The sequence below is a fragment of the Nothobranchius furzeri genome, chromosome 1, assembly GCF_043380555.1.
Source record: "Nothobranchius furzeri strain GRZ-AD chromosome 1, NfurGRZ-RIMD1, whole genome shotgun sequence".
Lineage (NCBI taxonomy): Eukaryota > Metazoa > Chordata > Actinopteri > Cyprinodontiformes > Nothobranchiidae > Nothobranchius > Nothobranchius furzeri.
Genome location: NC_091741.1, coordinates 73457610 through 73526300, shown reverse-complemented (window position 1 = coordinate 73526300; position 68691 = coordinate 73457610). Strand labels below are relative to the sequence as shown.

Genomic DNA, 68691 nt, shown 5'->3' with positions numbered 1-68691 from the left:
TCTTTGCCATCAGTTGGTTTGGAGGGATATATGCTCTTTGGCGAGTATGCTCGTGATGTCGGCGTCTCCTTCCAGAGTGAAACATCATGCAGTTCGACTCACTGAGAATCTTGAGGCAGTCCTATGCAACAGCCTAAAAAGATGGTGTGGCTTTGAAGAATTGTGGCTTCACTAATCTTCTCTTGAGTTAGTGAAAAAGCTCTTGCTGACATCTGAGGTAAAAGAGCAGCAGCAGGTTTGATGTGGCCACTTGTGAGTCAAAAGGAGGGTGAAAATGGCCAAAGGGAAGGTGCCATGTTCGAACATTTTATTTTTACGATTTTGTTGTTTGTTTGTTTTTCTTATCTGTTTTAAAGGTATAGGACCAGTCAGTGGCCACACATCATTGTGTGGTTCTGGCATGCACTTGTCTGATCTAATAGTTACTTTGGCAGCTGGGTGGACAGAGATATTCCAGAAATGTCACCTAACATTTGGAATGAACGAAGTGAAAGGAGGCGAATGCAAATTATTTTGACACGTCAACACAATATTTGAATAACAAATAGGGAATAAATACTTGACAAAAAATAATTTTGGCATTTAGTTGATTATCCCCTTGTTGTGGCAATGCTTCATTCATATAAAAATAGATTAGTTACCTTTACTGTTTGGTGGAAAGTTTGAGGTATGAGTTATTGTAAGGATCGAGCAGCTGCAGAGTACCATACCATTTTATTTGTTAAACGCTGTGACCCACACATTAAGCACACACATACAACATGTGATAGTGGTTCAGGGGTTAAGAGTTCAGTGGGGTTCTGGTTTGAACCCAGGTTCCATACGTGTCAGTCATTGTGTCCTTGGGCAAGATACTTCACGAGCTTTCCTGCTGGTGGTGATGGGGACAGGTGACACTTTTGTCAGTGTGCCCCAGGGCAGCTGTGGCTACAATGTAGCTCATCACCATCCATGTATGAGTGGGTTGTGCTGCAAAGCACTTTGAAGTCCAAGACTTAGAAAATCGCTGTACAGATGTATGTTTACACACATACAGGTGCTAGTCATAAAATTAGAATGTCATTACAAAGTTCATTTATTTCAATGATTCCATTCAAAAAGTCAAACTTGTGTATTACAATCATTCATTACATGCAGACTGATACATTTCAAATGTTTATTTCTTTTATTTTTGATGATTATAACGGACAACTAATGAAAATCCCAAATTCGGTATGTCAGAAAATTTGAAGAAAAGGGATTTTAGAAATGTTGGCCAACTGAAAAGTATGAACGTAAAAAGTATGAGGATGTACAGCACTCAATATTTAGTTGTGGCTCTGTTGGCCTGGATTACTGCAGCAATGCGGCTGCATTTTTCTTCTTCCGGCTCTTGGAGAGTACAGACACTTTTTTCCTCCTCTCCTCCCTATCTTATCCCAAGGCTCTTTGTCTGTCTTTGGGTGTACGGCGCTTCTACATTTTTTCTGGAAACTGAAAAATATTAAAAATGGACCTGGTCAGCTGGTCTCTCAACGCAATTGACAAAATTTTCTCAACGATGAGAATGGGAGAAGGGGCTCCCGGGTGCCCCTCTGGGACAGATCCGGTTGGGTATATCATGGACTCCTGGAAACAGTGGAACCTGATATTCCTCTCTCAACTGTCTGTAGAGGATTCCAGGTTTTCAGGTTTCCTGCTTTTTGGCCTGGGTGGTTACCTTGCTTACCAGAAAATTAACGAGCTGTCGAGGGATATTGGCTCTTTCCCGGAGCTCAGGGATGGATTACACCGTGCTGTGAATGCACAGACTCATATAATTGTCAAGATGAGTCGTAAGCTTGGAACTATGGCTGAGATTCATGCATTGGCACAAAAGATGGATGCGATTAAGGAGCGAGTGGATGAATCAGCACGGATTGGGATAGATTAATTATGCCATTATTGGATTTTGTGAGGCTGAGGACCAACGGAACTTTAAGACAGAGAAGAAATGACTCTGTCTGTCCCCAATTTCTTATCTGAATGTGGTGCCGTTGAGCCTGTAAGGCTGAAACAAATCCCCCCCCCCCCCCCCCCCCCAAACACACACACACACAGAAGAAATGTGGAATGCTGCCGTCACCATGGCAACTCGTCTCCCTATCACAGCCTGGGCGGGACTGCGACCGGTGAAGGCCGCTGAATCGTTCCAGGAGTCACTGTGCTCTCTAAACCCAGCAACCCCCTCCCCTGTCCAGACGGAGGTGACGAGTGCTGCTTATCGTGGCTGCATTCACTGATGTGTGGAGAGTCCCAAACCCTACCACCCCACCTAGTGGACGCTTATGTTGGGTGATGTCTGAAGTCTGTCGCATTTCTGTCTGAGGTGTTTTTTGCATAGCAAAGCTGCCCTCCCGGTGGAGGGTAACTCTGAAGTGCCTTTTTTTCCTCCACCTGACTCAATCCTCATGTAAACCCCTCTGATCTCTATTAAGGTAGCGCGACTTGGGTTGCGAATGACCACAGTCACCAATTCTTGTCATGTGTCCATGCCTATGTATGCATGTCTGATCTCAGAATTGTGTGTAGTGAAACTCTAATTTCCTTCTGGGATTAATAAAGTATCTTTGAATTGGAATTGAATTGAATTGAATGGAGTCCATCAGTCTGTTTTGTTCAACAATCCTCTCCAGGGTGCTGTTATCTCTGTAGTTGAACACTTTTCTACCACATGTTGTCCTTCCCTTCATCTCTCTATTAATGTGCTTGGACACAGAGCTCTGTGACAGCCAGCCTTTTTAGCAATGACCGTTTGTGTCTTGGTCTCCTTATGTAAGGTGTCAACGGTCGTCTTTTGGACAAGTTCCAAGTCAGCAGACGTCCCCGTGATTGTGTAGCCTACAGAACTAGACTGAGAGACCATTTAAAGGCTTTTGCAGGTTTTAAGAGTTAATTAGTTGATTAGAGAGTGGCACAAGTGGTCTTATGTATTGAACCTTTAAATAATCTAACATTTTGACTTAGGATTTGGGATTTTCATTAGTTGTCAGATAATCATCTAAATTTAAAAAATATATCAGTCTGTGTGTAATTAATTATTCTAAGTTACACATTTTGAATGGAATTACTGAATAAATCAACATTGTTATGATATTCTAATTTTATGACAAGTACCTGTATAATTCTTTAAAGTTATACTTCGTTTCAAAGGGATATAATCAGACTTTTCTCCATTACCATGGAGCTTTGTGAAAACAAAGAGATTACTGAACAGGAATTTATTCTTTTGTTTCATAAGTTTATTTGAGTAAGCTTCTTGATCTGTGCTCTACTCGTCATGAAATATTTTCTGCATGAATTTAATTTAACAATTTATGCTACTGTTTCAAAGGGCAATAAAGTTGTGGCATACATTCAAATGGGACATATAACACGTTCATAAAGTTCTTTGTACTAAATCCTTCTTAAATAAAGCCATTTTTAGCTGTTTTAGTTTTTGGAAGTTTCAGTACCTTCCAGAATGAGCTGTTTCAGGGCTCTGAAACAAGAAGAAAACAAGCTAGATCTGGCCACGCCCACCCCTCTCCTGCTGCTAGAAGCTGAGAAGCTCCCATATCCTTGAGGTGCTCAGAGCGGAGCCTCTGCTCCTTCACCAGCAGCTCTATTGCAGGTGCGAGGTGGTTCCATTCAGCTTTCCCCGCTAATTTGGCACATAATTCCTAAAAACAAACACTGCCAAAAAACAGGTGGACAAGTATTTATTTATTTATATTTTTTTCAGGTTTGGGGTGTTTGTAGGGGCAGTGGAGACCCACATGGCAGCACAAAAGGAAACAAAATATGACTTTTGTACAACAGGTCCTCTATAATGAAATGTGACTTACATGAATAAAACTTCATCTGACCATACAGATTATTTTATTTCTTCGCTTTTTGTTGAGTATCAGCAGCATCCAGGAAGCCTTTGCATCCATGTGCTTTATTTATTTATTTATTTATTTATTTATTTATTTATTTATTTATTTATTTATTTATTTATTTATTTATTTAGCTAATTGTAATTGTTTTCAGCAAACCTAACCCCACTTTCATGGAGACAAAATTCACATTCCAACTGATCCTTTATAGTTCAAATAAAAGTTTTGTATTTATTTCCACTAAATAATCCTGCCGTCTAACTCTGATTGAAAAAAGAAGAAGAAACTCGATAAATCAATGAGAATCAATCAAATGCTGGAAGCTTCTGAAGAGGCGTAACAAGAAAGGGCTTTGTGAAAGGGGAGGAAAGCTGTTTCAGTCCAGTTCCTGGTCTGGAGGAGAGAGAGGGGGCCGCCACTTAGGAGGAGTTGGGATAAGGTTACCCACACAGATTAGCTGACAAGAGTGAGAAAAACAAGCAAGCAAGTTAAAGGTCCTAGTTTACCTGGCTCACGGCGCTCAGCAGCCAATGAAAGTGTTTTCAAATCACAGAAATGAACTTCCACTATGTTTTCAAAGCGGTTTCTACTTTATTTTTCTGCAAAAGTAAATTCGATTCGGAGGCTGCAACGCCCTGAGTGATTTTATTGAGTCCTTTCAAGCCTTTGAATTTGAACTGCTTTCGTGCGGTAATGCGTGTCTGTCTGCAGCGACAGGACTGTGGGAATGTCACCAAGGATATCTCATTGAAGCTGAAGGAGGAGGCATCTGAGGGCGGGCAAGCGCTCAGCAGTTCAAAGCACCCTAGCAAGCATTTAAGGCTTGACAAAAGAAATTGGCAGATCAGTAAGTGAAGCCCAATGTACTACATTAGTGTCAGGACCCCCTCCGCATGCCTCCCACTTTGCACTTTCATCTCTGACACGGACATATTGACTTAAAAGGAAGGAGGGGTGCCAGGGCCATGAGGGAGGGGGCAGTGGCTGTGGTGTGTGTTAAGGGGATGCATGTGTCCCTTTCAGATCCCAAGGTGAGACGATTGATGCACAGAGGTCACCGCTGACTACCATAAGCCACCCAGAAGTCTCCCCCCCCCCCTTTTTTTAACTAGAAGTCACAAAACGACAAGCACATGAGACCCAAATGAGACGACCCTCTTCCTCTCATCCCCCTAAAACTCAGACTCACTCCATTAGAACACGCTGACCCAACCCCCGTGTCTTCAAACACTACACGCACATCCATTTTCACACCACTGATCATGCCCTTCTCCTGGTTCCCCTAGGTCCAGCCGCTAACGTGGGTCCAGGTCGCGACAGGGTTGCCGCACCTTGTGGGGGGTGATGGAGAAGGGAGCCAGAGGTGGGAGAGTGCTGTGAAACCAGCTACCTCAGACCTTTTCAAGCATCACCTGAAGAAGGAGGAGGGGGGAAAACAAAGCAGGAAGCGTTTCAATTTGTCCCCCATCACACGGTGTTTGCATGGAGTCATTAGAGGCTGTTTAGGTTTGCCTTGAAGGGAGGAGATCAGTGACTCTGAGTGCAAGCCATGGGAGTGAAGGGTGAAAATGAAAACACTGCTCTTCAACAAATCATCTCTGAATAACAGCGTGCATGTCCAGCGTATTAATGTCTCCATTAGCTCCAGTTGCTCATTTGACATTAAAGATGATTTGCTCCATCTCAGTCCAACAGGGAGTCTAAAGTTGTCTGAGAATATAAACAAAGGTTTAAGCTTCCTTGTTGCCAGTTGCAAACACGTGCAATAACTTAAAGTGAGTACATGCGATTTGAAGACATCACTAAAAATCTTCATGCTTGGATGAATTTCTTGGCCGTTTGTGAAGTGCAGAGAGAGCCAAAATGTGTCACAGCGCTACGAGTGAACAACAATCAGCCCAAAGACCTCATGTGTTCTTGGCTGGCGCTTGACAGATAAATGTCAACTCCCTTGGTTGGGACGAGGTAATCAAAAAAGGTCTCGGTTCTGTGTGCAGACATGCTGAATAATACGAGTGCTTTAATAGTATAATAAGGCTTTAGAACTGGGTGGATTAGTGGTGAAATGTTGGGAAGTAAAATGATGTAAGTGTTTTTTTGTCAGCTCTTTCAGTTTATTCCCTCCTCAAATGGCCTCTAATTGTTTTCTTGGATGGTCATGATAACCAAATTAAGGGCCTTGTTGTTAGTAATGTGGCATGAAACCGCTTGACCGGTCGGAAGGCTTTACTCATTCACACAAAAAACGCACCATTATTTGACAGTTATTACAAACAGTCAGCCACCTTTCTGTTTTATTGTGTCTCGACTCGTCATGGACGCCAGCTCATGGGTGCTGTTAACGAGGCAAAGGCTTGGAGTAAATCAAAAAAATAGTCTGAAAGCAGCTTTGAAAAGGTGATGCTTTTGAATCAAAAGGGTTTTTAAAGCCCACCAGGAGCGTGACCTGGGCTACCCCGAAGAATTTGATGAGGACTTTGATTTTTTTTTAGTCATTACTTCCACATTAAGGGTGAGAGGTACTAAGTGAGTGTTCAAAGCAGAAATCTGTCAGCCTCACTTTTATCTGATTACCGCGCTGTCTGAGACGCACCTCCTCAGGTGTAACCGGTCTGATGGGATCTTGCCGGGTCAGATTCAGGACCAAGGACAGGAATGATGTATCTTAAATGTGTGTCAGGGCCACCATGATGCCAGATAGATCATGTGCAAATAGTGCAAATAATTTAAAAGAACAAACATTTAAACATTTAAGAAAGTTACAGAAAGACTGAGTGTTTTAAAACTTTGGGCAAGACTGCATTAGCCAGTTCTCTCACTTGATTGAGAAGAGAAAGTTTAGCAAACATGTTTCTATTTCAAAGCACAGTTATGAATAAAACTTTCCTTAAAAATCAATTTCTTTATTTTTTGGTAAAAAAAAAAGTAGATTTTCCTTTCAGCACGCTGACACACAAGCATTATTTTTTTAGCAAATTCTAGTGTTATTTTCTTAAGAATAGAAATCAGCGTTTGCCTTTTTTATATGACGTTGCCATACAACCAATAATCATGATGTTAAAATGTCCCTAAAGACAAAAAAAATCACTAAAATGAGGAGAGATTTTGGGTTTCGATTGGTTTTAGTCTGAAGCTTAAATCAGGATTAGAAAAATACAGTTGTACTAATGTTTAGACACATTTCTAAACAATATTTATGTCTACGGATCTGAGTAGTTCAGGTTGTTCCCACAACAAAACACAAATTGTGATTGTTAGAAGAGAAGATGGGATGAAAACCCATTAAAAGCTTGTAGTAAATCACAGTTTATACATCTGAATGTTTCAGCCTAGATATACAGACTAACAAAACTAAATCAAACATCTTCGGGGTATTAAAAACAAAAATAAAAAATCTGAACTAGACCATTCTCCTTTAGGTGACTATAGATGTAAACCTGTGCGACAGAAACTAGCTGAGGCTGAAAAATTCCCCTATTGCCTAAAAGCTTCTGCTCTGTATTCAGGTTCAGGTCAGTAATTACCATTCTGGTAAAACCAGACCCTAATCTGAACCCAGTTTTAGTTAGGGAGTGTGGGGGCACATTGGTGACAATGCTAAGGTTTTTAACTCCATAAGCAGTGATTAAAGCTTTACTTTGTGTCTCACTGAAGTGCAGCTGCAGCCTGAGAGTCCTCTGCTTCCAGTCACGAAAGAGCCTTGTGGAGTTGGGAGTCTCTTCTCGAGCTGTCTCTGCCCTGCTAAGCTAGCCCCAACCTGCATTTCCACTCATCCTAATCGCTGAGCCCAATCCATTCCCCTGTCTAGCACCTCTTCAGAGGCCGCTCGCCCTTTTGTTCTGACAATACACAAACGACCATTCAAATGGAGGCACTCTGTAATCAGTGAAATACTAGCCTCTGGGCTTTGCAGAATAGGAAAAAAAGGGAGGGAAGGAGAGAGCTACATAGAAAAAGAAAAGGGAGAAAATCCACCCATGACCAATCAACTCTAACTACCTGTCTGGCTTTTTAGCTGCAGATGTTATTTGGGAACGGGGAAAAATGTGCCCATTCCAGATGTAAGGTGTACGAAGGAAAGGGAGGCTGGTACCGCGCCCGCTAAAAACAGGCTGGACCCTTCCACACCCATCCATGTTTGATAGGGCCGATGTTGTTTCTATGTTTGACTCCTCCAAACAGATGTGATGCAATTCCTTACATCATTTTAAACCATTCAATGTTCTTGGATCACTAATGAGTGCAATTTATGTTTATTTAATGAGTTTATTGTGTGACATTTAAAAATAAAGGCCCTGAAACTGGAATGTGTTCTAAAATCACTGTACACTTTTGATTATATTTTCTGTTTGAAAATAGTACAATATTGCTGCATTTTGACAGCACCTGTAAAACAGAGAAAGCAATGTTAGCTTTTAGGACTAATTGCTGAATGATGATTATTGTTAAAAGAATGTGACGTATGGGTACTTAAATTGGAGTCTCTCAAAGGCCAGAAAAAAAAATCTTTGTTTGCAACAGTTCAGTTATATTTTTTCTTAAAAAGCAGCTGAAAACTCATTTGTTCAGGCTGGCTTTTGCGTGACCTTCATCACTGCCTTTCCCCGCAATCCACTGATTTCCCTCTTTCCTATTCATTTTCTCTCTCCCTTTCCGTGCATTATAATTTTTTAATCACAATTTTTTATTTTTAAATTTTTATTTTTTTTCTCTAACTTTAAACCTATTTTTACTATATATATATGTATAGATATCTATATTTATTTATATATACATATATATGTGTATAGATATCTATATATATATATATATATATATATATATGTATAGATATCTATCTATATATATATATATATATATATATATATATATACATATATACATATATATATATATATATATATGTATAGATATCTATATATATATATATACATATATATATATATATATATATATATATATATATATATATATATATATATATATATATATATATATATAGATAGATAGATAGATAGATAGATAGATATAGATATAGATATCTATATATATGTGTACATATATACATGTATATATATATATAAATACATATATACATATATATATGTATAGATATCTATATATGTGTGTACACACACACACACACACACACATATATATATATATATATATATGTGTGTGTGTGTGTGTGTGTGTGTGTGTGTGTGTGTGTGTGTGTGTGTGTATTTTTTTGTGTTTGCATTAGCCAGTTCTCTCACTTGAAAGAGAAGAGAAAGTTTAGCAAACATGTTTCTATTTCAAAGCACAGTTATGAATAAAACTTTCCTTAAAAATCCATTTCTTTCTTTTTTGGTAAAAAAGAAGATTTTCCTTTAAGCACGGTGACACACATGCATTATTTTTTTTTAGCAAATTTTGTTTTTTTTTTGTGTTTTTTTGGTGAAGCAATTTTAATCTTGAGAGGTGTTATATAAAAGATTGTTTTCTTTCTTTCTTTTCTTATTTTGTACCACGAGCATAAGTGATCACTTAGCAGACCGGACTAAACATCCTGCTTGAAGGCATTTTTGGCCTTAGGTCTAATGGATAAAATAAATAAATTAAAGCCAAACTGTAATATCAGATGTTGAGATGTGGTGGGAATTTTGCACTGCCATTTATTGTCTTGGCCGTTTTATTTGCCATATTTTCCATTTTCAAATAGAATGAAGCTAAACTGTGTTTCTGTCAAGCTGAGTTGCTGTCTTCTGTTTTCCTGCAACTTGAGCTCTAACGTTCAGCTGGCCTCAAAGAGAAGACAAAAACAATCATTACAGCTGTCTGTTTTTGCTTTCATCCTTAGAAACCTGACGTCTGGACAGGTCCACTCATTCCAGAGGAGGTTAAACAAAAATGGGAGTCTTGCCTTTTTGAATCCATGCTGAGAAATGTTTTGTGGAAGATAGGTGTTAGGTGAGACCACATGGGAGGTGTGCAGCAGCCTCACAGAGCTCGGGGGCTAGAGTCATTACAGATATCAGTCTTTTGAAGTTTGGGGAGTGACAAATTGCCTTGTTGAACCTTAATATTCGGAGAGAGGCGTATCTGTCAAATTTCTGATATAAATGCACCCTGAGGCTGCTGTTGGACTGATCTGGGACAAATGAGGGAGAAACATAAATGTAAATCAAAATAAAACCTAATGTCAGATTTTAATTTTATGTTAAACTGACACTTTCAGTTACATGGTTGAGGTTTCATAATGTCACTATTTTCAAGCACCTGTACATATAAATCAGTGTTTTAGCTCAAAGAGAAACAATTCTTTGTTTCAGAAGGGAATCCTGATAAAGACATCACAAAGAAGTAGAATTATTTTCTCAACTGAAGAACCCATATTTAGACTTAAAGCTGTTATAACTAATCAGCAAACATGTTAGATTTTAATGCAAACAAGGAAAACTCACCCCTCCCATCGGGTATCTTGCCTGAGACACTTCTGCTGGAACCGGAATCCTGCGATACCGTAGGAAACGAGATAGTGCTAAACACCAGTAGCTCTTTTGTTGTCCGTGACGAAGGAGCTATTCCTCCAAGGTTATTTAACCTCTATCCACAGCTGCCTTTGACACAGCGCCAGAGTGCATGAGACAGCCTCAAGGTCACGCATTCGCTCCTAAACTGTTTACTTTCCAGCAAAAGAAGTCAGAAGACGAAGAGACTCTTTTCTTTTATTAAATCAAAGAACTCTATTTTTAATAAAGCTAATCAAAACAACTGTTAGTCAATAATACAATGTGACCATTCTGTGAAATCACAATATTACAATTAATATGTTTTAATAAGTAATATGACTTAATCTAGTTCAGCAGACACACTGACACACGTAAGGAAAACAACAGCATGACACATTGCTGTTGCTGATCCAATCAGAACCTTCCTAGTCAGGAAGCGTGGCAGAGTCTCTGTGGTGTTTATAAATCTGCCAGCTTTGATTTGACCAGAATTCAAAACATCCAGATTAATAAAACTAGTTCAACCCCATGTTAAGTTCAGTCAGGGGCGGCGTTAGGCCCGGCTACTTGGGCTCAAGCCCCGAATGTTTTATGAAAAGCCCCGGATCTAAATCGCGGAAGTAACATGCAGTACCAAAGCCCAACAGAGAGGGAGCATCTGGCAGTAGTTTGTATACAGCCTGCCTGAGCCTCCACCACTGAAGAAGAAGCCCTTCAGCAGCTGGCTTCTTCTACAGTCTCTGCCTGAAACGCATGTGTGAAGATGGACATAAGGACGTTTTTTAGACAAAAAGTACAACGACAGAACCCCAGCTTTGGTGATACTAGTGTTGACTCAGGTTTGTGAGTCTTATTTGAAAATATTTGTTGTGCTGCTGGTTTGCCTAAAGTTAGCTTACTATCAGGTAAAGTTGTTGGAGAAAGAAAGGGAATATTTACTATCATCTCACACTAAACACTAACAGGAACAATACTCTGCCCTGAATATGCTTAATATGTAGCTTCAGATTAAAAATTATGTGGTACAAGACAATCATATATCATTCATATATATAAATGATGTTGACTAGTGCGTGTCACGTGTGTGTGTGTGTGTATGCGCGCACGCGCGCGTGTGTGTGTGTGTGTTAAGCCCCGGATCTTCTTCAGTCCTAAATCCGCACCCAAGTTCAGTTCTCAAGATCTCATGGAGTTCACCGCATGCTAAGTGGAGTAATCGGACCGGCCATCCGAACTTCACTTTTTAAGCTGCGAACCACCAAGTTGGGAAAATCAGTTGTTTTGTGAACCAAGCAACGGTGTCTTTCAGAATAAAAGCTGAACTAGCTGACTCAAGGAGGGTCCCCTTTCGTCGCTGTGAAACACCTGTCGCTTTTTACCTGGAGACTATCCAAAGACTGGTTTGTCGTACTGTCAACGCTGTTTCATCGGCTCCAGTACCAAAGGAGGGTCTGTGGATCTGGCATCCGGATCTGTACGGAGGTCTCACTGAGGGTATGTGGATGCGACAATATGGCATCCCATGTGGTTATGAAACTACTCTGATCAGTTAGGAGCAAAACATCATCCCACTCAGACTTGTTTCTCCGGATACGAGAGTTCTGAATGACACTCATTCACATACACCAACCATCTCACACCTCATTCAAACAGAACATCGATCATTAGTAGAGTTAGTATTGTTTAAATTGTTTAAAAGTATTTAGTAACAAATCATCTTAAACGTTTGAAGGTCTCTCTCTCTTCTCTTGTCTCTCAGTTAATACAAGGTGTCATCTAAATCCCTACATTAAAAAGTTCCAATCTACTGATTGAAATAACCCAGTGTCCGTAAGATGGATTTCATACTCGATATGAAATTTTAATGTCTTACGGTCTTTAATTAAATGTAAATTACTAATGTTACAGTGACTTCAAATGGTGTTTTTCTTTTTGAGACTGATAGTTTGTCCCAGGGAAGTACGGCGGTTCGCTGAGACCGACAACCCGATGGTTGCCCGCTGGTTGCCCGCTGGGATGCCCTCTCGAGTCTGTGGGGGTGGTGGGCGAGAGGAGGATGCTGGCTAAGCTGACGTCCATCATAAACTACCCACATCACCCACTGCTTAACTCGGTGGGTGCACTGGGCAGCTCCTTCAGTCAGAGACTGATACACCCCCGCTGCAGGAAGGAGCACTTCCGTAGATCATTCATTCCGACAGCAGTTAGGATTTCTAACCCATCATGATGTCATGAGTCACCCCGCCACTTTAACTGTACCGTCAGCACTCCATGCATAATGCATCTTATATATGTATATTTGTGCTTGCATTGTCTTTCCTGTATTCACAGATAACTATCACTCGGTCAGTAAAAAGTAGTTGTAGCAGAAAAGCTGATACTTTTTATGTAATATTTCCACAATGTTTCACAACCCCCTATCCATAATGCACATAGGAACAACTGTTGTAGATAGTGTTTTGCATTTTTGGGTCACTTTTGTACTCCTTTGTTCTATCTGAGCTGTGGTAATGCACACATTTCCCCACTGTGGGATAAATAAAACATCTTATCTTTGGTTTCGGTCCAAACCGTGTTATTGGCTTTGTGTGTGTGTATATATATATTTATTTATTTATTTTTCATCTTTGTTTATCTCTACAAATCTCTCTGTAGGTCTAAAGTAGCACCCACTTAAGTGTTCTTCATCGTACATGTCTCATAAGTGTGACTTCATAAAATGAATATCATAATGTACAATGCTGAGTCTTCACAAGACAGTGTCTTCAGTTCAAGTTTTCTTCAGATCTACTGCAACATGGACCACTACAGAAGTTCTTTTCTGCTCACAGCTAGAACGCCCTACAGTGACTTTTCATCCTCATTTACAAATGACAGGGATAAACGGATATCCCTGTCAATAATGATAAAAAGCCAGAAAAACACAGATTTTTGTAAAAATATATAGGATAAACCTGGTTGGCATAGCCTAGTCAACTAGACCAAATTCTTGCTTTGCAAAGAATGATAAATAATACATTTATTTAGTCTGGCTTGCCAGGCTATGGTTGGCACGCACCCAACTTCCTTTCTGGCTCATGTAATTTCTTTACCTTCAACAAAATTTGCATGCAGCATCTGACAAATATAGACTTCTTGTAGAAACCTTCTGGAGCTCTGCATCTGGATCTGCAACCGAACCACAGCCGGTGTGAATGCTCTGATTGAACTCAATGATTTTTGGTTTTTGTGGAAACTGTACTGAGTTTGGTTTGCACTTGGTGTAAATCAGGGGTTAGATGGGACTTTAATACAAGTCAAGACCAAATTGAACTGGCCATTTGAACTGAAAATTCCCAAAACAGAGCCCTGTTGTACTCCAGAAACAAAAATAATCATGGGTTTGAAATAATGAAACTGTCTACTCGGGTGAAAGCTAACAGATATAGACTTTTCTGTCTTTTTAACTTTTCACATAATCATCAACTCCACATGGTTTGTGCTTCCAGAGTTAAATTCACCATACTGCACACAAAGATGTTAGGGTCATGACCTGTATAAATTGACTCGGTATTAATCAACAGCAACCTGGTTGCAAAAAAATACTCAAATCAAAGATGAAACAAAATGTGATAAATTTATATTTAAAAAAAAAAACAAATGGATAAATGGGTAAAACAAATGGATTTGAACAAACTTATAGTGCACATATTCTGGTCAAGCTGCACTTTTCTCTGATACATCACTGTAAACCTGATAACGCTGAACTCTTTGATAGACCCCAAACAAGTGAGTAAAATCTTCCTGCATCCTGTACTTCCAGTGTAACAACATGAAACTGAGCGTGAGGACTGAGCAAAAAACCATGAAAATCATCTATCTGTACATAGCAGCTTTATGGGCTCAGTTCTTCCTGATCTCATACCAACCAAACGGGGATTCACTTGTCCAAAACACCAAATGTAGATGAGATCTGTGATGTCAAGACATTTCTAAATAATCTATAACAGGCAAATCAATAAAAGATATTTGGGACACCAATATAATCCCAGTTCAGTTATTTAGATAAATGAACACAGAATCCCTATGACGGAGGATAACCTGCTCAATGAAATTCTCTCCAATTTGAGTTAAATAACTCAAAAACACCTCTCCACTGATTTAGGGAGAAAAATAAAACTCGGTTATTGGGCAAAGGAATGTGACTCACATCTTTGCCATAGCAGCAGTCGAAGTAATACACTCGCATGTTGGCGCTTGTCGAGGTGAGTGCACCTCCCTCGTCTGTATTAATAACTGCATGTCCTATTGCTGTATCAGCTGGGCTGTGTTTTAATGGGCCTTGCTTGGCTTACGGGAAGGTAGAGGGTGAACTCCCCCACCTCTTCCTCCCATTAGCCCAGATACTTCACCACTTTTGCTCTGTGGAAGTACTTCCAATCTGTAAACAAACCCTACACCCCACAAAATAAAAAAGTGAATACAGAATACAGAGAATCTGCAAAACTGCAGCATCTATCAGAGGTGCAAGCAAATATTCTGAGTTAAAAAGACAAAGATAAAAATAGCTCCTTTTGGTTTACAGAGTATTAGAGAAAACACCAAAGAGTTCACAGACCTTGACTGACTTAAGCTGACTGCTTTTTTCTGTTTTTCTTTTTTTGTGATAATAAAAATGTTTACATAAGCACATCACTTCTGACAGTTGACTTACACATAGAAGGAATTGTCATTAAGATACACTCAACTGTCAAAATTTAGCTGTGAAAGAGAAAATCACTGGTGATGACAATGATGGCTTCTTTTCTCTCTAATATAAACATACCAGCATGATCACTTTTTCCCCTCAGGGCAAAGTCATTGTTCCATTCTGAAAGCTCTCTGTGGATGCTTGAAATGTTCCCTTTATATTTTTTTCCCTCCTGGTTCATTTACTTGGATGTATCCAGGTGATGTGCCAACCTGTCACATCAAACACAGATGGACTTATTTCCTCAGAACAAAGGTCAAAACAGTCGCCACGGGAGGGGTGTTTGTGAAATTAACTTTTTGCTCTAACAATGTACTTGATCAGTGCTCATTATCTTAATTTTTTAAATAAATCGAAAATAGTTGGAGAAGGCACCCAAATAGTTTACACTAAACAAAAATGAAAATGTTTGCATCAAAAATGTTTAGTTTGGTTAAAAAAAACTTCCTTTTTAATAAAAATCTTTGCTCTACATTAAGATCTATCCCACTACCACAAGGGGTCGCCAAAATGCACAAGTAAATTCAGATCTTGTTCAAAACTAGTTTTTTTTATCGCCTTTTTAATTTTTAAGCTATATCCCTATTTTTTTCACCTTACTCCAATAGCAACATTTATAAATTGATCCATTGTGATAGTCTTATGTCTTCAGATGTGTCATGTAGTTGTGGAACATCTATTTGTGGAGTACTATGTTCACCTATTTATTGAACTCATTATTCTAATCTAGAAGCACAGCAGCCATCTTTAAATTCAATTATCCCTTCAAGTTGTGAGAAGAGGGCGGAAATGTACATGCCTGCAGAGACATGACCTTACATTTCTTTCCACTAGAGATGGAGCATGAAACTCATGTCCTCAGTTAGAAGCACCAAACTTCTTAGGAGACTAAATGTTAGCATTGCTTATCAGAGATATAAAAGTGAGACGACAAAATAAGACTCCAAAAATGAGCCGGCGTCGCCGCCCTTGCCACCTCTGCTTTTGAAGCCGTGAAAGGAGCAGGATTTGTGAGCGGAGTGATGTCTGACAGCGGTGTTAACATTCCCTCAGGGCAGTTTAAAGAACAGTGCAGAATGAGGTTGCATAATCTGTGCCTGAGATTCATGGAAAACAGGCTGGTTGGAGAATGATATGCTGACAGTTCTGAGATGTCTGGAGAGACGCTTGTAGACTAACAGTTTTGGCAGGAAGAAATGGTGGTTGTATCCAATGGAAATTTGTAATTTCATTGATACTAGTTGCTACAAGCCGGCTGTGCATGAGAGTGATGCTGTGCTGAAGACATCTGTAAGAACAGCTATGAAGTTCTCCAGCAGCCTATGCCCATTAAAGCATAACTAAAGGGATGAGCCAGGAGAACTCAAGCCAACCTCATCTGTACGAGTTATCAAAAGGGAAAGTCTGAAGCCCACTCCTACAGAACAGTGAGCATTCCTTACAGATGGAAGCTGGTTCTACAAGAGAAGCCTGAAAACTCAGTTGTACCTCTTACAGAAACTACCACGAGTAAACCCACAGCTTGGGAGTCAAGTGCTCAGAAGGGTCTGCTTTATCCACACCCAAAGTTGCTTTTAGAGATTGAACATACCCAGGTTTTTAGATAAATTAACGCAATAGGCTGCATGATGATGCAGTTGTTGGCATAGTTGTCTCACAGTAAGGTCTTGGGTTCAACACCCAGCTGGGACTTTTCTGCACAGTTTGCATGTTTTCACCAAGGACATGAGTGTTTTCTCTGGTTTCTCCAGTTTCCTCCCACAGACAAATTGTGTTAGCGCAACTGGCTAGTTGTAGGTGTGTGTGCGTGAGTGAGTCCTGTTTGCCGCTATGAGAGCCTGTGATGGACTGGCAACTGGTCCCAAGTTAAAACAACAAATGCTGGCTTTAATTTTGTTTTTTAAACTGAACATTCTCTTTTTTTGGCAACATAAATCAACAAACGTTTCAGATTGTACTGAACACAGATAACACCTTTTTCTTAAGATTAGCCTTCTGAAATGCACTTAGGATCCCTATTTGGTGTTTGAATTTTTGCTATACAAGCATTTCTCATCTATTACACAAATACTAGCAAGGCTTTTAACCTGGATGCACAAATAAATAAAAAAATAAAAATAAAAACAATCATATACAATGATGGATCAACTTTACATTATTCAGTCTTGAGTCTTGTTTTGGCAAAGCTGAAATATCCTCTCTAAAAGGCACTGAAACTCTCCCAGGATGTAGTCATGTCCTCAGACACACTCACCTGACCTGAAAGCAGATTGTCACATGACTGTCTCATGTCATGTGACACCTGGATTAAAGAAACAGGCAAAATTTCCCTAATGGCCCAATGATGTGTTTGGCTGGTACGTTGTGCACTGATACCTGCACTCTCAGCTTCAACACACCTGCTTTGTGTCTACACATCCATGAAGACATTAAGATTTTAACAAATGAAACTAAAGAACATGCTACTCTTTCATATAACAAGTATTTGATGTAATTGTTTTTAAGAACTAGATATAAAAACTAACGATCAGTGCTATTTTCTCAACATCAGAAAACCTAGAAGCTCTACTATTCTTTATTAATGTGTATGTGCTTTAAGAGTTTGGTGTGTCAGCACCTCCAGGCTAGTTCAGTCAAACCCCAGACTGGAATTTGAGTAAGCCATAACGTGGGGATTTCACGTGCCTCTCGGTTGTCGTACTTGGAATATAAAAGTGTGTGTCATGCCATGGATGCATCCGCTTACCTCCTTGTGGCTATGGGGCAAAAACCATCTTCAGCTGACAGTGAAGTCATGTTTGACTCACATTTCAGGTGAAGGCCGGATCAATTTTATTGTCATTATAGGATCTGGATTTGAAGTGAACATGTAGACTTCAGTGACCCCCAGTGGTAGCAACAAAGATGAATCAGATTATTAAAGACCCAACAAATAATTAGATAATTAACTAGAATAATAATTAGGTGCAAATGTTTTTTATTATTTTGTACATTATTGCCTACCTTTGCCTTAGTCCTACCGGCTGCAAAACAGCCCCATATGATGATGCACCCACTACCATGCTTAACTGATAATTCAGTGATGTGAAACAGGAACTCCTTAACTTTGATCCCAGCATCTTCATGTTTTGGACAAAAACGTGTGATCATAAAGGGAACCGTTTTGAATCTATTATTGTTTTGATGATGAAAAACCAAGCAAAATCAGCAGTTCCATTTAAACGAAAGGAGTTTTAGTCAAAACACTTTAATAGCAAAATGAAACATAATTTTCCAACAGAGAACTAAAGGTACATGGAAGCACAGAGTAAGCAAACATTTAAAAAGTAAAAGTTCTGCTGCCAACTTTCAAACTAAAAATAAAATGATTTTTCACAGAAAACCTACCAGCTACTGGGAAAACATTTGGGGGTAAATGATCAAGAAAGTACTACTTGGACATTTTAAGGTCAAGCAAAAAGGTTTCAAACTACCATACCAACACATGACCCTTTAAAGGGTTAGGGTCAGACAGGAAGTCAAATTTCTGAACTTTTATTGTTCTGATGTCAATTCAAAGGCCAGTATATTTAATTCAATATGATATGTGCTTAGGTTTGATTCTAATGTGTATGTATCTCACAAGAATACATTTATATTCCGTAAATCCTCTAATACAGGCCAGGGCCTGTATTTGACTCAAGCTCATCAAGCTCCAGGCCTTTATTGGAAGGAGGACCAGAATTAGAGGCAGGCCTCAATTTCTATTTGAGCAAAATGAACTAATGGTTTGCAGGAGTTTTTGACAATTAAAATTGCGCTCACATTTTCAAAGTTAAACACATTTCTTTTAACAACGGTAGTTTCTGCTTCAGCCCTCTCCCCCCTCCCCCTGTGCAGCGGCCGCAAACTCACTGATGCGCCTGCAGCCCCTCGGAGTTCCTGCTGCTCTAAACATTAAAATAATTATTTCATTTTCTGTTCCTCACTTCTGATGACCTTCAATGGTGTCTGTTTGTTGCAACAGCAGGTACAAAAACTAACTTGTTTTTATTTGACTATTTTCCTGTCCTGCCTGTTTATCAGGGGCGGATTTAGGACTGAAGAAGATCCGTGGCTTAACACACAGACACGCGCGCACACACACACGAGACATGCACTAGTCAAAATCATATATAGTTGTCTTGCACCACATAATTTTTAATCTGAAGCTACATATTAAGCATATTCAGGGCAGAGTATTGTTCCTGTTAGTGTTTAGTGTGAGATGATAGTAAATATTCCCTTTCTTTCTCCATCAACTTTACCTGATAGTAAGCTAACTTTAGGCAAACCAGCAGCACAACAAATATTTTCAAATAAGACTCACAAACCTGAGTCAACACTAGTATCATCAAAGCTGGGGTTCTGTCGTTGTACTTTTTGTCTAAAAAACGTCCTTATGTCCATCTTCACTCATGCGTTTCAGGCAGAGTGTAGACGAAGCTGGCTGCTGAAGGGCTTCTTCCTCAGTGGTGGAGGCTCAGGCAGGCTGTATACAAACTACTGCCAGCTGCTTCCTCTCTGTTGGACTTTGGTACTGCATGTTACTGCCACATTTGAGATCCGGGGCTTTTCATAAAACATCTGGGGCTTCAGCCCAAGTAGCCGGGCCTAACGCCGCCCCTGCCTGTTTATTATCTTCCTGCATCTCCTCTCAATCCTAAAGAAAAACTGCTACCTGGCTTCATATATATTCACCTTATGAGTTACCTTTGAACTGCAGTTCTAAAAGATCTACCGACCGCAAAAACAGCGGGGTGCTCGCCAGCCACATCAGTTAGGTGCTTCACCGAGGACAAAAAGGTGATGCGCCCCGATCCACAGCAGCGAAAAGCATCAGGCACAAATAAAAGAATAAAAGACAGAAAAAATAAAAGGAAATGAGCCGACATGAACGATCGCGTGTTAAATTAGTTTTTGAGGTGGCGACACCTGATTTGATAATGTTACTGTGGCCGTGCTCAGGACGCAGATGTCTGAAGCGTGTCAAAAATCAGAGCTTTGCATGCGGGAAGGTTAAATTGCAAGAGGGTAAAGGTCACAATTTGGTTAAATGTCCGTTTTACGGCGGGTGTCAGTACCGACGCTCTGGCACAGCGCGTTGCCTCCCGACGCGCAGGAGCTTGTCACCTGCTGACAGCAGGCTGCTGTCTTTTCCGTGGACTGCATCTTGCCGGTCATTATCACCTGACAGCGACTAGTCGATGACAGGCATAAAAAGTCACTATAGAGCGGTGAAGTCGACTAGTGACTAGTTCATACAACCCCTACTGCTCCCCAGAGTGTTCTGCAGCATAATCAGCACGTTCTCTTTGAACTTGACATCAAATGTTTGCCTCCTCTTCGTCTCCGCAAGGTTACAGTTACCCTCGCGGTCTATAACTGGCAAATCAAAAGTGAGACGGATGACACAACCGCCCCCCGTACTTGCTTGTTACCACATTCCACCCGGCCACAATAAAAAACCGGCCAATATTCACCTCCGCCGACTCCGGCCAAAATATGATACCTGGCAGTTAATTTAAATACAGGCCAATATTAGAGGATTTACGGTATGTTCAAATGTTGGTGTCTTTTAAACACATATTGCTGAAGTTCCTCATCTAGACTTACTTTGTTTTTGTAAAGGCTGTTTAGTACAGGGCTTGTTTTCTACTCATCGTTGTCACTATGATGAAAAGCTGAAACTTTAACTCACGTTCAGTTTCATTTTTGAGGGATAGTACTCATACTTTACACCTGATTGTCCCTACTGTGGGATGATAAAGGCTATTTATGTTGTATACTGTTTAGTTTTTCGTTTCTTTAAATGACACTACACTCTCCAGATGTATGTAGTATAAGGGATCTACCAGGGTTAGCTTTAACGGAACTGAATGAACAACATTTTTGAATGATTAGATCAATTACAATACTTTTGTATGACTGGAAAAATGCTGATGTGTTGTGAAAAATTGACATGTACTATAATGAACATGTTTAAAAACAGGAACTGACAAAAGCAAAAGACACTTACTGGCTGAAAATATAAAATTATGCCATCAGCAGTCTTGAAAGTTCTTGAATATTTAGGTCAAAATTTACAGGAGTCACAACTCTGATTCATTTCTGGTTGCAGATCAGACTTTTAAAGGCACAATCTGCAATTTCTCCTACTGAATTATTTACTCTAATACATCCTTATTGTAGACGTGAACACGTAAAGCACTCACAAGCAGCAGTAGATGACAGTCAAAGCAACTATTAGATTGGTAGCATCAGCCTGACATTCTAGTCAGCAAAAGAAACATTTGGTGAAACCTGAAACCATCTGCTGACAATCTAAATACAGTTGTTTTGATTTTATGGGTAGTTTTATGCTTTATGTTAAATTAAAGCAAGATTAATATATGTGTGTATCTTAGAATGTTTTTACTAAAAATCCAAATCCTTTAGCATTTGAGGATTTCCTGACACCCCCTCACCGAAATGATAGCTGCTCCGCTACTCTACCTATCAGGTTTTCACCTTTAAATTTTAGCTTTAGATTTTATCAAATCTTTAACATTTTTTTGTTCATTGCATTTAGATTAATCATGTTGGAATTTTTATTGTGTGTGGACGGCATAAATGTTAGAAATGCATTCCTAAATTGGGCTACACAAACCTCTGTAGAGTCAAGCAGCACGTTGAACACCTACAAGAAGTGGAAGACAGCACCAACTACATTTTAACAGAATTTGCAGCCTTAAAATCTCAACTTGGGAGTGCACCAGTTCTATGAATGATTTGGATCTGCATCAAGGTACAAAAAAGTAACCTAAGCCAATGGATTAAATTCTTTACATAATTCCAGTAATTGTTTCTTCTGATCATAGCCCTTAGCTGTACTGACAGGATGAGATCCAGTGGAGAAACATTGTTGACTGTGCCTTTAAATGTCTTGCAGGAGAACAGAAATCCTTCTGGATGAATGTGTTACTTCTTCTCCGTCTTCAGTGTTTGCAAAAAACTCCAGAGATCTTTGACCACCTGAGGAAGGTGAGAAACAGAGAAAGAAAGAGAGTAAAGATATAAATCATCCAAATGAAGTGCTAAACAGCACGAGGCACATGACTCAGTTTTACTACAACATGATTCCTGTGCCGGTCGCCTGTGGGAACGCCGAGTTTGGATGGGGCTGCTGGGGAACGACGAGGAGTTGGGTGGGGGCAGCAGCACATACCAGAGCATATGACTAGGTGCTTCAGGTCTGACAGATCTCAGCCTTGGCTGATGAAACCAAAGCACTTCCACAGATGTTTCTACACACTGGGATCAACAAACTCTCCCAGACCCAAACCCAGCTCCACCCCCACGCTTCGCATTGTCCACCCGGCCCTCGTGTCACTCTAAAGAGCTTTCACCTGCTCTTTCTACGGTTCTAACTCTTACAGTGTAAATGGGCTGACTCGAGTAAACAGTGACCTATCTAAGCAAGGAGGTGCCAGACATTACAAGGCTTTAATTCCAAAATGGTCATGGAAATTTTACTTGCATGTGCTTCAACTCTATAGATACCAGAGGTTTGTGTGAGAATGACATACATCAAACCTTGTTTAAGCATATAGCGAACCATTGCTTGTGTTTCTTATTGAAAATTGAAATAAAAATGACAAATAAAATGACAGATACATTTTCAAACTGCATGTCCCACAGAAGGATGCAGTCTTTCTTAAGGAAGCCAAATAGCAAGCAAAGGATCTATTATTAAACAGATTGTCTGGTGTATTTATACCAACTCAGTTAAAAATGCAAATTAGGGCTGAAGCTGCGTGTTTAAGTCCAGAGTGTCATTACAAAAAATCCCTTTCCGCTGCTGCAGGAAGCCAGCGAATCTGCCTCTACATCTCACACCCATGATGGGTGTTGAGTGAGGGACAGAAAAAACAGCCACAGCTATAAAAAATATCCGCTGTTGCAGCGCCATGAAAAGAAAAGAAAATCGATCAAATGCACAGACTAACATTCTAAAATAAAAACTCCAGTAAGTCATTTAGTGTAGGTTTGTCTAAGCAGGCATTCTACATTTCATCGAAACAAGACAAAATGAATAGAGCAATTAAAAAATAAATAACAGAAAAATGCTGTTTGTGTTGGAGAAATGCAAAAGGCTTATTGGACAGTGGAAGGTATGAGGATAGTGATGGTCTACTGACTTTTTAAAACAGCAGCTGGAGACAGTTTGATTTAGACAAGCTTTTGGTTGACTGGCTCCAATAAATATGGTCTGTTACCTTTTGCTTGAAGTTGTTTATTGTTTCCGTTCACTCTTTGTGAAGCACTTGTGATTTTATCCATGAAAGGTGCCATAGGAATAAAGTCCTTCTTCTAGTCTAGTAACCCATTATTAATGAACAAAGGCTTCTTCTTAAACAGGCAAGTGTCTTGTTGAAAAAGGAACACACCACATCATCGCTCCAACAGATGACAGGCACCAAGACACTTGCCCGTGTCGTTGTTTGTTGGTTTAACCAAAGCATAATGAATTTCATTAATACATAACCCATTAGTGGCAGTCTATGAAGGTTGGACTGTATGTAAACATTTGTAAGCAATATTTGTCATTCCCCCCAAAAAAATGCATTAAATTTGTGCAGTTGACTTTTAGAGGGGGCTGAGAGGGACGGACACATGCACGCACGCACACAAATGTATCCTTGTGTGGACCCTTCATTGACTTCCACTCATTTTAGTGGCTCCACTATGCCTAACCCTTACCCTAACTAATGCTGTTCTATCCTAGCTCTAACCTAAACTACAAGTTAATTCACACCATACCTCTACAACCAAGCATTACCTTTACTTCACATTGGAGACATCAATGACAGCGGAACGTTGCTGCTTCAAATATAACCCGTTATAGTCTATGGGGTGATTCAAACCAGCCACGTTGTGAATAAATTCAAGAGCGATCCAGAAGCAGGGCGCCACGCCGCTAAAGAAAGGATCAGGCTCCATTTTTGCCATAAGTCGTGTAAGGTTATGAAGTTCATTATTTTCAGCTCCACACAGCTGCCCCTGTGCACAGTAACACCCGTGTTGAAAACGCCATGGTCGGGTGTTCCTCAGACTGTTTACATTCCAGGAGAAGAGTCCGGAGGAGAAGAAGAACGCTTTTACTTAATCAAAGTACTTAATTTGTGATTAAAGCTATTCGAAACAGATGCTGATCAATAATAATCAAGTGAATGATCTGTGGAATAAAGATGTCATGATTTGTGTTTAATGAAAACAGGACTATTGCACAGACAGACTGACCCTCATCTCCATAGAAACGCATGACACATTGTTCCAACCAATCAGAGCTTTCGGCTGCCGCAGGAGAATCTGACTTGTTGACTTAAAGTATCCAATCCGCTTTACTAAAACTTATCAACAATTCAGAGATATAAAACAAGGCAACGCCATTTTAAGCTCAGTTCCATTTTGACTTCAGTTCTAGTCACCGTCATCCTAAAGAAAAGCACAGCCTGGCCAGATGTGTTTTCTTCTTTAAACTAAGAACTGTGAAGTTGGAGATTTTCATCGTTTAACAACCAGACAACATCCTTTCAAAATAAGAGCACCTGCTGACGCTGCCGATTGGTACCGGGGTCGACCCTTCAGACGGGCTTTGACGTGCTGCGACCGCTGCTCCGACAGCTCCAGTACACATCTGAGGTTCTTGGACCTGGCATTTCCTGATCTACCTGGGAGGCCCCCGCTGGGTACGTACACGGCAAAATAGCAGCTCATGTCATCACTTTATAAGCCTCGTGATATCTAGTCATAACAAAGACGACCAGATTCAATGACGTCAGCCTAAGGAGTCTGAACCAACCACACACACACACACACACACACACACACACACGCACCAACACAACATCCAAATCCATTTTCATCCATCACAGAGTTAGTCCTGGTAGATTGTGAAGAATTTATAATTAAGAAATTGAAGATTCTCAAACGATCCCAACTCTCTCTCTTTTCTTGTCTCAAAGTCAATACAGAGTGTTTAATTAAACTCCCTGATGATAAAAACAGCCTATCTTCTGATTATAACAAGTGATCTACTTACAGTGTATTAAAATACAACTCTAGACAGTTACATCACTTCAATTCCGTTACAGTCGCTTCTGGGACACGTCACTTTCCACAGTTAACACAGGGCTAGACGGGAAATTACACACAATTTCAGTGCAAAACCTCCGGTAATTTAGAAAGTAAGGCTACTGCGGCGATGCGATTTTGCATCTATGTAGATTACGTCAATACATGTGACCTAACAGCTTATTTATTCCCAGTATAGCTCCAGAGTTGCAACAGGTGTTTTTCATGGCTTTAATCCTAAACCGTAAACTTCAAAGTCTTGATGAATTTTCTGATCTTGCAGTCTAGCGAGGAGCACGACGGAGAAGCCGCTCCGTGGCGGAGATTCTCCCGTTGATTACTGGGATGCAGTGAAGCTCGCGAGTTAACCGTTCTACTGCTATTCCACACTGCTGATGCCTCCCATGTGAAGTAGGGGTTAGGGTGTTTGGCACTGCATGGACCAGCCAAATGTCCCCACAATGTGAAAATGTCCATGTCAGTAAAAACGTGTATGTGTGTGTGTGTGTGTGTGTGTACTCAGTTTGCAGAAGCCACGAGGGGTCCACGTCACAATGGCTTTCTGAAACACATCGGCTATTTGATGCGTCAATTAACAATATACTTTGAATAAATCAGTTCGACCTAGAATAGGGGGCAGTCCTTCTAACCTACCAGCCAATAGCTGACATTTTTGCCCCAGCAGAAAGGGTAACGCTTTGGATGTCAATCAACAGTTTGAAGTTACAACAATGCTAAAAGAGGTTATGATGAGAAAGACACATCTAAAAGAAAGCTTTTATGTTTTCAGCAGCGTTTGTTAGATTGAGGACATAAGACTTGTTGTGGGCCGTTTTATTGCAGGACAATACTAAGACCACTTGTGGATGTAAAGAGACTTTTTTTTGTTGAAGGTGTCTGTTCTGTCAATGATGTGAGGCTTTGAATGGTTCGTTGGACATTATACGGGATTTCCAAGTATGACAAAAGCATTTCCTGTGTCTGGAGTTACGGTTGTGTAATATGTACAGAGAGAATTGTGAAAAAGATGCCAATATGAAGTGGAAGGAATTTTTATCCTCTAATACAAGGGCATTAAAATAAATTCTCATAAAAATGACTGGTAAAGGGCTCAGCCTAGGGCCACTGGTCAATAAGTTATTGTCCAATCTCTTTTGTGCGTTCGTACTGTGTTTTTATCCGTAATCAGTGTCATCAGCAAGGATGACACACAGTAGAGAGCAACACGTTCCTCTGCTGCCCGCCTATAAAAGGAAGTCACACCACCATCACCGGCGATCTCTGATGACGGCTAGAGCTACTAGCTGAAACATGTAAGGTAAACAAATAACTTTTACTAAACTGTGTAAGAAAAGAGCAAAATAATGTTGTCCAATCACCCAACCCGAAGAGGTTTTAAAGCAAGTTATTTGCATAAACCTATTCATCACAAACAACTGTAAGCAAATATTTCTAAGTAATTGAAAGAATTGGTTTATTAACCTTATAATAAATACGCAGAATCAATACAAACTTTTTTAACACCAGATATCAAAAAAACTAAACCATTTTTTAAAAGCAATGATCAACTTTACATTCAGGGAAATAAACAAGTTACCTACTTTTTTGTCTGTGACTTTATAAGAGGTTCTCACAAAATTTTCAAATTTCTGCTCCGTCTTCGGTAGTGATTTCCCCTGAGGAAAAAAAAACACATTTAAATCAATATATCAGAGAAAATTTCAATAAGAAGAAATACTTTGTAATGACATGAATAGACCGACCTCCTTGGCTGCTGTTGAGAGCTTGTTTTTGATCTCAGCGAGTGATGGTGATTTGGACGGGCCAGCCTGGGGCTTGTCTTTTCCTTGGGCTTGTGTCTGTAAATAAATAAAAAGAAACATCTAGAAAAATAAACAGACTTATTTGCCAGATCGGGGTGATCAACAGACTAAATGACTTGATGTCACACTGTTTCCTCTTTTACTTGAGGTCAGTTCTCAGAAATAATGTTATTTTTCCGTGTTCCCGTTTGAACCCAAAACAAAACAAAATTCTAACAAAGACTTGTTTTGCTGACCAATGGGCCGTCAGGGATGTAGTCCTGTCATGACCCATTTAGAATGGGTTCGCGTTTACAGCCTTGGTGTGGGCAAGCAGCTGGAAGAGGATAAAGGCATTCAAAAGGACAACACATTCTAGTCTCATTACATCATCTTTTGTTTTTCAAAGACATCAGGTACAAATTATGTTTTTCTTGCTTGCAAGTAGTGATACAATAGAAACTGTTAACTAGGTTCTTTTATTGATGAGAAATTTGAGTTCATTTGTGCTTTGTTATATAAAGTGCATGACTTCCACAAACCAATAATTTTGTATTAATGTTCTCAATTATAACTCTAAAACAATTGAGCTTTGGGAATTACAGAAACACTAGAAATGCTTCTTCGTATCTCCACCCCTCTCCTGTTTTTGCGCGGAGAGCAGCATAAGCTCTCATCTGATGGTTTGTGGGTGTGTGAAAACCTGGAGAGTGGAAAACCCAGAGGTCTTCTATTTATTTAGAAGTGTCTCATTGTGACAAAACATATACACATACGTCATATGTGCAACTGCATGTTCAACAAGCTAAGGATCTTGTCCCTACATGCAGCTTGAGTGTGGAATCCTGAGAAATTGCAGGGTTTTGATGATGACAATTGACCCATTTGAAAAGCATCAGACAAAATGTACAGCACAAACAAAACAAAAAACTAGTATCCTACATACAGCGTTTCTGTTTGGCTGATGACTGTACCGTATACTTTAGAACATCACAAGACGTGTCACTCCTTTTCATCAGCTTGGTGAGGAAAAGAAAGAAGAAACAAAAAAACAACTTTGTGGTAAGGGTCTTTCATTCCATTCTGGAAAAGTTGTTTACTGCTAATCAACAACACCTGATTTTAACTTTCACACTGAGTGATATTTAACCACAACAGGTAGGCAATTCAGTAGGCTTTTCAGAAGTCAAATGTAACACTACAATATCTACAAATTTTCCTACTTTTTACTTGTTTCTATTGTAACTTCTCAATTTCAATGGCAAGACAGTCTCACAATGGGCTGCAAATGTTGGCGACTCAAAAAAAAACAGAAATCATGTAACTGTTTTATTGTAAAAACACTGAATTGGTAGTTTTAGCCTAGATATCTAGACAAACCATATAGCTAAAGGGTTTTCTCTGCAGGTTGATCTAGCCAAGTTCCACTGTAGCCTGAGGTCTACCATTGGCCCCCAAAAATGTGGGTCTTGTCAATCACGATGCCGTACATTTGTTAGGCAGGAATAATGCTAGAGCGGCAATGGAGAAAATCTACTAAGTTAGCATCAGGTCAGAACAACGCTCGTTTGAAGAGGCTTTGGCATCGATTTTGGATCACTTAGACTTGGGTTTTCCTTTGAGACATGACCTAATAGAGGTCCTTAAGTCATTTATTTTGAAAAGAGATGCATTCTTCTTGGTAAAATAAAATAACTCGCTGAAAAGTCCGCTCAGCAAGGCAAGGTTGGAACTGTGTAAAATGGCAGATTTGACGTCAAGCAGCTGATTCTGAGCCCTGAAGATTTCTAATGGTAAATACTGTTGTAAAATAAACATATTAGTAGAAAGTAGTCCTTATCCTGTTTGATTTGTCTTTGAACATTGTTCTGGAACATGAACCAACATCCCAGCAGCTGGAAAATTAGTCCTGTTGTTGCAACACCACCTCTGAGTTTGCCAGATTGTCCGTTTACTATAGTCAACCTTTAAGACTACAAAATTTAAAGTACTAGGCAGTCAACCACAGGTGAGTCTAATGATTCATTTAAGAGGTGTCCAGCAGACAGGTGACTATAAAGGGTGTTACTTAACTAAGAAAAGCCCTTCCCATTTCATGCTGTCAGCAATGGCTCCACATGGAAGAGAAATGTCACAAAATCTGAGAAAGGAACAAATTTCTTTACACAGAAAACGTGAAAGCTACAAGATCAGCAAAGCTTTACATATCAGTCAGAATACTGTAGCAAAAGTGATCGATAAATGTTAGAAAGACGGAAGTGCAACCATCTTACAGAGACGTCCATGTCCTCCACAGAAGTTATCTCTGCAGGAGTGTCTTCTGCTGAGAAGGTTTGAAGAAAACCACCATGCAAGTTCACTGCAGTTAGCTAAAGCAGTAGAAAGCCAAACCGGAGTGACCGTTTCCCATGACATCATATGGCGCACACTGCAGAGCAATGGCATGCATGGGTACCGTCCATGAAGGAAGCCTCTCTTAAAGCCCATGCACAAAAAAAGCACTTCTAGGATTTGCTAGGGCCCATGCTGAAAGAGATGAAGACCACTGGGACTCTAGACTCTGGAGTGATGAGACAAAGATCACCGTTTTTGGAACTAATGGTTTCAAAACTATATGCCGTCGTAAAGGTGAAGATTTCCAAGAGAAATGTATGGTGCCTACAGTAAAGCATGGTGGTGGCAGTGTCCTTATGTGGGGCTGCATGAGTGCTGCTGGCGTTGGGGAGCTGCATTTCATTGATGATATCATGAACTCAACAATGTCCTGCTCTGTACTGAAGGCGAAGATGCTGCCATCACTCCGTGTACTTGGTCATCGTGCACTTTTCCAACACAGCAATGATCTAGAGCTACTTTTGCATTTCTGAAGAACGGGGTGAAGGTGACTGAATGACCAAGTATGTCTCCTGATCTGAACCCACTAGAACACCTGTGAGGAATTCTGAAGCAGCAAGTAGAGCATCACTCTCCATCCAGCATCCAGGCTCTAAAAGAGGTTATTCTTGAAGAATGGGAAAAGACAGATGTTGCAATATGTCGCCAACTTGTTCATTCCATGTCTAGAAGACTTGGTGCTGTCCTTCAAAATCACAGTGGTCATACAAAATACGAGATGTAGTCGTTTTTCTTGCGGGTTGTATTTAATTTCAATTCCAATTTTAGTAAAACTGAAGATTTTGTGATCCTTCATGTTATGGAGTTAAACAAGTGTTCAATAAAACCCAGCATTGAGAAAATTCTGGAAATTGTTCTTTTGTTCATTGAGCTACCGTTTCAATTTGTATTTTTTAAAGGGGGTGTACTCATTTATGCTGAGCACTGTATAACAAAAGTTATATCTCAGAAAACACATTTAAAAGTGACCGTTTTTAAAAGTCCAGCAACACAATTGCAAGGTCCCACGATGTATACCAAGAATTTAAGGGGGCTACATCATGAATGAGTATTTTTATTTTTGAACATACATCCGTAATCAAGCCTATTTTCACATTATTCATACAAATATATTTAAAAAAGACCAATTTGCCAACATCTCTACATACCATCTAAAAAAAAACATACTATTTTTCATCTTCCAGTGCAACGTTAGGCACAATACCTGATAAAAATATTATCGTCTGCACTATTGAGATGTCATTTTTTTATTAAAAGTGTTATTTTCCTTACTCATTACTTACATTACAAGTCGGAAATAAGATTCTTGGATTAGAACCCCACCTCTCTCTGTGTGAATTCAACACAAAGCTGCACACCTGAAGACTGGACTTACTGCAGATTTACCATCATGTCCCAACCATTTCAGCAGATTAAACTCTTCTTCAGGAGGAGTGGACAGAGATCCTTTTCCTCTTGCAGCCAAAAATCAATGACGATGCAGCACCAACCCATCCAGCTGACTACAGTAGCTTAGCAAAAATTTGCAGAGCTGAAGGGAACAAGCAGCTGAGACAGGAAAATGCATGTGTGAAGCCAAACGCCATGTTTGGGGTGTTTTCATGAGGAAAAAAATCATAAATTGTCAAACACTCCAAAAAGTTGATTTTGCATAAAATAGAACTTTTTAAGCACTGAGAATATTTAGATAATTTGGAAACTCTTTCATATACATTTACATTTTCTCAGTACGATATTGGCTGAAGTACAAAGCATGCACACTGTCATTTTGAAATGATAAAGTGGATTTCTTTTCTTGTATTCTTGTTATTCTGAGGAAATGACTTGATTCAATGACTACAAGTTTCTAACTTTTCAAGTATTTTTATATACACATAAAAATACATAAGTTATTCATCTAGTTACATCAAAAAAGACAAAAAAATACAAATAAAACTTCAGGCTCCGCTTATAATAAAACACAGGTGGAATAATTCTATGAAAATAAATTTTCTCGTTAAAGTATAATAGTGTGTCCCTGAGAGTTCTGCATTTAACAACAGAGATCAAAATGTATAAAATGAAATAAACTATGACACAAACACACCACGGTTCACAAAAAAAGGCACACACGTATGCTGCTGGCTCTAGGCCAAACACAGGCACCACATATTTATTATTTACGGGCAGTTCTCTACTTCCAAAGGACAGCTGTGGACCTGAAACAGCTGATAAACACACAAAGCCAGCAAGCTTTTTCATCTGGACCAGACGCTGATTACAGATGGCATGAGACATGGAACTTAATCACAAGCACGCTATCATTTGATGCAATTTCTTGTCTTCAATCCAATGCAAACACATAGTTTGGACACATTTGCTCATCAAGTCTGTCCAGGAACAGTCATTGTCATTTTTCAGGAATGTGAACATTTGAGGCTTATGTTTGGGAAAACTTTCAGGACACTGGAATCCGTCACTATACTACTAATTCTATATACTTGCAATCATACATAAATGACTCCTTTGACCTGGTTTGTGAATCAAATATGCATGACTTCAATCTGTTTTGGAACCGAAAAACACATGCTTCTAAATTTAGTTAAAACATTTACCCCTTAACACTTTACGCCTGAATTCCTTATCAATTATACACATTTTATTCACTTGTGGATTTTCTTTCATGTACATGCAATATTTTGGTTGCCTTTGGAGCAAATGCAGGTTTGATGCAAATTTGCAACAACCGGCGTTAAGACGTTAATTCAAAAGATTTTTTTACAGATGTGTACTTATGTAAGAAAGCCCATTCCTCTCTCATGAAAGAAAATTAAATGTCCCATGAAATGTCATCCGAGTTTAAAAGTAATGATTTTGACATTCAAAGTCATTATTATGAGATTGGCACATATTAGTTTGTAACTTGTATTGACTTTGTAAATCACAAAAATGACTGCATTTTTGTCTTATAATAAGAACTTTGTATCTCTGAATAATGAGTGTGTCTCACACTGATTTTTAATTTCAAAACGATGAGATTGTTTCTCATAATGACTGTTTCTCATAACAGTTTTCTACCTCAATTATGCCTTTGTATCACATAATGACGTACCTCATGACACAGCTAATAAAAATGGCATTGTATATTTAACTTTGTATCTTTATATTATGTTAGGGGTTTTGTATCTCACAATGGTATCGTGTCATGATTTTTAATCTCATAATTATGATTTTGTAACTCATAATAATGGCCGTCTGTGTCTTATTAGGATTTTGTGTCTCATAATGATTTTTAATCTCTTAATGAGTTTGTTTCTCAAAATAACTTGACTTTTAATCTCACAGTTCTGTTTGTATCTTATGACTTTTATCCCCAAAGTGACTATTTCATATAATGATGCAGCTCATAAGGAGTTTGTATCTCATAGTGATTTTTAATGCGTTTATATTTCATTGTTTATTTTGATTCTCATAATGTTGCATTTGTATCTCATCATGACTTTATATCTCAATTATGAGTCAGTTTCTGAAAATGGCTCAATTTCAAAATTATGAGTCTGTACTTCATAAATATGAATTTGTATTTCTTAATGAAATTTAACCCTTTATGGACCAACATCCATATTTAGACACTTTCACTCACATCATAAATGATGTTGGTGTGCCTTTTCACAAACTCTTATTAATTACAATATTTCACCCAACCAATCAATAGAGGTCAAGCCAGTCACAGTTTGCGCCATGGCTCCATTCCACCAATCAGTGTGGGGCTATAACATACCAAATATTGGTGTATGTCTGCAGAACCAGAAAACTGCTCAGTCTCCTCTCGTGTTTACGGTCAGATCTCTAAAACTAAGTCTGCTATATTTGAACATACACCCTGAACAAAGTAAAAGAAAATATGAATATTTTTAGGTAAAATCTGTAGTTTTTAGAGATAATCTTAATTTTCATGATAATGGTAATAATAACAATTATGATATTGATCAGTTTGCAGTTTTAAGCTAAGATTTCTCTGGGAAATGGAGGACAGTTATTGCACCAACCAATCTCACCATCAGTGATGATGATGAACATTGAGGCAGATCATCAAATCTATTCGAAAATATTATAATTAGTATTTGATAATAAATAATATCTACTGTTCAATAACTTTACAAAAATATTCTACAGTAATCTGTTTTTATTTAAATATTCTACATTGTTTAATAATTGTGATGTATTCTGTATTATTGAACAGTGATATAATGTTCTAAAATTAGCCAGATTATTCAAAAGTGCCTTGTAATTATATTTACAGTTCAAAAATAATGTTTATTTAACTTGTTCATGTTATTTTATTTGGGGATTTCTTTTACCAGAACAGGGCCAACGTCCATATTTGATCTACTTGTTTTCTCAGATTTTTTTGCATGGAAATACATATTTTTGAAAATTGTAACAGAAATAAACTTTGGTAATGGACTACAACGACAGAACCTTCAGTGTCTCACTAGGGGGTTTTACCTCCTCTAATGCCTCATTCTCTTGCGGGGTTCCCGGGGTTCTGTGTTGGACCCATTACTGTTTTCACTGTATCTGCTACCTCTTGGTTTGATTCTTAAGAGACATGGATGTCCTTTTCACTGCTATGCAGATGATACCCAGGTATATGTGCCATTTAAGAGGGGCCACAATCATGCTTTGTAGTATCTTTTTGATTGTCTTGTTGAGGTTAGGCAATGGATGTTCTCCAACTTCCTTCTTTTTAATGATAAAAAGACAGAGGTTGTAGTCTTTGTTCCAAGTACTTTGACTAGGGTGGGTGCAGTGGGCCTCGATCAGCTTGCCCCATTCTTGAAACTGAGTGTGACTTTTCTGGGTGTTGTGCTGGATGGGGGTCTTATTTAGGACAGGCAGATCAGTGCAGTCTTCTACGTGTGCATCAGTGCGGAGACACGCAACGCCATTATCCGCCTAAATCTAGTTTTTATCAATTAAGAAGGATCGCCAAGGTAAAGAACTTGCTGTCTAAAAAGGATTTTGAAACAGTAATTTGTGTTTTTATTACATCAATACTTGATTACTGTAATTCTTTGTACCTTTGTGTTTCACAATCCCACCTCTCACGTCTTCAGTTGGTGCAGAATGCTGCTGCACGGCTGCTCACTGGGGCGAAAAAGATGGAGCACGTTACTTCTGTCCTGGCCTCACTGCACTAGCTGCCTGTTCATTTCAGAATCCAGTACAAGGTGCTTTAAAATCCCTGCATGGCCTTGCTCCAGAGTAACTCTCTGAGCTTCTAGTTTTTTATTCCTCTGCACAGGTGTCTGAGGTCAGCTGATAGGATGCTCTTGGAAGTCCCTAAAACAAGACGCAAGCTCAGAGGTGGCAGGGCTTTCTCTGTAGCAGCCCCTAGGCTCTGGAATGCTCTGCTTTTGAGTATTAGGTCAGCCTCTCAACTGTCTGGTTTTAAATCTCTTTTGAAAACCTATTTTTATGATTTGGCTTTTAACTCAGCTCAAGTCTTTTTAGTGTTTTATCAGTGTTAGTTCTTAAGCTTTAGTTTTTATGCATTTTTATGTTGTGTATTGTTTTTATGTTTTTAATGTCTGTGAAGCACTTTGGTCAGTTCTATACCGTTGTAAGGTGCTATACAAATAAAGTTGCCTTGCCTTGCCTTACAACAACACCAAGGGGTTGAAATTTTAAAAATTAGATTACTTCAATGAGTGCCCTATAAATGGTTAAACTAATAATGACTTAAATTCATAATTCTGACACACCATTGGACATTTTCTGTCTTTTATGTGGCGGTGATGGGCTTCCATACCAAAGCTTGAGTCATGCTTCTGCGTGTGCATCAGTGCGGAGACACGCAACGCCATTATCCGTCCTTGAGAGCCTGCTGGAGAGCTTTCGCAAGTACGGACGGAGTCGAGCTCTCTTTTTTAAACATCCGTCCATCGAGACAGAGAACGCAAGCTTGTGACTGGTCAGGGCACCGCTGTTGTCTACACCGCCACCATTGCACCCTCAAAAACAAAAAGACAGCTAGGATAACTAGCGGCAGACACAGAGAAGCTTGAAGAATACCTCGCGAAAAAACTAAAAAAATATGAACATTTAATTCCCCCGTGACTGGAGGAGTGAAAAGATACACAGCAAGCATTTTATTTGTGGCGAGCGCGAAGAAGAAGAAGAAGAAGAAGAAGAAGAAGAAGAAGAAGAAGAAGAAGAAGAAGAAGAAGAAGATATCATTTCTATAGTGCCTCTCAAGATAAAAATCACGAGGGGCTTCACAAAAACAAAAAATGTAAAAATATAAAAAAGAATTTAGAAAATGTTTAAAAATATATTTAAAATGAGCAAAAATAGGCAATTGTGATTTAAAAAAAATGTTAAGAAAGAGAAAAAGTCAACACGAAAGAGGGAAATCAGTGGATCCTGAGGAAGGTGGAATTGGTGGGGAGAGCAGAATAAAGAGAGAGTGGTGAAGAAGGTCATACAAAGGCCAGCTTGAACAAGTGAGGTTTCAGTTGCTTTTTAAAGGAGACCACTGAGTCCACTGATCAGGCTCAGGGGGAGAGAGTTCCAGAGTCTGGGGGCCACAGCAGCAAATGATCTGTCACCTTTGGTCTTTAGCCTGGTGTGCTGCACAACCAGTAGGCTTTGATCACTGGACCTCAGGGACCTGCTGGGGCTGCAGGGACTAAGAAGATCATCAATGTAAGATGGTGCTTGTCCATGTAAGGCCCTGTAGACCAGAACCAGGATCTTGAAATGAACCCTGAAGTTGTCTGGCAGCCAGTGAAGCTGGAGGAGAAGCGGGGTGATGTGGGTGTATTTGGAGGACTTGGGTCAGAAGCTGAGCACAGGCATTCTGAACCACCTGTAGATGGTTAGGTTCTGCTCAGACATGTGAGAAGAGAGTTACAGTAGTCTAAGCGTGAGGAGATGAAGGTGTGGATAACTGTCTCAAGTTCAGAGCGGGACAGAATGGGACACAGCTTAGCAATGTTCCTGAGATGGAAGAAGGAAGAGCGAACAAGAGAACTGACATGAGAATCCAGGGTGAGAGCTGGGTCAAAGGTCACGCCAAGATTCCTGACGGAAGGTTTGGTGTGAGAAGCAAGCTGACCAAGAGAGTCTCTGACTTTTTGAACCAGCTTGTCTGGGGCACAGATGAGGATCTCAGTCTTATTTTCATTCAGCTGAAGAAAGCTCCCAGCCATCCAGGTTTTGATAGTCTAAGCAGGTGTGTAACCGCTGCAGCTTAGACATCTCATGGGGCTTAAAGGAGATTCACAGTTGGATGTCATCTGCATAAAGATGGTAGGGGATTCCTTTGAAGGAACTCAGGATGTGCTAAAGAGGAAGCAGATAGAGGAGGAAGAGCAGAGGCCCCAGCACAGAAAAGGAGCGCTTAGAGAGATAAGAGGAGAAGTAAGCGGTGGAAGAGGTGGAGGAGAATGAGAAACAAATTTGTCTGTGTTAAAAAGTCTTATATACAGAAAAACACAATATAAACACATTTTCTTGGACAAGATACATGACAGGATATCACAGAACAGCGCTACACCCTCTGTTGTCCTGGTGGGGAATTGCTTTGTAACACTCCCCAGGAGATGGAGAAGTATGAGGGCAAAATGTCTTTGCTTGTGCGTAGTGTCTCTCCCTTTTGGAGCTGACAGAGAAGTATAAATCCCGCTTTATATGCTTGAGAGCCATACATGAATGTGTTCTCTGAATATTTTTCAAGTTTAAAAAAGAAAACAGAAATAAATAATGCACCTGCTATAACACATGCCAATCAGTCGCTGAAACAATGACTCACACCCTTTTGGGATACGGCTGAGTGACGTGGTTTACAGCTTTACGATCGTGATGTGTGCTTAAAGGCATCAACGTCTCCAAACCCATTAATCACAAAACACCAGCTGGAAGATTAGGTTACTTTCAATCGGCACAACTTGACTTAGCTGGGTCTCACGTTGAGCCCGCTGCACAAGAAGGTGCCGCTACACGCTGGGCTGCGAGAGGTGAGAACTGCGGTGCTGGCAACAGATCTGACAGGCCAATCTAATGACCAGTCACCTGCATTTAGGAAAGAAAAAACAGACATGCACGCCTGCTTCCTCGCTCCTCAGGGGCATCTGGAAGCGCAAGCTGCACCAGACATCAAACACTTGTAATGAGAGCAATTGGGAGAAGGTGTGTTCAGGAAGTGAGGGGTGTGAAGAGGTTGAAGAGAGGGAACGGTTGTGAAGTAGTGGAGAGGGGATAGGAGTACTAAAAGCATAGAGCACCAGAAACGTAAACCAGCGGGAACATTTTGCCCGTTGAGTGTTGCAAGAATCAATGAGCTATGACACACACTCAACCACACAGCAAGAACTCTGTCCGTAAGGGAATTTCTTCTCTGCTCTCTGAGAGTTTAGTGATCCTGCCAGTGATTGTTTCACAGGACAAAAGCTTTTGGTCAGGATCTCAGATATGACGAATTACTTATGCTATAAGTGTGGAAAAATGTAAAACAATGCAGCACAAGACGTGTTTTGTCAGGTGACCTCGCCATGCCAGCACATTAAGCCTTATCTATTCTATCACATCTTCCTCAGTAATGTGCTTAAATGTTTAAACAGGCAGAAAAGCTGCTAATTTGTTTTCCCTGATATGTTTGTAAGATAGACGAGGGCGGGGGGCCATCAAAGGTTGCTGCAACTCAAGACGGCAGGGTCAGATCAGAGGGGTCACAGGTTTAAACCCTGCCCCTGGAAACATGTGAACAGGTCAGGAGTGTTTGCTGAAACAGAGACAGAGGTCAAGCTTTTAGGTTTTACCCAAGACATTCTATCCAAAAAATTAACTATCAGGCCCAGCTAATTGCTGCGTGCTTTTATCACATTCCTCAGCTTCGAAAGGCATACCAAGTCCCCCCACCCCCCCCTACCACCCCAAATTTTTTGCATTTTTTTAAAAGTGCAAACAGCATAAGTGCCAACTTGCGGGAGTGAACCTGAAAATGAGACTTCTGTATTCTAACCTAAATAATAATTTTAAAATAACGTTTAAATGCACATAACAGGCAACATGAAGTCATTAAATCTGCTAAATGGAGAAAGAAGTAGAACAAGAGAAGGAAGCTAAGGTAACTTACTCATTTGTTCCTGTAAATGTTTGCAGGATAACGCAAACATTAAGTCCATTCATTTAACCCTAACCGCGGCTTTCCACTGGATGCGTAAGTTGCACATATCCTAATAGATGTGTTTTACCCATGAGCACCATTCCCACCGGGAGCGTTTCAGAAAAGAAATGGCAAAAAAAGCGTTTCACGCAGCTGGTCCCGCAAGGTCTCAAAATCACAGAGAAATTACAACATCACGTGTGACTTCAGCTGTTCACACGATAACAAGCGAGGAGAAAGACAGAGGCATGTATCCAAAAAGGTCTGTGGTTTTTCTGCTGTTTACCTCGGCTACAAAGGTTTCACAGGTAATGACGTACTTTTTTTTACTAGTTAATAGAGGTGCCAGAACAACTCAATTCACGTCCAAATCAAGAGTCTTATTTTTAAAGATTCTGAATCGATTCTTAACGATTCAGAATCAATCCAGTCATCATTCTTATTATCCTGTGTGTGTTTTATAAGTGAAGAACTAAGTTCCATTATGTTTTATAATGTTTTAATGTTCTGCGAGGGACTGGCAATGGGTGTACCCCACCTGCATGCTCAGAGACTGTTGGAGATAGTCTGGTATCATTGTGTTCAATAATAAATGTTACAGGTTTATGTGAATGCATGCAACTGGAGGCTATTTTACCTGTTTATTAGTAGGAATAGGCATCATTTGAATTTAAATGATTCTGACTCCAATTCCTCATTTTGATTCCGATTCCCATTTTAATTCCCGATTTCCGATTATTTCAAGAGGCAGGGTCCAAAAACATTCCATGTTTTAAACAAGCCAGCTAACCATACATCTTACTTGACGAAACAATCAGAACTTCAACAAGAATATTAATCCTCTGAACAGCACAATCACCTTAATTTAGACAAGAATATGTTTTCAAGAGAGAAAAAGAAAAAAGGACCTGCACCACAATGTGTTTGCTTCTGACCACAACCCAAGTCTGGGAACTGACCAGAAAAGTCCAGCTGTTTTCAACTAAAACTCTCAGGATGATCATGTCCAGCATGACTGAGAATCTACACCAACATTCTGCAGCAACAATTAAGTCAAAAGAGAAACCAACATTTAAAAACCTTTCTCTAACCGCTCAGTTTGTTCTTTAAAACTTGCAATAAATCCACTGTGTTGATTGACTCATTTTAACGAGCTTCCTCCGCATTGTATTTTTTGTTGCAGGATGCAAACTTTACATACTTCAACACTCTCACAGAGTCTGCATACACGTTTGTTTACATTTTTGCCACTGTGTGCCGGGTGTGAATGAAGACGGGGGGGAAGATGTGATGCTGCATTCAGAGTCTCTGCTGCTGCACAGTAGGAGCGACAGACAGGTGGTAATGATCGGCTCTGAAAGGCGTTGATTTAGAATTTCAAGATCATGCTTTTTTCAAGCAGAAAAATAGCGGAATCTTCTTCCGCTTAGTGGACTGGGAATCAAAACTAGGAATTCAAATGAAAACATTTGAACAATTCCAGGAAAAGCTGACAATTATTCCCAGTTCCATTCAATCAAGCGCCTCGTGATTTTTATCTTGAGAGGCGCTATAGAAATTATATTTTCTTCTTCTTCTTCAATGCTCGATGGCTAACCCTATTTATTAGTCTAAGATGTTTGGGAGACGATGGCACAGGAGTTAAGTGCTATCCCCGTAATCGGAAGGTTGTAGGTTTGGGCCCTGCTCAGTCTGTCGCTGTTGTTGTGTCCTTGGGCAAAACACTTAACCCACTTTGTCTGCTGGATGTAGTCAGAGGGATCGGTGGCGTCTGTGTACAAAAGCCAGTGTGCCCCTGTGCAGCTGTGGCTACAATGTAGCTCATCACTACCAGAATGTGTGTGTGAATGGGTGAATGACTGATTATGTTATAAAGCTCCCTGGGGACTCTAGAAGGTGCTATATCAAATACAGGCTATTTTATCATGTTACACATATATACACACTCGCATTTACACACACATTCGAGTCTACACTTTTTTTTAATTCACCCCCCTACTAATTAAGCAACTGGAAAGCTGCACATGGCTTTTATATTGAAAATTTCCTAATGTTTTTCCAAGTTTTAAAACTAAATTCAACTGAACTCTAACAAGCCTAGAAAGCAGATCCTGTCTCAATTTTTATTTTCTTAAAATTGATAAATATTTAAATACAACACAACTAATTCCAGTGTTACTTTATAACAGCTGCCAATCAATATTTTAAAAGAAAAGTTGGCAACGTAGCTATTCCGTACCTTAGCCTGAGGTTTAGTTGCTGATCCGGATGGTTTTCCTGCAGGACCGTTTTGCTTGACGGGCGTCTTGTTGGGTTTTTTATAAGAATCTGAGCTCTGAGGAAACAAAACATCTCAAGTGAAAAATCTCAAAGCTAAAACCAGCTCAATGTACAGTTAGAAATACCCAAATGTTTACACATTAATAAATGAATCAATTACATAAATTGTTAATTGAGCCTGAGGTTGTTTTTTCATATTCATATTCAGATTAATTTATAAATGACCACACAACAAGTTGGTGGAATTTGTTTTCAGTGCAGCATGGCATGCTCACAGCTCACATATCTGTGTCTTCACACAACAGTCCACATTCAATGGCAGGAACACATAGACATTTCAGGTAAAGACTTGATTTAGTGACCGAACAGCTGTCGGGAAGAAACTGTTCCTGAAACTAACTGATCTGGTCGGTAGGGACCTGTACCGTCTTCCAGAAGGCAGCAATATATGCAATTAAAGCGAACCAGAATTATGTCAAACGCTTGTTTCATCACAGAATAGAAACATCTTTGTGTCCACCTGGACAGCAGCATGGACTAGAGACACAGCAGCGAAGTCACAGAAATCCTGTCAATCTCTCAAATCCAAAAGCATTTTTTTCTTTTAAAACACACAATGGAATGCAACCAAAACCAGAATCACAGATGTGTGTTTTACTCACAAGATCAGAAAAACAACGTTAAGCTGGTGAACACAACAAGACCTTGTGCAGACACACTTTGGAAAAGTTGTCGGCATCAAAATCTTAGTATTGTTATCAGGTAAACCATTTGGTCTGGCTGTTAGTCCACTGGCAAAGTTGGTGGAATCTCATTTAGCAGATCTGGGTTCAAATCCCACTTAATTACCAGCTCAGTGGCCTAGTAGTATGAATGTTCACGTGTAGCCTGGGACATCGGGGTTCAAATCCCAGTTGGGTCATACCAAAGACTTTTAAAATGGGACCCAATGCCTCCCTGCTTGACACTCAGCATTAAGGAGTGGGATTGGGGGTTTACACCACCAAATAGCTCCCAAGCGCAGCCACCACTGCAGCTCACCGCTCCCCACGGAGATGGGTCAAATGTGGAGATTTCACTAGTGTGATGATGACTAGTGAGGATTTAATTTCTGGTCATCTATGCATGTTGATTTAATGACAAATCAAAACACCGGATTCAATACTATTCAAGTTACGTTCATGTTTTTTTTTTTTTATTAGAAGCAGTCAGTTTTTTGTGTGTGTCTGCTCTGTCTTCTCAATCCCCAACAAGTCGTATCGGATGGGTGCTTATACTGAGCCAGGATCCTCTGGAGCTTTCTTCCTGTTAAAAGGGAGTTTTCCTCTCCTCTGTCGCTGCATGCTTTCCACTATCTCCACTCCGCTCCGCCCCCGCTTTCCACTGCTGCTCGCTTCCGAACTCAAATTATACTATACCCGCTCTACAACGTCTCCGCTCCGGTGCGGAGACCTGAGGTGCGCAAACAGGCATGCGCGGGATTTTCGAGATCTTGCGATACAGTCCGAGCAATAAATGTGGAAGTTAGATCCAAACACCCGTTGTGTGGGAGAAGCATCGAAATGAACTGTTTAATCTGCCCATCATTTGTGTTGAGAGATCAGCAGTGTTTGGATCAACAAAGTGTGACTACTTTGATAGTGGAAACTGTATTTATGGCTTACTTTTGTGCATTTAAAGTTCAACCGCCATTGATAGTTGTTAAAAATTGTTAAACCTGTGCATATGAAACAAAAAACGCTTTTTGTTTATTGATTTATTGAGAAATAACAGGTGTGCTTGCTCCCTTTCCTGTTGGGCGGTTGTGATTTCTGTCCATTGACTGCGGAGGTGCTCCGGCGTCCGGCAAAAATAGAATCGATCCTATTTTTGCCGGATGGTGAAATGGCGGGCGGCGCACTGCGCCGCATGGCCGCAGTAGTGGAACAGCTCTGATTGACTACAACGGGACCGTTTTTGCTGCAGAGTTCGTGCCGGAGCGAAGCGGAGCTAGTGGAATTTTGGGGTTAGTATGAGGATTGCTCTAAAGACATTGACACTAGTCAGTAACTCGATGCAATCTGCTTGGTTTTCTTGTATCGGAAACTTTTAACCAATTCGCATATTGAACTAAACTCACTTCACTGATAAATAGATTCAATTTGAATACTTACTTTGTTAAGTGCCATGGGATAACTCTTGTTGTGAATTGGCCTTACATAAATAAACTGAATTTAACTCATTACTCGATGTGTCTTCAAAAACATTTCCTGACACTTTGTTGTACAGTACTGAGATTTGATAACAAAAGAAAAAACATTTATCCTGCAGCACAGCTGAGTTCCCGGTCTAAAGGATAATTGCTCCCAGCCCCACTTTCTGAAGATCTGCACTTTGTTCTCATTAACGGGACAGGGTAGGAATAGAGGATTACGGCCATGCTGGGAAGGAGACGTGGGGTGTGCAAAGACTTGGATGAGAAGTCAACAGAATAAATCAACAGGTGACAGAAACGCTCAGCTGTCATCTGACCCCGAGGGAAGAATCCGCACTCACGTCGCAGGTATGTGCATCTGCCCTGCTTTGATCTTTTTGCCTGGCACCAGTTTGCATTTGGATAGCGTGCTTTAAAAGTAAAAAAAATTACAAACAGACACTGATGTAAAAAAAAATGAGGCAGATACACACATGCACCCACACACTCGTAAGCGATTGCAGTAACTCGCAAAACAAGTGTTCAAAGGGAAAAGCCAGGTGCAAAGCTGAAATGGCATGAGGAACGATAAAAAGGAGCAATCATATTAACAGTGGGATGACAGGGGGACGAAGATATGCAGTGCCTCAGAAAAATGGTTGAAGATGTTTCCCATAACAAAAACAGTTAGAAGAAAACAGTGTGTGCTTCCCTGATTATGCATTTGTGAGTGTTTGTTTGTGCAGGTGTGCATGCAGATTTAGGTTTGGGAAAACTGCGCCGGTCTCCTACTGTGTGTGAGTGTGTGTTTGTGTGTGTGTGTAGCATGACTTAGTCTTGTTGGTGAGACGGTGAGAATTCAAGCAGATTACAGAGGAGAAATCCAATCATTACACAACTCCAACCCTGTATTTTACCTCCTGAAAACAGGTGGGTACATGAGCGAACAGGATGAAAAAGTTCCATGTTTTGTCTCGTGTAAAGAGGTGGACGGTCAGCGGGTGCAGGGGTGGGCGGGGCTTGTTCTAATGAAATGCTATTACATTTAGTCAGTAGATGTTTAAATGAGGTGGAAGAAACGAGAGGAAGGACGGCAGCCACAAGAAAATGACTTGGAGGAAACTGGCTATCCTGACACCTGGTGGACAAAGCAGGACTGGAGCTGTAGCTGTAAGTTGTTTGTTGAATTTCCAGCCGGGGGCACTGTTGTCTAATCAGTAGCTGACTGATCCCATGTGAAACCAGAAGTTGCCAATTAGTTCATATGAAACACAGCTGTGTTGGTAAAGAAAATCTTTCTGCAAGGAAACACGCCCTGGCTGAGCTAGGAGATGGAACTTTGACTCAAACAAACCATCAGAATAGAGGTAGATGTTTAAGAAATGTTTGGACATTAATATTGAGTTTATTTGACTGTGCACTGAAGTATGTTGGTTGGTTTATGTGCCCAGCCCAGAGATTCTGTATTGCGTTACACAGCATTCCAATAGGATCAGATACTTGCAGCCCCTGGGAAAGCAGAGCGAGGTACATGATTTACTGCTCCTGTGATTAAGATGTTTAATTTTTGTTTGTTTGTTTGTTTTTTGGGTTGCTGTAACCATTGTTGTTCATTTAACTATTTGTATAGTTTTCATGGTCTGATGGTTGACCTCATCACCAGAAGTAATTTCAGATAAACAGAAATAAAACCTCTGCACCAGCTGAGGCGCTCATCGCTTTTTCCTTCCTTCAATCCTGGGACTGCTACAGGAGCAATTACAGAAACAACGAAAGCAGAACACCACAGAGGACGATAGTGAAAGTGTGCATGTATATTATACAGTGCTCAGCATAAATGAGTACACCCTCTTTAAAAAGTACAAATTTAATCAGTATCAACGAACCAAAGAACAATTTCCAGAATTTTCACAAGGCTGGATTTTATTGAACACTTGTTTAACTCCATAATATGAAGTTAAGGTCAATTATATAACTTGGATCACAAAATCTTCAGTTTTACTAAAATTGGTTGAAGCTAAAATGAATACACCCTACAAGAAAAACTACTACATCTAGTATTTTGTATTAGGGATCCACCGATGGATCGGCATTTGATCGTAATCGTCCAATAGCGCCCCTATCGGTTTTGATCGGAGTTTTCAAAATAGATCAAAGCAGACCGATCAGGTAGTGTTGTCACGGTAACCAGTGTAGCGGTAAACCCCGGTAAAAAAAAAAAAGTTGACAATAATAATAACCGTCTTGTTTTTTTTTAAAAACTATATTATCTTGGTGGATTACCGTGGTTGCGGTGTAGGCGCGGTGACCCTTACCAGCCACCGTATCATCTGCTGAAGTTGCCGGCGGCACATGCGCGCTTTGTTGTTTACAACCAAAACTTTCTTGAAGCTAAAGCTGAAATAATGGCCAAAAGAGGAGATGGCAGCGCTCAGGAGGACATTTTTTATCCCTCAAAGAAGACAAAGTCGGAAGTACGGGCATCTTTTGGATATTTGAAGAATGCCGAGGGAGTTTATAAAAACGGACGGCTATCCTGTTTGCAGCACGTGCAGAAAAAGTGTCTGTGAAAGGCAGCAACGCTTCAAATCTCATGACACATCTGCATGACCATCACCCACAACTCTACAGTCAACGCAAGGCAAGTTAACGTTAGCGTTTTAGCTAATATGCGTGATCCGAGGATTTGGGTTGAGGGAGAATGCAACGAGTCGCTATATAAAGCAGCCGCAGCGCCGCTACCTGCATATAAACCGTGTCACGGACACCGCCATGTTGAAATGACGCTATGCATTACGGGGCTCCCAGGGGCAGATAAGAGTTGGTCTCTCTCAGAGAATAATTATGAATTTAACAATGATTACTGCCTGATGATATTTTCCCACATCTGCAAAGCTCACTGGAAGGACACAAACCGAGGACAACATTTTCCTGATATAGGGTTTATTACTCAAGTAAGGGTAAAAAAGTATCTAATTAGAAGGCTACTTGAGTACTGAGTATCATCTGGTCTAATATTTTTAAAATGATGACATCAAACAGACAAAAAATAAGAAGTTATGGGCAAATATTGGTATTTTAAAGACTAAAGGGAAAAAATGTAAACAAATAAACAACATAATTACAAAATAACACATTTGAGGCAAAATTTAGATACAAACTGAGGACAATATTTCCTGATATACAGGGTTTATTTAATTGTGTGAAAATGTAGCACGTTTAAAAAAAATACCGCGATAATACCGAAAACTGTGGTAATTTTGGTCACAATTTTGGTCACGTGAGGTTAAACTTTCACACCGTGACAACTTTAATACAGACAATTTTAGATTAGGTTGCATTTCCTTTATTCCCAGATTATGTAGTTTGTAGCACTCATTATAATGTTGTAGAAAATTTCTGGCCAATCCACGTGATCGGTATCGGTGATCAGCATTCTTTGATATCGGTATCGTGATCGGCAACAAAAAACCTGATCGGTGCATCCCTATTTTGTATGACTACTGTGATTTTCAAGGACAGCACCAAGTCTTCTAGGTATGGAATGTAAAAGTTGGTGACATATTGCAACTTCTATCTTTTTCTTCAAAAATAACCTCTTTTAGAGCCTGGATGCTGGATGGAGAGCGATGCTCTACTTGCTGCTTCAGAATTCCCACAGGTGTTTCATTGGGTTCAGATCAGGAGACACACTTGGTCATTCAATCACCTTCACCCCTTTCTTCTTCAGAAATGCAACAGTAGCTTTAAATGTTTGTTTTAGATCATTGTTTCATTGGAAAAGTGCATGAAGACCAAGTGCACGGAGTGATGGCAGTATCCTCTCTTTCAGTATAGAGCAGTGGTCTTCAATACGGGCCTCCTCTTTGTGTGCCCCCCCCCCCCCCGAGTGCTTGGAGAAGCGTCCTCCGATCCCCTCTCTCTCACTGATCGAGTGAGCGGAGCGCGCTGCGCGACAACCCGCTCAATTAACATAATTCACAGCCCAAATCCAACAGAACCAATCGGGCTGATTGGGTTAAGGTTCGGTCTCAGGTTACAACTCCAGCGCTCAGCCCTGCGGTACCACGTAAAGGTGGACCAAAGTTTCCTACCCGGTAAATGTGGAGAACACCCACTCTGACAGATGTGGATGCTAAGCTGGTGCCGCCGTTAAAATAACACAACTACATTCCACTATAATTGATTACTCTTCTATGATGCAGAATCGTTTATGCCCGCATCTCATGCATTGATTTGATTAGGGTTTGGGCCTTGCCATACCTCATTCATACCTGTTATTATCAGCAGAGTGGACAAACAATCATAAACCAAACAAAAGCAACCCCAATAATCTAAAACAGTTACCAAAAGTCCCACCTTCAGTTAATAGTCACTCCTTCACCAGTTACTAATTAATATGGCTCTTTTAAATGTTCGCTCTCTGCTGAAAACGTTTTTAATAAATGACCTGATTTTAGATCGTAATCTTCACTGTCTGCTTTTAACAGAAACATGGCTGAGTTCAGATACACCCGTTGTTCTCACAGAGGCTTCTCCGCCAGATTTTAATTTTTCAACGAGGAGTAGCAAAAGGGGAGGCAGTACTGCTTTTATTAGTTCATCAATACTTTCTGCAAAGCCAGTTTTATTTGATCATCTTACCACTTTTGAATATACAGCGGCAGTTTTTAGCTCTCCTCAGATCTTATGTGTCAGTTTATCGGCCTCCTAAGCAGAGTGCCATTTTTATTCAAGAATTTTCAGAGTTTTTATCAATCCTGCACAACTGCTTTGAAAGGATCATTTTAGCCAGTGATTTTAATCTACATATAGATAATCCTTCTGATGCTTTTTCAAAGGAGTTTTTAAATATTCTGAGTTATATGGATTTTAGTCAGCATGTCCCACAGCCAACTCACAACAGAGGACACACCCTGGACTTGGTCATCACGTATGGCCTGTCCACCAGTGTGTCCTCTGTTATTGATATGGCTATCTCTGATCACTACTGTGTATTTTTTAGCATAACCAGTTTTATCCAGCTGGAACCGTCTGTGAGAACTGTAAGGAAGCGTCCTGAAGTGGCTGCAGGTTTCTTGAAGTTTTTAGAAAGATCCCTCCCACTCCGGTAACTGCCTCTTGTGATTTTGCTGTCAATGATTTTAACAGTAGACTGAAATCCGCTCTCGACCTGCTCGCTCCACTTAAAATCAAAAGTCTATATTCAAAACGTGCTTCTCCGTGGAGAAATTAAAATCTAAAGAAACTAAAGAGAAATTGCAGGGTTGCAGAGCGGAGATGGAGAAAGAACAAAACAACCATAAATCATCAAATATATACAGAGCTACTTAAATCATATAATAGTGCAGTGAGAAATTCAAGAAATGCATACCTTTCTAAACTCATTCTAGACAATAAACACAATCCCAGAATGCCTTTTTTCCACCATAAACATTTTAAACCGTACATCCAATTCACTTCAGAAAACACCCTCAAATGCACTCTGTGAGGAGTTTGCAGCCCACTTCAGAGGGAAGGTAGACACCATCAGACGGAATATTTTATCCTCCATGAGTAATAAGGTCTTAAATAAATCTGGATGTGTGTCTATACCAGAGGAAACACTGGACAGCTTTGTCCTGGTAGAAGCTGAGACTCTTGATAAAGTTTTCTCCTCAGAGAGACCCACCACGTGTTCTGGACCCAATTCCAACTTCGCTTTTTAAACAATGTTATGGATGTTTAAGTGATGAGATTTTAACCCTGATGAACTGCTCCCTTCAGACAGGGGTCTTTCCTGCTGCCTTTAAAAGGGCGGTGGTGAGGCCCCTGTTGAAGAAGAGCAATTTAGATATTAATGAATTAAACGATTATCGGCCGATATCTAACTTGCCATTTTTAAGCAACATTTTAGAAAAGTTGGTTTTAAATCAACTAAATGATTTTTAAACACTCATAATGTCTTAGAGACATTTTAGTCTGGTTTTAGGGTGAACCACAGCACCGAGACGGCCCTTCTGAAGATTTTAAATGATTTGAGTAAATTATGACAAACGGAAGTTGACAGTGTTGGTCCTACTGGATCTAAGTTCTGCCTTCGATACAGTAGACCACACTATTATTTTAACTCGTTTAAAACAGATCGGCCTCTCTGGTGCTGTGCATAGATGGTTCACATCCTACCTCACAGACAGGACTTTCATGGTGAGTTTGGATACCTGTTCCTCTAGGGTCCATGGGATTACATGTGGTGTGCCCCAGGGTTCAATTTTAGGCCCAGTGCTTTTTAATCTTTATATGCTTCCTCTTGGCGGTGTCATCAGGAGACACGGGGTTAACTTTCACAGTTATGCTGATGATACACAGTTGTACATCTCCATGTCTCCTGATGACTCTCGGCCAATGGATGCACTTTAACTGTATTTTAGACATCAAATCCTGGATGGCAGAGAACTTTCTCCAGCTCAACCAGGACAAAACTGAAGTTTTAGTCATTGGTCCTGAGGCCCATAGCGAGAAGCTTTTACCGGAATTACAATCTCTGTCTTTTAATCCATCTGAACAAGTGAAGAACCTGGGTGTGATTTTTGACTCTGAGCTGACTTTTCTCCCACACATTAAAAATATCACAAAAATAGGTTTTCATCATCTAAAGAACATCGCCAGAGTCCGCCCCATTCTCTCTCGGGCCAATACGGAGATGCTGATGCATGCTTTTATCACCAGTAGAATAGACTACTGCAATGCCCTGCTTTCGGGTCTTCCCAAAGAGCATCTCAGGCTTACAACTTCTACAAAATTCGGCAGCACATGTCCTGATGAAGACCAGGAGGCGGGAGCACATTACACCAGTTTTAGAATCATTGCATTGGCTCCCCGTATGTTTCAGGATCATTTTTAAGGTTCTTCTAACAGTTTTTAAGTGTCTTAACGGTCTTGGGCCTTCTTATCTCTCAGAACTGTTTTTACCATATGAACCCTCACGGCCTCTGCGCTTCTCTGGCAGGCGTCTCCTGGTCATCCCTAAAGTCAGGACACACACTCATGGCAAGGCGTCCTTCCAGTGTTATGGCCCTCGCCTCTGGAACAAGCTGCCAGAGGACCTCAGGGCCGCAGAGAACGTTCATGTTTTTAAGTCCAGGCTCAAGACCCATCTTTTTAGGTCAGCTTTTACCTAAATATTTACTACAGTTTTATTTCTCGTTTTACATAATTATATTTTATTGCATGCTTTGCATGTTTTATACAATTATATTTTAGCATTTTTTATTATTTAATATTATTATTTTACTGTCTATATGATTTTATTTATTATTTTCTAACTGTTGTCATTTATATTAGCTCTTTTATTATATTTTTACTCATTTTAATCCAGTGTTTCCTCTGTAGGGGCCCTCTGCTCCGGGAGCGGTGATCGACTGTAGCTTTCTGGGCGCTCTATAGGTTGTGTTTAAGTGGAGGTAAGGGTCTATTGGGCCATTCCCATCTGTACCGGGTCGGCCCGGGCCGGGTAGCGTAGGTTGTTTACATATCTGGGTGGCCTGGTATTTTTCCGGGCCAACCAAGGCTCATTCTCAGCCCTTTTCTTGAGGGGGTCTGCTTCAGGCCAACCAGGGCCAACACACCCACTGCTGACAGCAAATTCACACCTTCCATTAGAGCAAGCCTCTGATTGGTGGGTAGAATCAGCCCACATGGGCTTAAGGCAAGGATGTGTGGAATCAACCGGGCCAGGCTGGGGCCGACTGGGGCTACCCAGCCCGGGCCGACCTGGTACAGATGGGAATGGCCCATTAGTGTGGAAGACCTGATGCTGCCGGGGCAGACGGCAACTCTGATGGCGTTTCCTTGCCTTACCTTACTTGGCTCATCTGGACTCAGCTAAATATATATATATAATTTTTTACGTGTGTGTGTGTGTGTGTGTGTGTGTGTGTGTGTGTGTGTGTGTGTGTGCGTGCTTGCATATGTCTGTTAATGTTTTTAACCTGTTATGGGAATCTGGGGTCATTTTGTAAAGGACTTTGAGTATTTGAAAAGCGCTTTATAAATAAATCTGATTGATTGATATTTTCCTCAGCTTTATCTATCCTACACCTCCCGGTCGGCTGTCGGGGGTGAGGGGTGCACGCAGGGTTTGGGGGCCACAAAGAGAGGGCCCGCGGGCCGCCATTTGAGGACCTTTGAGCTAGCGGGTCGGAGTTCGGTTGAACTACTCAAGTACTCCGATATCCGTTCTCTTTGCTGTATCCCAGGAAAAAAAATCTAACAGACTAGCAGAGGCTTCAGAAGCTACATCTGACTGATGACACATTATTCTCTGCTATAACGCCAACACAGAAACACCAGAGTTGGGGGTTGTGTTCTATAGCTGCTTCTGCAGATCTCCTTGTGAAACATCACCAGCTGCCCACGGCTTAGACCGGAAGCTAGTTTCTGTTTTTACCATACCAGTCAATAACTTCAGATTTTCTTTAAATTCCAGCTGTGAAAATCCAAAAATCCTTTTCATCTGAGGTTTTAGTACTTCTTTACAAATGCTGTTCAAAGGAATTTTGCCTCTGGCCAATATCTTTAAATTTCTGGATCACTTTTGCTACCGTATTTTCACCGATATGTAAAGCTTTGCTGATCTTCTTGAAGCCCTCACCTTTTTTGTGAAAAGAAATGATTTCCTATCTCAGATTTTGTGACATTTCTCTTCCTTGTGGAGCCATTACGGACCCAGGTTCCAGTTCAATTCAATTCCCCCACCCCGCAGGGACAGCATAAAATGGGAAGGGCTTTCCTTTGTCACCTGTCTACTGGACACCTCTTAAGTGTGGCTTTTATCCTAAGAATATAATTAGGGTGTACACATTTTTGCAACATGGGCTTAAATGGATTTGTTAGGAAAATCACTTTTTTGTGTGAAAAACATGTTTGCAATCAATGGCCCACATTTGTGGGAGTTTTTTGTAGTTTGGTATTGCATAGAAAAACAAATTGTGTGTGTGTGTGTGTGTGTGTATATATATATATATATATATATATATATATATATATATATATATAATATAGCTAGACGACGTAGAAAAAAGTTATCGATAAAATCAATCATATTGATCGTTATTTGGGTTGCAGCTATCGAATATTTTAGTATTCGAACATTGCATCGAATCCTCCGTCGATTAATGGAATATTCTATTTGACGATGTTTCAAGTGAAAAGAGACTGGTCTGCTGCTAAAGGTATGAAAATAAAACTGAAAAAATGATATTAGGCTCAATAACAAAGTGGTGTTGTCTAGTTCCTCTTTCCCAGCTGATATTTCTAGTTAATAAATATTTTGGGAACAAAATTTTACTTACATTTCATTAACATTTTAGGTTTTTATTAATATCACTCATCCTGGTCAAAATAACACATCTTAATACATCCGCAGATGATCAGTAGAATTAAATTCTTTCATTAACATGTTAAGTAGTAAGCTACTGGGTCTGTGTTTTGATTGGTCAGGAGTAATGACTCTAGTATGAAGCTACCTGAAAGTTTATAGTGGAAAAAATAAACTTTTTATTGACGTTTTAGTGTGTGTGTTTGTGTGTGTGTGTGTGTGTGTGTGTGTGTTCATTCTCACAAATTCACAGTTTAATCATACAAAGTTTTTTCCTGCAAATATGTGACATTAATCTTAAAATTTCAGAAATTTTTCACAAAATGTAATTTTTTAAAATATTTTTGCTTGAAGAAAGACCCTAATGAGCCACCACACAAAACAGACCATGCTTACCTTTTTGACTTTGTCCACAATTTTCTGAGGCTTCACGTCATCTTCATCACTCTCGTCATCACTACAACAAGATGGTAACAGAACCTGGATAAGTTGAACACTGGTAGACCCTCCTTTATAAATCATAAAACATTTAATTCAAAATGACCAAAATCATACTCGTCATTGTCCTCTTCGCTGTCTTCTTCGTCGTCCTCATCTGAATCCGTTTTTACTTTTTTCTGAAGAGAAGAAGAATTATTTTTCAGCTAATGATCATCTGCAAAAATATGGTTTTAAAAATACTCTAAATCAGATTTAGAGGATTTTTAAACACCCGCCCTGCCTGACTTGTAATTAACGACGGGACGGCTTTGAAATCTGATGGCAAATGTGATTATTGCACAAATTTTTCAGCAAGGATGTTTTACTGGAAACACACGGAATGGATTCATTGCTCAGGTTGCAGCTCGAATCCCCGTTTCTGATCTCGGCAGCTGCAGGTGGATGAGGACATGCTTCTAAAGAAGACGGGGTGATGTTGGGTTATACAGACCTGGTTTCAGAAAAACATCCTCCGTAAAATCTGGCTGACAGTAAAGTCCTGTCTGCAGTAATAGCTCGTTAACGCAAAATAAACGCTATTCGTTTATGAACACATGATGACCACACGCTTCCAATCTCTGAACATCTCCTGAGATTTACTTTCAACGAATTTCCCTCAACAGTTTCAGCTGATCGTCCCATTTAGTAATAAAACATGATTTTTAAAGCTCCGTCTCCCTTTCTGCTCTGTTCTGCACACAGCCGTCAGACCCACACATCGGCTGACCCAGAGGCAGGGAAAAAGGTAAATTATTTTAATACTGTAAAAAAAATCGCAGCAAAGCATGTTACTCACAATTATTGAAGTAAAATTTAACTATCATGAGCAAAAAAAAAAACCATAAAAATTGTTAAATTAATCAGGAAAGCAGGAATTTTTTTATTTTAACCTTTTTTACTTTAGATGAAACAATTAAGAATGTTGTGTTTTCCTCACATTTAGCTTGTTTTTTATTCGTAATAATTTCAGCTTTATTCATCTTATAACTGTTATGTGGCATTGTTTAGAAAATATAATTACTCGCAAGGTTTTGTACATTACATTAAACGTTCTCTACATGTCAGTTTGGGAAGTTTTTGTTCATTTATGACAAAACTGCTGAACACTATGAAAAACCGACATTGCTGCTTAGGGCAGGGCACAGGGTCAAGGCCTGAACAGGAGCAGGTTCGCTGTTCCTGATCCATTCTAAACAGACCACCAAATCATTTACATAAAGTTGATTTGTTATTCATTATCTGAAAGTATCTGATTCAAAATGTTTTGTTTAGATTTTCTGAATGTCACTTTTTTCCTTGTACTTCATAAGAATATTGATGTATTGAAATAGAGAAATCTACTTGTGAATACAATGCATGCTAATATAGTAATAACTATATTATTACTATAGTAATATAGTAATAATATACCGTAAATCCTCTATTACAGGCCGGCATTCAATTAAAGGCCGGGTCTCCAATTCTGGCCGGTGTCTGAGTCAGCGGAGGTAAATAATGGCCGGTCTCTTATTGTGGCCGGATGGCATGTGGTAACAAGCAAGTACGAGCGTCCCAGCGGCAGGGTTGTAGTCCCCAAAACAACCAGCAGGAGGCAGTAATAGATCACGCAGACCTTTTTTTAGGCCTTTTCTTCAAGGCTTTGTAACGCTACAGACACGATCCTCTATCATGCTCCTACCACACAGAGTCACGGTGTCAGTTAACCATGCTAATTCAACCCGCTCCACAGAACACACATCACCTTCCCTGTGGCTTACATAACACTCACACAACACGCAAATCAGCACATAGGAACTAGCAGAACGATAGGAAACACATATAACACAATACCCAGAATGCACCTGGCTTACAACCCCAGCCAGGTCATTACACTATCAAGTTCAAAGAGAACGTGCTGATTATGCTGCAGAACACTCTGGAGAGCAGCAGTAGGGGGTGTATGAACTACAGCAATCCCTCGTTTATCGCGGTAGATGCGTTCCAGACCTGGCCGCGATAGGTGAAAATCCGCGAAGTAGGGACTCCCAGCATGCCCCTCGCGGGGATTCCCTTCACGTCGCACCTACGTCACAAACCGTGGCTATAAACGGAAGTCGCCTTTCCAGCTCACCACTCAGTCATCGTTTCTTCAGATTCACGATCAGAGTTTCGAACCTACCGATCAATCCAACGAACTATCAGCTCATAGTAAGTTATCTTACTTACTTCTGGAAAGCCCGGCATTTCCGTGTCACTTCGTTGACGCTCGAACGCTCGGGGGTTTCCTAGAGCAGCCGGCGTTTCACCGACGCCATCACTTCCGCGTCTGTGAAACCACGCTTCCTATTGAATTATCGTATGATCACATTCTCTTTTTGGGGGTAAAACTCAAGTGCCAGACCGTAGGTACTGACACGCGATCGTTCATGTCGGTTCATTTCCTTTAATGTTTTCTGTCTTTTATTTGCGCCTGATGTGTATCGCTGCTGTGGAGCGGGGCGCATCAACTTGTCCTCCGACGCACAGATCACAGCAGGGAGCGCTCAGCTGTTTTCGCGGTCGGTAGATCTGCCTCCTGAGCACGGCCACAGTAACAATCAGGTGTCGCCACCTCAAAAACTAATTTAACACGCGATCGTTCATGTCCGTTCATTTCCTTTAATGCTTTCTGTCTTTTATTTGCGCCTGATGCGTTTCACTGCATGCTGTGGAGCGGGGCGCTGCGGGCATCACCTTGTCCTCCGACGCACTGATCACTGATACGGCCGCCAAACAGCAAGCGCTCCCCTGTTTTTGCGGTCGGTAGATCTTTTAGAACTGCAGTTCAAAGGTAACTCATGAGGTGAATATATATGAACCCAGGTAGCAGTTTTTCTTTAGGATTGAGAGGAGATGCAGGAAGATAATAAACAGACAGGACAGAAAAATAGTCAAATAAAAACAAGTTAGTTTTTGTACCTGCTGTTGCAACAAACAGACAACATTGAAGGTCATCAGAAGTGAGGAACAGAAAATGAAATAATTATTTTAATGTTTAGAGCAGCAGGAACTCCGAGAGGCTGCAGGTGCATCAGTGAGTTTGGGGCTGCTGCGCAGGGGGAGGGGGGAGAGGGCTGAAGCAGGAACTACCGTTGTTAAAATAAATGTGTTTAACTTTGAAAATGTGGGCGCAATTTTAATTGTCAAAAACTCCAGCGAACCATTAGTTCATTTTGCTCAAATAGAAATAGATGCCTGCCTCTAATACTGGCCCTCCTTCCAATAAAGGCCTGGAGCTTGATGAGCTTGAGTCAAATACAGGCCCGGGCCTGTATTAGAGGATTTACGGTATTACTATATTTTTAGCATAAGCATATTCACACATGGAAGGTACACATGTGAATAAATTGGATGGCGGTAAGTCTTTGGTGCTTTTATTGTGTAGCTCACGAGTCAAAAAAGGTTTGAGACCCCGGCTCTAAAGGATGCAAAAAGGAAAGTTGATCACCGCAGGAGGCTTCTTCACTAGTGACTGGCTCGCAGGCCGCTTCACAGGAGAGGAGTTGTTTTCCTCCTCTTCATCGTCAGACTCCTTCACACCTATAAAATAAGCAGAGGCAGGAGAAAGGGGCAGCATACTGCGATGAAGGCTTAACCTGATTTATCAAGATGGCCACAAAGAATTTACAGAAGATTTTAGCAAAACTGAAATCCCTCGTCATGCTTTACAGGGCTTGTAAATTCCTACTACTGTAGAAGTCTGAGATTCACTAAAACATTCCTATAAAACAGAAATGTAATGAGTGAGGTATTTGATAGTCTATTTAGGAGAAATTGTCCAGAGATCTTTTCAACTTACTGACAAAATGCTGCCCGCTAATGTGGACCGGACCAGAACCCGACACAAGACGAAAGGTAACCGGAGGTGTGATCTCAAATCCACCTAAATTCAACTGGACAACATAACACAAACATTACGATGATGATGTCATCAAGACACTCAGAAACACAGACCTTAGCTTTACAGAAATGTTAGTGTTGACTCACGGAGGGCAGGACAGATGGTTTCAGCACGGCAAGCGGCACTTTGGAGGTCTTTGCGTTGTAAGTGAGCCCCTCGATTTCCACCATGTGGAACTTGTCCTCAGCTTCAGCTCCCAGACACACCTGGGACAAAACCAAAGGTGTCTATAACTTTTAAATGGGCCTTTATAACACAATTCTGCTTAGAGACTGTATTTGGACAACTAGATCATGTTTACCAGACTCTGATGGTGTGTCTGAGAGGTGGAGGTGTTGAGAAGAGGCTCTTTAAAAGAACAGATTAGCTTTGATTTCACTTCTGGTTAAATTACAAATATTAATGAAAATGTGCTCTAAATTGCATCTTACTCTACACCTTCTTCATGTATTGAGTTAAATTATTAAGCAAAACTGAATTTGTGCCCCAACTTCTTTACAACTTTCTCCAAGCATATGTCTCTAAACACACAAGCTTAGAATGAAAACCTTACAGGAAATTACACTGCTGTGAATATTTGACCCAACCTGTAATCAACACATTTATTAACAGAAAACATCAGCAAGTCTTAGGTTGTATGTGCATGTGTGAGGGAGGGAGTGTGTGACTGTGTTTGTGTATGACTGTATGTCAGGTGGGGCCTTTGACTCCTCCCCTCTCCTGGGACTTCTTTTGATGATACACATCTTCGTCTCCCCTCCCTCTGCCACACTTGGTGTGGAGTGTGGTGCCTTGGTCTGCCTGAGTGTTCGCAGCTCACGGGTCGGGGGTTTAAGATTTTTGGCGTCTGCCTGATTAATCCCGGTGGCTGTCTGGTGGGATATGGGTCCCTGGACTCTGCTGGGTCCCCAACGGGGCTGGTCGCCCCTGGGTCCCGGGTCACTGGGTTCCGGGCTCGGCCGGCTAGGGGGTGGGAGGCTGCGGGCGGGCCTGTGGCTTGTGGGCTTGATATCTCCCAGGACTCTGCCGGCTGCTGGTTATGACCCCCCGGGGCAATCCTCTGCGCCTCTTGAGGGGGGCAGGGGCTTTTCTGGTCGCAGTCTCCCTGGGGTCCCTGTGCTCTGGGGCAGCTCCTGGATCTCTGAGACTTGGAGCTCCCTCCATCTCCTACACATCTATGGGGGCAGATCTGTGGCCCCTCACACTCTCTATTGGATGCTCCTATAGAGAAACCTTACATAAACAAGTGCGTGTACACACACAGGTGCTCACATGGTGCTCTCATAAGTATGGACTTGGGCATGTTCAACACAGGTCTTAAGCCCCCCTCCAACCCCAACCCCTTGTCTTTTCCTTTCTCTTTCACCTCTGTCTCCGTGTCTGGCCGGAATTACGAAGCATTCAAAAAACACTGACAAAGTTTTAAGTATCAGGCGTGACATTAAAGCAGAGGCTTTGATGCTCCACCTGAGAGTAAATCTGTAAGGCTTGTTCCCAGAATTCAGACATCAATTCTGTTTGCTTCACAGCCAGACAGGACACAAAAAAAAAAAAAAAAACAGAAAACATCAACAAAAAACCTTAGGAACATTTTAACTCGAGGTGAATTTGTTTAATTTTCATGTACCACATTTTCTGCAACTTTGTGTTTTCAAATGAGTCCCATCTTTGTTTCTGCAGCATTTTATGATAATTGTAGCAGTTTGTTTATTCACTGCAGTCTGCAGGTTCTGAGGTGTCTCCTTATAACAGAAATGGCAGGAACTTGAGGAAGTATCAGATTCAATATTAAAATAAATTTTTATCACTTTCCAAATGTTGTAATAGATGGAGATTCTACAGCAGAATGGCCCTATTTCATCTCAGTAACTAAAAACAAACCGAATGAACGCTAAATCAGGTCAATGTTAAAAGCCTGTTACTTTTATCAACGCTTTGTTAGTGCTCTTGTCTCAACGTTATGAAAGACTGACACCATAGCATTTCTTTCATTACATTAACATTTACATAAATCACTGAGGTGCTGTTTAATGCTTCATCTTTAACTGGATATTAATAAAGGAATAACTGAAATCGCTGTGAAGTTTAAACTCTTCTTTTACAGAAATAATGTTTCTGTATATGGGTAAAACACCTCATTAAAAAGTCTTTTTTTTTTTTTTGGTTATTAATGTGTGGTTCTAGCAGGTTTCGTGGCCCTATAGTAATTACATTTAATAGAAATGGCAAACATAGCTCATCTGCAGACTCTTCAGTTCAGTCACTCTGTATGGAAATTGTTTCGGTCTCAACAACACTGGTGTGCAAATGTTTAGATCGAACAATTAGAAACTCGCTGAATAACGGCAGACACAGTTCCTTACTGCTTTCAGTGACAGCTGCTGTTCTGCATCGTCGTCATCTATGTCAACTTTGAACTCCCGTTTGTCCGATTTCAGTGTACAACCTGAGGAGAGACGATACGTGCAGTTTAACCCCACGCTTCACCTGCATTCATCAAACATGCACAAATGAAGCTTGCAGCTTCACATCTGGCAGTGGGAGCCACACGTTTCACGAGGCCAGCTAACAAAAGAGCGGAACTGGCGCGAGAGGAGGCGAACAGAACCGTCATTTGTGCAGCTAGCTTAACCTGCTTTAAAATGTCTAAAGGTCATATATTCAACATGGTACCAAAACTGATTGTGCGACTTCTTTGCTTAATTTTTGTTGAAACAGACAAGCTCACCAAACAAGTACATCTGTGGTCTGCTCAAATCTGAGTTACGGTCCTCCATCTTCTTAGTTGGGGGTGATTCTTCCGGAAACCCCTCTGACGGACGGCTCTATTAACCAATAGAGAGGTAAGACGTAATGACGTAGGACACAGTTTTGCCCTAAAGAAAGATGGGACAAAAAGTGGTTGTTTTGTTGTTTGAACACTAGAGGGGGGCAGTGTAATGTAGATTGAGAACTGCTTTTATAATCAGAAAAGAGAATTAGGGTTAAAAGAGATATAAGTACCGATGGAGATAGGCACCAGCCCCTCCGCGACCCTATACGTGGACAGGCGGGTTCAGACAATGGCTGGCTGGATGGAAGAGATATACGTATTACTGCTTAGGTAAGTTCCTACATTGACCCGGAATTGTTTTGAATCAACAATGGTTGTGTTAGGAAATACGTTAAAATAAGAATGTACTCACTTGCTTCTGATTGTTTTTTCAATTTTAATTTCTCTTTTTACAATTTAATGCAGAGAAAAATGATCCCAGAATGTTGTGACGACTATTTTATTTAAATACTCTTTGCTTAGCCTACTGTCTTCAGAAATATTATTTATTTTTATAGTTGAAAAACGTGGTTATTCAATTGAATGTTTTAAGTACTTCTGGCATATACTTTTTTTTATCCAAAAGGGTTCGAATGAAGTGAACTGGATTTCTTTCTTTAAGAAACCAAAAAAGTTCCCAAAAAAGTTCAGTTGCCTTCTTTTGAACCCTGGCCTGAATGACTGAGAACCTCCACCAGCACAATTGTTTTAATGTTTTTTTGTCCAAAGTACCTTTTATTTTTTCTTTGCTCCTCTTGTAATTGCTCCTGTGACACCAACATTTCCCCACTGAAGGACAATAAAAGGGTTTTCTATTCTATATTTGTTATCAAAGTGCTCAACTTTATTATTATTATTATTGCTGTTGTTGCTGATGATGACACGTTTTATTTTTATTGTATTTAAGCGCTCGCTCTTGTTATGCTTTTCCATCTAATCCTCAATTTATGACTATTTCGTAAATATGTGTATATTTTCTTTCAGTGTACAATTTCACAAAAGCATAACAATCTAAATAACTTGCATATCTCCATAATGAACAATTAAAACGCATCCTAATTCAAATGTGAAGGCCTTTTTCCATTACCAGTTTATATCAGGTTAAGACACATTTTGCATCCATGTTTTTATTATAAAATATGCCAAACAAAAGTAAAAACTTCCTTTTCCACCCCAAGATAATTCCAACACGTTTTACAGAAAAAGCTATCAACTTCCAGTGAGGTCTGTAGAGAGAGAAGCAAGGTAAATAAGCAAGTGGAGTGCCTTTTTGTGTCAAGTGGTTTCATAAATAATAATATAAAAGAAACTTGGCTTGAATGTGGCCAAGTACATAACTTTAGAGAGATTTATGTTTTTTAAAGATTGAAAAAATACACAAGGATGTCAAATAACATGCAGGGTTGTGGTGGTTGTCTGTATGCCTTAGAGGGTATGCTCTGGGCCGTCCAGTTTTCTCCAGTAATCCAAAAACATACATGGCTGTTAGTCTAACCTTTTACTCTGTATTGATAGGCGTGAGTGTTTTTAGTGTGTCTGTGTTTGCCCTGCATTGGGATAGCAACCTGCCAGGGTTTAACCGCCTCTTGTTGACAACAGGAAACCAGGCCTGAAAGGGGAAAATGATGGATGAATGAAAATTTAGAAAACAAATTCACAAAAATGTTTAGTGGATCCAAAAACGTGTGTATCGTATGACAAATGTTGAATGACAGTCATTTTTTTACAAGGATTACATCAAGTGTTATGTCAAGAATGAGTGAGAAATCAACATAACCCCCCACCAAATGTTGGAATGCCATTTGATATCCATAAGAGGCCCACTTATTTTATTTTTTTTGTGTCCCTTTGTTTTGTTTTTTTTTTTGTCTTTTTTCTGCAGGTCTGGAAGCAGACTCTTGTTCATTATTGTTTGTTTTTGTGGAACTCCCCCCCCCCCCCCCCCCCCCCCCTCTCTCCCCACCTTTTCTTTTCCTCTCTCTTTCACCTCTGTCTCCGTGTCTGGTCGGAATTACAAAGCATTCAACAACAATAACAATAAAGTTTTAACTATCAGGCGTGACATTAAAAGCAAATGCTTTGATGCTCCACCTGAGAATAAATCTGTAAGGCTTGTCACCAGCATTCAGACATCAATTCTGCTTGCTTCACAGCCAGACAGGACACGGTAAAAAAAAAAAAAAAAAAAAAAAAAAAAAAACATAAGAGGCCCACTGATCATGACTGAAAGGCAACACTGCAGATGATCCAAGCAGCACAAGTACCATCACAATAGCTGTCAGCCACAACCAAGTACCTCCAAAGAGCAAGACAGACCCCAAAGAGTCGTTTGAATGGTATAATAAAAAGTCAGAGCCATGAAAACGTTTGTCTTGCCAGTCATCAGATACCTTGCTAGTATAATAGCCTGGCCAAAGAGGAAGTAGGATGTCAATGTCAGCACGGCAAGCGGCTGACACTGTCAATACAAGAAAGCTCCTCACAGTGCACGGAGGTTTTCGCCTCAAGTCTAGCATTGTGAAACAGTATAGGAGGGAGGGAAGGTAGCCACTGCCTGGTGAGTTTCTGAACCACTATACAGGGTGACACAGCTAAGATCCTGGAGTACATTAGTGATTAACTGCTAATTAAAGCTCTCCAACAGCAGAAATCCAACCTTGATGAGGTGGAGCATGAGGAGCCATAATTGTGGGATAAGGCCCTGTTTGGCAAGTACCACAGGCTGATCCATGAAGAGGCTGATTTCCATAAGAGTGGCTAGAAAACGCTGGACTGAAGGGGAATACAGAGGCACTAATCATGGCAGCACAATAACAGGCCATCAGAGGTCTACCAGACCAGACAGTACCCAAGATGCTGACAGTGCAAAGATGCAGAAGTGTCCAGGAACATCTGTGCCTGTGGGGCTCAATCATCAGTGGTGGAGAATGAAAAAGCTAAGATACTGAGTGACAAAAAGGTGATGGCTAAGCAGCTAGACTCTATGGAGGTTGAAAAACTGCAGAACAAGGCAGTGGTGATGGATGTTGCATCCCAAGTGACAGTGACACCAGTAAGGAACATGAGAAGCTAGAAAAATAAAAAAGGGCCAAACAATAAAATAGGAAAGTTGTGCAAAGTCAAGGACTCTGTAATGCCTGGTCATCAGAGCACTGGGACCAACTTGGGAGAGTTGCTTCAACAAGTCCTAGTGACAAACTCAGAGGTCCAGAACAATACTGATCATCTAAGATCCAGTAAAGAATCCAGGTTCCCCGGTCTCCGGTGGAGGATCTGAGCTTGACCTTGAATTTGTCTCTGGATTGTTAAGCTGCCAGCTGTGGCTGTTTGTGAGTGGAACTAAAATAATACACAACTGGACTGCAGGGTTTCCCTTACATAGGCGTAGCCGTGGCGGGCCGCCACGGCTGAAATCCCACCGCCACGCCTACAAGATCCCAAGTTTTATTTTTTTTTTCATTTATATTTTTTTGCGCTGTTTCCCGAAGAAGCAGCGGGATGTTGTCGCTTGTGATCACAGCCGGCAGGCAGCAAGGAGGAGCAGGCAGGGCAAGGTGAAGTTACAGCATAAGTTACTGAGTTTAAAATTAGAAAGGTAGCAGTGGATATAATGCTTTTTGGTTTACATGTTTCAATAGCATTAAGATAAACGAGTGTTGACGATCTTGACAGGGTTTCCTCCAGTGCTTACTAGGCCAGGTTTTTCTCCCCCCACCAGGCTAAGCATCACTTATTCATGTAAAATTTATTTTTTCATGTCTGACTTTAACCACATCTAACACTGTATTACGGCGTGAGCGCAACAGCGACAACTTAAGATCGATATGTGAGCAGCGTGAGAGGTCGGGTGTTTCATCTGAACCCTTAAAACCTCCAGCAGGCTACGTTGCACTATTGACGTTTTAGCACACGGCGCTAACAATTTAGCGACGTGACATGTCTCGGAGAAAGCGTAAAAACACGTTGGACGCTTCTTCTGAAGCGGGAAAATAACACCTCTTCTTAAGCAGAGCACGACGTCGCCTCGGCTCATTCACCCTCTGCCGAGCCGGACTGAGCTCGATAACATTGACCCAGCACAGCCACTGGGTCGTTGGAGCTGCCCTGTGACTGCCTGATGGAAAACCAGCGGGTTTCATCAGACTCGTAAAGTTTCTTGTTTTTGCTGGGGACCCCCTGTATTTGACCGCTTCCTCCTGCAGTCTTCCCCTATTAAAATTTAAAATGATTCTGTAAATTCCGTGTATCAATAGAAAAAATATCTGCCTCTGCCAGCTGCAGTAAATGTAGTTTCCAAATAATAAATAAGAGGTGCATTCATCTGTGTATCTACTTCGATCCGCATGAGTGATATTCTCAGAACCAGAACAATGAAGCAAAGAAACAGATTCCTGAGTTTGTTAGTAATTTTATTTATTAGGTGCATCTAACCTGTTCTATTTTTCTCTGAAATGAGATCAAATCAGTGCTTCTATGGTTTGTCTCCTCTCTGCACTGGAAAATTTTACTTTATTTAGAGATGTGTCATAATTTCTCCCCAAGGTTTTGTGAAAAATCAAGTTTAAACTGTTTGATCTGGGATTTCTCTGGAAATCAAACACTGGTACGTCATCCTAACTGGATGACACTTTCTTACTCCACTTTCATTAAGAGCCTTGAAGTTCATTTTGTAAATAGAGTTTCTGTCCTGTTTCACACGCCCTTCAGTTACACTCCAAAACCCTAAAATCACGAGAATAAAGGATTTAAAAAACAGATAAAACCTTGTCTTTTTGCTTTTTCACCATTGAAAACAAAGTAATGAAAGGTCACAAAGAAATGATAATTTTTGTACATAAAGTTTGAACTATCAAGTTTATAATTTAATAAACACACATTCCAGAGTTATTTTTCACTCAGATCATTTTCAGAAACATGTATGAGTCTATTGAGACCAGTTGCACCACGCCTGTTAGATTTTTGGTACATTTGCTTTTTATTTTGCAAGTAGCTCAAACAAACGAGCGTGGCAGAATTTCATGTCAAGGACCGTGAAGCCTTGTGTCAACAAAGCCTTGCATGTCAACACTTTAGCTGTGAGCCAATGCAGTGTGCCACTTTCACATAGTGTTTGCTTTCTTCTGGAATCAAACAGCTGCTGAAGCTTAAAACTGCTTATTAGAACTGCAGAGTGATATTATTATGGTCAGGAAAAAGGCTTTTTTCTGGACAAGATTCCTCAGACAATAAATAATGTTATTATTATTTTTTTTCAGAAACTTGTTCAGGAGTGTAATTTTAGCAGAACTGTGCAATGATGCTGAGGATTTGCTTATTGTTTTGAGTATGTTTATTTCTTACGTTTCATGTCTTTCATCTCTAACAGAAACTTTAACAGCCGCCTTGTTTCATTTATATTTTTAAAAGAGTAGAAAAAACTGATGAGAAAGGGCAGAGCATGACTCAGAGCAATACAACTCCGTGCACGTACAGTTGTCTTTCTTTTTTGTGCCTCTGTTCAGGCTTTGTGCGTGATAGGCAGCCTGATATGCCCTGAGCCTTGTGCGCTTGTTCATCTTGTGTGGTGACATTTTATTGGATAAGGACACAGCTCTTTGGTAGCAGCCAGCGGAGAGAGGGTGAGATGAAAAAAACTAAACAAGCTGAGAAAAAAATCTTTAAGCACAATGCACGGCTCTGCAAACCGCAAAGGAAGGAATTTCTCTAAAATGAGCCAAGTCACGTCTTCAAGACCTCGGAGACAGGGAGATGAAAGCCGGAGGGAGTAGAGGAAATGGGGGTTGTGAAGGCATCACCTGGAGATCTACCTGTCATTGACAGGATCCCAACCATGCAAGACGGCCTAAAACTGACTAATGTTGACTGGATGTAGAGAGCAGAAAGGTTGTTGGGGTGGCTGCATCTGCAGGCAGCTGTTTCCAACCACATCATCAAACTTCTCCAAGAAAAGATAAGGAAGATTAGGATGGTAGTCATCAACAGAAAAGGGTTCTATTTACCCAGAAAGTTTGCAAAACATACGTCCTGTAAATGGTCATTATCAGTGTTATGCTTACAGTCCAATGAAATGTGGGGATTTTCCCAGGTGACGAAGCACAGTGAGGATCATTTCCTGTGATGACGGCTCATTTACGAGCAGGGAACCTGAATTGTGTTTACTTTTCCTCTAGATGGGCTGTTTTTCTTCAGACCTAGACGATACACATTTCCACGATAGACTGGGTGATGTGATAACGTATGTTTACATCTGTCTGGTATCTTCCATTCACACAGAAAACAATGAACACCCCACCCTGCCAAAGGAATTAAAAAAACACGTTTTTACCTTCCACCTGTAGCGGTGTAGCTCTGTAAAAATAAAAATAAAAGAAAAACTTTATTCTGGTACAGAGCCTAAAAGATAATCACTTAGTTCATAATGTTTAATGTTAAAAAAAAGAAAAAGAAAAAAAAAGAGCTGTTGTGTGTAACCTGACTTGTTTACGGTCATTTGTCAATCACTCAATCTCTGTATTTTCAGTGGTTGTATTTGTACTCACGAGCCAATCAGAGCCCTGTTTCTTTGTTAAGGGGCGGGACTAAGAACGGCAGTTAGTGTGGGTAATATTCTCTACGAGGAGACAGAGGTTGGAGAAAAGAGAGAGAGAGACGGTTTACCAGCCAACGGCCCTGCTGCGTGTTCCATACCTGTTCTCTGCTGTGGAGGTCCTGCGGATGACATTCCATCTGTGATCACCGGTTGCCTTTACCCTAAGTGGAACAGCCCATCCAAAATCCCCTTTCCCCATGCTGCCATAACCCTGGATTTTGTGAGTACAGTCACCTTTAATGCACGTGCTTTTGTTTTTATGCTCAGTTCCTGAGTGAAGCGGACATTACAGTTTTTAGGCCCCACCGCACTCAATTTCCAACAAACAGGCCTGCAACGGAGGGAGGTTTAGGTTAGGAGGTGTTGTGTGTGTGTGGGTGAAAGAGTGTGTGTGGGCCCACGAGGATAGTGTGAGTTCAAAATGTATTTAAATAGAAATATTTGGTATGGAAATGAAACGACAAGTTTTGGGTGTAAAACCTCATGAAAGTGTTAAATGTTGGCAAATTCTCTATTCACACAAAAGTACTGAACTGGATGTCATTTGGTGTAATTTTGTTTTGAGATCCCCTTAAATTTTATTTCCTGTTTATAAATAAATATTTGAAAAACTTTTTAATATTCAATACAGTTGTGGTGGTCCTTGTTAAAATAGGTCATATTATGGGGTAAAGAACATTGGTGGCATAAAGTAGGATACAAACTCCTTATCACGAGCCCAGGCCCAGATCATTTGATATCATTCTCATATGGTTAATAACCGAAACAAGGGTTACATACCACTCTCATATGTTTAAGTTAAGGGTACAAATAATTCTGTCAATATAACATCAAGATTAAGACAGAGATTTTGTCTGCTGAGACATGTTTTCATAGTTAAGGACATTTGCACTGTTCTCTCTATTGTGACTGAATACTGTGGGTCGATTTCTGAGGGATAAAAGCTCTGGTTTCAGGAGGTAGAAGTTAGCTAGAGCAGAGATTACGGCAGGATTTTGAGTTTTACTAATTGTTATTTCCTAAAATTCTGACGTCTCCCTTCTGATTGGATAACAGCAACGCAACTCTACCACTGACTGTTTGGTCTGCAATGTTGATGTTTTAGCTCCTCAAATAAAACAAGCCTGAAGGAGTTTTGCTGCGGTATAGTTGCTAATGCTAATGGTTAGCTTCTGCTAGCTGAGATGTTTTCTGCTGTTTCCTAGGGGCTTAAACAACAACTGCCTTCCTGTTATGAGTCAAGATGGGTGGATCCATGAACGCTAATTTCCAGAGTGTGTCATTACTCCCATCCTTCACCCTCCTCTGCCTCCTCATTTCATTTTCATTCAGCTCACCTGGTCCCTTCACCAAGCTCCTGACAAGCCCTGTTTCCCTGGCAACCACAATCAACTCCATTCTTCTCACCTGTTCCTGTCATCAGCTTCATCCACTACACCTGCTCCTGACTCCTCAGCTCATCTCACACACCTGCTTCCCCTGCTATAAAAGAACCATCCTGCTATCCAGTCTCTGCCAGATTACTGAAAACTTTGTGCCAGTAAATTCTCCAGCCATCCACCCTGCCTGATCTCTATCTCCGGACCTCTTTTTTTTTTCTGACCCCTGCCTCGTACTCTGTCTGCCATTTTGACCTTCGCCTGTCTCCGACTCTGTCTCCAGCCTTGCCCATCTGGTAACTCCACCAAAAATAAAGACGTTTTTTATATACTTTCATTGTGTTTGGCATCTTCACGGGTCTTCCAAATTCAGCTCATGACATAATAATCTGGCCAAAAGTCTGACCCGACGCCGACACAGCACTTGGGAGTATTTTTTTTCTTCTTCATACCTGTCATGGAATATCTCACGCTCCTGGAATTCATGGAACTAGAGAAGGAGCAGGAGTCACCGTTCTGGGGAACGCGGCTGGCCATCAGGCCACTGCCACACAGAGGTTCCACTCCTCCGTCCAGGCCTGCTGCGGCCGTCGTGCGTAGCGGGTTTCAGATAACGCAACAGTGGCAGTCCCGGAGACCTTCTACTAGTTCATGGCCTTCTCAGACGCAAGGTTTTGCAGCTACACCGCTCAAGCCTCAAGTCCATCCGTCCCATCCACGCCCAGCGGTGGTCCCAGGAGGTGCACCGGGTCCACGTCCAGCGGTGGTCCCAGGGGACACACCGCGTCCACGTCCCACGGTGGTCCCAGGAGGCGCACCACATCCACGTCCAGCGGTGGTCCCAGGAGACGCACCACGTCCACGTCCAACGGTGGTCCCAGGAGTCTCACCGCATCCACGCTCAGTGGGCTTCCTACTTCTGCCTTTTGAAGAGGCTCCGCCTGCCCCAGTTCTGCGGTGGTTCCAGGGGTTGCATCGCAGCCACGTCCAGCGGTGGTCCTAGGGGGCGCATCTCACCCACGTCCAGCGGTGGTCCCAGAGGCCGCACCACATCCTCGTCCAGCTGAGATTCCACCTTCATCTGTCCGAGAGGCTCCGCCTGTCCAGGTCCGGCGGTAG

The 68691-nt window shown here is 40.6% G+C and overlaps 1 protein-coding gene across 3 annotated transcripts; it reads right to left on the bottom strand.

Annotated features, from left to right (window-relative positions):
* Positions 1-21668: 21668 nt before the first annotated feature.
* Positions 21669-59637, bottom strand: npm1b (nucleophosmin 1b). 3 transcript variants are annotated; one of them, XM_015975685.3, is made up of 11 exons: positions 59521-59637; positions 59156-59238; positions 56879-56998; positions 56691-56784; positions 56340-56431; positions 52949-53010; positions 52790-52850; positions 40822-40917; positions 26999-27094; positions 26837-26911; positions 21669-22133 (listed from the first exon to the last, which is right to left on the bottom strand). In XM_015975685.3, exons 1-11 carry the CDS (start codon positions 59567-59569, stop codon positions 22080-22082), a joined length of 882 nt encoding a protein of 293 aa, XP_015831171.1. In that variant the 5' UTR covers positions 59570-59637; the 3' UTR covers positions 21669-22079. The 3 variants fall into 3 exon arrangements, with proteins under 3 accessions (XP_015831171.1, XP_070410956.1, XP_054595329.1); XM_070554855.1 differs by lacking the exons at positions 59156-59238; positions 59521-59637 and adding an exon at positions 57094-57294; XM_054739354.2 differs by lacking the exon at positions 40822-40917 and having other exon boundaries at positions 21850-22133.
* Positions 59638-68691: the final 9054 nt, after the last annotated feature.

Bases quoted from the DNA above. Each gene is read 5' to 3' on its own strand.
- npm1b (XM_015975685.3), bottom strand. From the start codon at position 59,569: ATGGAGGACCGTAACTCAGATTTGAGCAGACCACAGATGTACTTGTTT. The intron at 56,785-56,878 runs GTGAGTCAACAC...TATGTTGTCCAG, and splicing joins AACCATCTGTCCTGCCCTCC to TTGAATTTAGGTGGATTTGA. The intron at 56,432-56,690 runs GTAAGTTGAAAA...CTTATTTTATAG, and splicing joins TAGCGGGCAGCATTTTGTCA to GTGTGAAGGAGTCTGACGAT.